Source organism: Enhydra lutris, unplaced genomic scaffold (assembly GCF_002288905.1).
Source record: "Enhydra lutris kenyoni isolate GAN:26980312 unplaced genomic scaffold, ASM228890v2 scaffoldscaffold5, whole genome shotgun sequence".
Lineage (NCBI taxonomy): Eukaryota > Metazoa > Chordata > Mammalia > Carnivora > Mustelidae > Enhydra > Enhydra lutris.
The window spans coordinates 16,734,903-16,806,150 of NW_019154089.1; the positions used below are offsets into that span (position 1 = coordinate 16,734,903).

At 48.3% G+C, this 71,248-nt stretch overlaps 2 protein-coding genes and 1 pseudogene across 5 annotated transcripts in view; 1 reads left to right on the top strand and 2 right to left on the bottom strand.

Moving 5' to 3' along the window:
* Window positions 1-19,775, bottom strand: part of LOC111140962 (endoplasmic reticulum-golgi intermediate compartment 1) — a 104,497-nt gene extending 84,722 nt beyond the window's left edge. Inside the window, exon 1 of one of the 3 annotated variants that reach the window (XM_022493240.1) lies at window positions 19,667-19,775. In XM_022493240.1, coding sequence (XP_022348948.1) covers window positions 19,667-19,686 — 20 coding nt within the window. In that variant the 5' untranslated portion in view covers window positions 19,687-19,775. Of the gene's footprint in view, window positions 1-12,775; window positions 12,873-19,272; window positions 19,342-19,666 lie in introns of those variants that run through there. The other 2 variants (XM_022493239.1, XM_022493238.1) reach the window with 2 other exon arrangements.
* A 13,988-nt stretch (window positions 19,776-33,763) lies between these two features.
* On the bottom strand, window positions 33,764-35,146 carry LOC111141194 (annotated as a pseudogene). The gene has a single exon (XR_002640189.1). The product of XR_002640189.1 is annotated as a hsc70-interacting protein pseudogene (transcript).
* A 35,533-nt stretch (window positions 35,147-70,679) lies between these two features.
* Window positions 70,680-71,248, top strand: part of LOC111140958 (dual specificity phosphatase 1) — a 3,078-nt gene continuing 2,509 nt past the window's right edge. Inside the window, exon 1 of the mRNA XM_022493233.1 lies at window positions 70,680-71,248. This exon is cut by the window's right edge and continues 31 nt beyond it. Coding sequence (XP_022348941.1) covers window positions 70,913-71,248 — 336 coding nt within the window. The 5' untranslated portion in view covers window positions 70,680-70,912.

The following is a 71,248-nucleotide window of genomic DNA, read 5'->3' on the forward strand; positions in this document are numbered from 1 at the left end:
CCGTGTGTTATACACACAGATAGCATTTTTGTTTCCTTTTTTAAAAAATAGATTTATTTATTTATTTGGGAGAGAGAGAACATCCAAGCAGACTCCTGAGTACGGAGCCTAACACAAGGCTCAATCTCAGGACCCCACGAGATCAGGACCGGAGCTGAAACCTAGAGTCGATGCTCAACAGGCTGAGCCATCCAGGCGTCCCTTTTGTTTCTTTAATTGCTTTTGTAACAAATCACATATGGAATAATAACAACAAATGTGTATTCACTGGACCCTAAAGAGTGCTACATACCTGCTTCTAGAATTCTCACATCACCAGAAGTTCACTACTGCTCTCCCCACCTCACACCTGAGCAAACAACCAATCCCAGAAAGGTACCATGATTGGCAAGACTGAGCAAACAGGGCCAGAGCACAGACCTGGAGTTCCTGCTTGGGGTTCCACTCTGGGGGCATTGTAATGATCAGGAGTGTGGAAATACAGAGGCCAGGGCCCTGATGCCCCACATCACAAACTCCAGGTAGAGCCATGGGAATCTGCATTTGAAGCAGCAAATTGCCCTTAGCCAGTCAGGCAGACCGTGACCCCCGGGCCTCAATTTTCCCATTTGTGAAATGGGCAACTCCTTCCCCCATGGGGCTGTGATAGGGGACCAAGTGAGGGAAATGTTCGGAATGTGCTCTAAAACCAGTGGAGAGATACCTGGCAGGAGGTCCCCCTGAAGAAGCGGCAGACCCAGGAGCCACTCACAAGTCACTGACCTTGCTGGGTCCAGCTGACTTGCTAGACATTCCTACATATCATAGGTCCTGTGCAATATCTTCCCAGACAACAAGTGAACTGGCAAACCAGTTAAGCCTGGTGAGATGGCGGACACCAAGTCCACATCCCACGTCCCCACACTGGGGAGCCCCACACTGTGACACCAGCTGGGGCACTAATGGCCACCCCCTGGGACTTTAGCAAAGATGTGAACACATTTTCACACATGTACACACACACACACACACACACACACACACACACAAAGTACACACAGGAGCTTTTCTGACAAACAGGGGTGGCTCTCCCCAGAGCTCCTCTTCCTCGGCCAAACCCATGTACCCTCTCTCTTCCAGGCTGCCCATATGCTCAGGTAAAGTTTCCAAAATGACAGTTTCAACGTTGCCACTCACAGAGCCAGAGGCCAATGTGGTAGCCTGTGTCAAGGTTCAAATACCTATGCAAACTCAAAAATAATCCCAGCCATAGGTACTGGGCCCTTCCAACGGCAGGGTGCCATGCTGGGCAACTTAACAGCATTACGTCATTGAAGGAGTCCTGTCTTCCAGGAGGAAGGTCCCACCACTATCCCCACTGAGGATGTGAGTAAAGCACTGAGAAATCAGAGAGCCTGGAAGTGGTAGAGCTCTCATTCAAACACAGCCAGGATTCGAGCTCTGCTCATTTACTATCTGACACATTTCTGTTAGTGTGCCCAGTACTGTCCTAGGCCTAGGGGACCCAGCAATGACCAAGGCAGAGCAAGGCACTGGCAGCCTGGTGGGAGACTCAGAGACCAAACTCTTAATTAACCCTGGTTTCAGGTGTATCCCAATGGCCACTGGCTCCTTCCAAGAGAGACCTCCCTGCCTGGGTCCTCGGTGTCCACTGTGGGCATGAGGCCCACAGGAAGAACCTGTGAGGTGGTAAATGACATCGGCCAGCAGAAACCAGGTCCTGCAAGCTAATCTGCCAAAACAGGGTACCTGGGCAGAAGGCGCCAGCGTTTCAAAAAGTTAAAATCTACATCTGGGCCTCGTTCTCCTCCACTCTACTCCTTCCCCGTGGAGTGTCCTTAATAGAATCTCTAAGCACCGGGTTCAAAGTGGAGGCATGAGAAATGCAAAACTGCTCCCTCCAGCAATGACGACAATACACCTGATGCTTCGGCAATTTTCTCTTAGCGAGAATTATACTCAATTATACTAGTCTCTGTCTGGGATTTTAGACACAGGCCGATCTCTCTAGGAACCTTTCCTGACCATCTCTTAAGGAAGATCTTAGACAAATCTATTTGGGGTTGGAACTGTTAGCCACTGACATGTAGAATGCTTACCATGTGTCCGGGCACACGTATGAGCCACATATCATTCTCATTTTGCAAATGACGAAAGTGAGGCACAGAGAGGTTTAGTAACTTGCCCAAAGTCACAGAACTGGTGAGTGGCACACTGGAGCCCAGGCAGTCTTTCACAGGCAACCGGACTCCTAACCTCCCTTAGGTCAAATCTATTTGGCTGCTTTGCAAAGGTGTCTTCACATGTCGGAGAGGTTTGCAGGATGCCTGAAGCCCCCAACACAGCCCACCTCCCTGCCCAGCCCACATACCTCCCCACACGCTTCTGGCCTCAGGGCTCTGCCCAGCCCAGCCCAGCTTCTGCGGGCAGCCTATTTCCTCTCAGACGGCCCTGTGCCCAGAAGCTGGCCTATTAAGAACTAGGATGCAGATCTCATAAATGAAAGGGAGACAGCTGGGGACCAGGCAACAGGGAGTGGGGGAGCATTGCGGCCACACCTTAGGGATAGCTATGTCTGTCACCTGGCCGGGGAGCCCCATTTTTTAGAGGCAATGGTAATCAATTTTTGGGATATCTAACTTGCAAGTGCTGGCATTTAGTTCAATTTGTTTAAAAGAACATGAGGATGAAATAAAATCTGTGATGGGGCAGAATTCAAACCCCTCCCCCAGGGCTATCAGTTTAGTCTCTGCATTAGCAGATCAAGCCTGTCAGGAAGTTTCATAAATAGGGGAAGGAAAGCAGAGGGGCCATGACCTGGACTGGGACCTCCTCTGGGCCAGGAGCTGCAAGAGATTCTCTCCTTAACTCTACCCAGCAACCCTGGAGTTGGTGGTTGTGGGGAGAGGGGGCTGTCAGGATTCATGTCCCCATTTGTAGACCAGAAAGCAGGCTCAGAGAGGTGAAGTGAGCTGCCCAAGGACACACAGCACGGGTGGATGCTCCAGGATCCGGAGCCCAGGTGTCCCAGGGGCAGCATTCAAGACCAGCTCTAGAACACGCAGGGTCCTGGCTGGCTGACTTGTCGCGCTCCAGTGAGTGCAGGGCAGGCGGCGGTCCAAGTGGGGTGACATGCCGGTATGGCCCCCACTGCCAGGGGCCTGACCCAGGGCGGGGTAGAGATGGGTGGGTGAAGCCTCTCATAGCTCCTTTGACTCAGGGTTAACTCAGCTGTGACAAACCACCTGGCTTTGAGCGTGACCCAGTTTTATAGGTAGAACAACCAAAGCTGAGTTGGGGAAAGTCAGGCAGGTCTGACAGCAAAACCTGGCTTGTGGGGTGAACTTGGGTGGAGCCCCTCAGTTCTCAGAACCTCAGGGTTCTCTAAAAACCGAAGGGCTGGCTCCATCCATCTCGAGCCCCACCCCACCACCCCAGCTCCCATATTTAAGGATTCCCATCAACCCAGAACCTGAACACACACCAACACTGGGGCAAATCGCTCTACCTCAGTTGCCTCCACTTGCAAAATGCGGAAGTAAAAGCCCCCACTGCCTGGGTTCGTTGTGAGAAGTAAGATGACATATTTGCAGTGCGTAGCCCTGGGCCCAATGCCCAGGAGACGCCTCAATAAACATTTACTTCCACTATCATCCCCACCCCCAACTGTCTAGCACCTGCAACTTCTCACTTCCCTCCTTCCAGAAATATCTGTCAGCAGAGAACAGGTCAGGTCTAGTTCTCTGTACCAGGGACACAGAGGGGTCAAAGCCTACGGTTCTGTCACTGGCAAGGATCTGAGCACCTAACCAGTGCTCACCAGCAAGATGTAAATGCCCCCTCCAGCAAACTAAACAAGGATGGGGTGTGAGTTCCGGAAAGCCGTGTTCCTGCGGTCCCTTTCCAGCTGCATGAACCCTTTGAACCTCAGAGTCCTCATCTACAGAGAAAACAATCATCCCCAGACCACATTTCATCTCCTAAGGGCTTTCTAAACTCTGAAGTCCCAGAAGACACATTCACAATCACCGTCAGTCAAGGTAACTCAGATTTGTGCTCAGCTCGAGGATTACGTTTGAAGCCTAACGGTGAAGACTTTTCGCAGTCTACCTGCCCCTGAGAATCACTGAGGACATTCTGAAAATGTAGAATCCTAGACCCATCCTGGACCAGAGAGAGAGCCGTGGGGCAGGGTGGGGTGGGGGGTGAGGGGGTGAGCGTGGTGGCACAGACACAAGGCCCAGGTGATTAGAGAAACCCGTCCATTCTAGACTGAACAGAATTGCTCAACTGAAACTGAAAAATGGTCAAGCTGAGCTTCCAAGGTCAGGTATTTAACAGAAGGCATCACTGCCTGGAGGTCAAAGTCTTGTGTTTAGAGCCTGACTCTGTTACTTGGCTAGCGATATGAGTTTGGGCCCAGGCCTCAACTGCTCTGAGCCTATTTGTTCAAAATGGGAACAATGTGGCCTAACTGCCAGGCTGGGGTGAGTGTGGAACATCAGGTGTCCTCTCCTTCCCAACTCCCCGACCTCGGATTCTGGGGGCTAACGTGCCATTTTAAGCAAACAAAGCTTGCTTAAAGGATGGGGGTTATGCGGTGGCATCTCGTTAGAGGACAGGCAGCCGGTCGCCCATTCCCACTACGGGCAACGCCTGAGTAATATCTGATTTCCCAATTCCTCAGGACAAAGTCAGTAGGAAACATTTTCCATTCTCACCACTGGAGAAATAAATCCTTTCAGATGCACTTACACCCTTAGGAGAAAACGAAAACGTTTCCAAACACAGAGATATGGCAACAAAGCATCCAGTCTCAGTGGAGTTGGAGCCCTCTGCCAGGTGCTGGGGGTCAGGGAGTCTCACCTTGTTTGGGGTTCTGAGCTCCTTCATGGAAGGTGTGAGGTGAGGAGAGCATAGGTCCCAGGCTCGGGATCTGACTCTAGCTGGACTGGCCCCTTCCTCCCTGCCTCTCTCCTTTCTTGATTTGATAAATATTGCTGAGCACCTGCCGTGTGCCGACCCTGGCCTCAGCACCAGGACCCGGTGACGGGCAAACAGATTGGGTCCCTGCTTTCAAGAGCTTACACTCCACTGACACAGAATGTTAAATGACAAAGGGCAGACAGAGATCACCACAATTGTGCTGAGTGATCTGAAGGCCGTGCCCAGGTATGATAAAAAGGTTCAGCCAGGGAGAGGGTGAGGGGAGACCCAAATCAGACTGAAGAGCAGTCTGGGAGGATCTTTTTGGAGGAGGAGTACCAGATGGCCATGCTAATCCGGTTAGCTCCTCCCTTACAAATTCTTTACTGCCCCATCTACTTTTCCTGCCTTCTCAGTACTCACCACAATGAAAAACAACATTTTATGCCATTGTTTGTTCACCCTTGTTGGCCCATATTTATCCCCCACTAGTCTGGAAACACCATGAAGGTAAAGACAAAGTCGGTCTTGTTTTCCCCCCTGGAATTCTCCCCAGTAAATTTTTAAATGAATGGTGAATGAATGAATGAACAAATGAATGAATGAGCAAACCCCACTTCCCTAGGCCTTGAGGTCCTCACCTCCACTGTGGGAATACCACCACCCAAGTGCCTGGGAGCCCCAGGGCACACTGCCTGTTTTCAGTGGGCGGGACTGTAAATGAAGGGGTGGGTCACTGCAGGAGGGAAGTTAGAGGAAATTGACACCTGGACTCTGAAGGGATCACTGGAGGATTCTGCCCCAGTCCAGAGGACAAAACAATGTCAAAAAGGCATGACAGGGCACAGGAGGAGCCTTCCCTTCAACAACGTGCGGCTAAGCAGTCCCCCAGGTGCCAGTACCAACTGATGGTGTCACCAGACACATTTATGTCACCCACTGGGCCAGTGAGTGGGTGAAAAGTTCCCAAACAGGCCCAGGGCCGCCTTCTGATTTCCTGGCTCCTCAAAGCAGGCCTGGGAGGCTGGCATTCCTCTGCAAACAGCCACATGCACCAGGCAGGTGACGGGTGCCAGGGACCCTGGCCCCTGGTAGTCACACCTACAGGAGGAAGACTTCCCCAACCAAAGACAGCAGCCAGGGACAGTGGAAGGAAGGGGCACTCAAATCTGCTATATGGCCCTCTGAGGAAGGGTGGTGGTGGAGAGAGTCATGTCCTGCCCTGGGCCTCAGTCTCCCCGTTGGCCAAGTGACACTCTTAATTCCTCCCTCACAGATCAAGGTGCAAACTGTAAAGTGCTAAGTGCTATGAGGCGAAGCGGTGAATCTCATCCACCCCTCCGGGCACCAAGTTTTGGATTTGTACATATCGTGTGCTCATCGTCCCCGAAGCTGGCATTTCCGGAAGTGTGGCACCCTGGCCACTGGTGTGACCCCGACTGATTTCAGGTGATATGCGGACCTGGTGGTTAAATGGCATTCGGCTGCACAGTGTGGTGAATCCCCGCTGAGTTCTCATTTGTTTAACATTCTGAGAACATCAAAGAAGTCTCAGGCAGTGCTACTCTGTGGCCGAGCTCTCATCTTTCTGCCACTGGCCCATACCCACCACCCCCACTTTTTTTTTTTAACAGACTCAACAACTTTGGAAGGCACCAGCTAGCTAGAACGGAACAACCCTGCAATTATTGGTATCTATTTCTGGCGGGCGATACTGCTTCGCCATTTTCAAAGATGTTATACAGCTACCTTTCATAGATAAAAATAGGATTAAAAAACTGACTAATAATACATGTTGGTTACGAATATGCCCCCAGCTTATGGAGCTGGTGCCAGAATGGTGGAAGGCTGGAAAGTACTGAGCGCAGTTCCCACCTCTGCCAGCTATAGGCACATCTAACCCCCTCCTGTTCGCTTCCTCCCGGCACGTGGCCTGCCTGAGTCTCCTTGTGGCTCCCACAGTTGGGTGGGAGCACGTCCCCAGGTCAGGACAGAAATGATGGCATTGTATCCACACCTTCCACCTAGGCCTCCACATCCTCCCCTTCTCTCCACACTGCCAGGCCTGGGAGACGGTCCAACACTTCCTTGGGGAGGACAGAGCCACAAGATGGAAGGAACCTGGGTCTCCGGGTACTTGTGAGGGGCAGAGCTCCCCCAGCCACCCTGGGACTTTACATGAGCACGAAATGAACTTCTGTTGTATTACATCACAGTGATTTTCAGGTTGCTTATGGAAATTTGCTGACGTGGGCTATTATCAAGGAGGCATCTCTAGTCCAATTTCCTGCCAGCCCGGAAAGCTTCTGTGACAGTCTGGATTTCCTTTTTTTCTATAACAAATAATTACTGAGTACCGAACAGATGCCAGGCAGTCTGGAGGGCTTTACGGAGACAAGCTCAATTAGCCCTCACCACAATCCTGGGAGGCAGGCGCTGCTGCTGATTTGGCTTGGCTTGCAAGGAGGCAAAGGACGCTCAGAGGTGTGAAGCATCTCAGCCAAAGTCAAACATTTGGGAAGCAGTCCAGCTGAAACTCAAAGCCAGGACTACTGGAGATGGACAAAGCCCTTCCTCCACCTAATGCCATGTGCCTCTGCTGAGCACATCACCCAGGGACAGCCATGCCCTATGTGCCAGTCCCCAGGCTGGGTCCTGCAGGAGGGAGCCACAGCCTGGAGTCCTTGTGGCCAAACAGGAAGAGAGCAAGGGAGGCACAGAGCACAGAGACAGATGGAGAGAGGAGGGGCTGGCACAGCCAGGAGGGCATCGCCACTCAGGAAGAACGGGAAAGGCTTCACGGAGGAGGTGGTGCTTAAGGCTGGCTGAGGACGGTGGGTGAGATTTCAGCAGGTGGAGACAAACAGGGAGATGCTGTCTCATCCTGGATCCACAGGAATGGGCTCTGGACAGGCCCACCACCCTGTCTACTGTAGGGGGCCTAAAAGACTCAGACAAATCTTCAAAATGCCTCTCTGTAGCCAATAAAGAATGAGTATCTGGGGAAATATTTAGGCTCAATGGTAAATAAATAAATAAATAAATAAATAAAACACCTCTCTGCACTAGATGAAACGCTCCCAGTCCTTTCAAGAGGGGCCACTCAGGGGCAGCCAGGCCATGCTGCTCGCACCAGATGAAGGTGAAGCGCCACCAGTGACATCACATGGTACCCTGACAGGATGCACTGAGAAAGGCACTCCGCTCACAACCCAGTCTAATCTTGAGAAAACAACAGGCAAATCCCGACTGAAGGCCATTCTTGAGGACACCTGGACAGTGCTCCTCAAGGCTGCCAAGGTCATGAAAAATGAGAAGGACTAAGGAATTGTCCCCAAACATAGGGGACTGGGGGGACACGACCACTGGATGCAATGTAGGATCCTGGATTGAATCCTGGAGCAGCAGAAGGACACGAGTGGAAAACCGGTGAAATCCATATAAAGTCTGGATTTTAGTTAATAATAATGTACCAATATCAATTTGTTAGTTGTAACAGATGTGGTCATGCTTGGTGTGAATCATGGGGAAAGCCAGATGGGGGTAACTGTACTATCTTCACAACTTTTCTGTAAATCTAAATTATTCCAAAATAAAAAGTGCATTTAATTAAAAAGAGCAAGAGAGAAAGAGAAGCAAATGCCAGAACAAAAACAAGTCTCATGAGTTCACAAGTTGAGGAGGGGAGATTCCTGTCTGGCCCAGTACATATACCCACAACTAGAACTGAGCCTGGCACACAGTAGGGCCCCAGTAAATATGTTCAATGAACTGGCTTCACCACTGCAGCCCACTCTGGCCTTCTCACGGGGGCTCCAGAGACCAGTCCCACCTGCTCCCCACTGGAAGGGTTGCACCCCTCCGTGTGGCTCCCCAGCAGGGGCTCACGGGTGGTATTCTGCCCATAGATGTGTACTGCGACAGGAACTGATCACCCAGGCCTGGCCTCCTCTACAGTGACCCAGAATTCCTCCAAGGCTTCCAGAGAAACAAACTGTAACCAACTAACTAGGTGGCGGGTAACGGTGGGTAACATTGCCCGCAGCAACTTTTTGTTAGAAATGTCTCCAAAGGCAAGGGAAACAAAGGCAAAAATGAACTCTTAGGACTTCATCAAGATAAAGTTTTTGCACAGCAAAGGAAACAGCCGGTTGACAAAACCAAAAGACAACCAACAGAATGGGAGAAGATATTTGCAAATGAATTTTCAGATCCAAAATTTATAAAGAACTTATCAAACTCAACACCCAAAAAACAATCCAGTCAAGAAATGGGCAGAAAACACGAAGAGACATTTCTCCAAAGAAGACATCCAGATGGCCAAAAAATGCTCCACATCATTCGGCATCAGGGAAATACAAATCAAAACCACCACCTCACCTGTCAGAATGGCTAATACAATATAAGAAACGACAGATGCGGGCGAGGATGTGGAGAAAGGAGAACCCTCCTACACTGCTGGTGGGAATGCAAGCTGGTGCAGCCACTCTGGAAAACAGCATGGAGGTTCCTCAAAAAGTTAAAAATAGAGCAACCCTATGACCCAGCAATCGCACTACTGGGTATTTACCCTGAAGATACAAATGTAGTGATCCGAAGGGGTACCTGCACCCCAATGTTTACAGCAGCAATGGCCACAGTAGCCAAACTATGGAAAGAACCTAGATGTCCATCAACAGATGAACAGATAAAGAAGATGTGGTATATATATATATATATATATATATATATATATATATGATGGAATAATATGCAGCCATCAAAAGAAATGAAATCTTGCCATTTTGCAATGACGTGGATGGAACTAGAGGGTACTATGCTGAGCGAAATAAGTCAATCAGAGAAAGACAATTACCAAGTGATTTTACAAATATGTGGAATTTAAGAAACAAAACAGAGGAGTGTGAGGGAGGGGAGGGAAAAATAAAACAAGACGGAATCAGAGAGGGAGACAAACCATAAGAGATTCTAAACCATAGGATACAAATGGAGGGTTGCTGGTGGGGAGGTGGGTGAAGGGATGGGGTAACTGGGTGATGGCCATTAAGGAGGGCACATGATATGATGAGCACTGGGTGTCAGATAAGACTGACGACTCACTGAACTCGACCTCTGAAACTATTAATACACTCTGTTAATTAACTGAATTAAGAAAAAAGGATGGCAAGTAACATTAGGCACGTCCATGGAGTAGCCCCCCAAAATTGAAGGTGACAATACTTGTCTCCAGGGCACAAGAGTGTGGTTAAGAAAGTCAGCTCTGGCATCACACGTGAACCCTCAAGTCTCAGCTGTGTTACCTGCAGTTTGTGCGACCTTGGCCAAGTCCTGTCCCTCCTTTCTGCCCAGCATCCTCAGCAGACAAATGGGAATAATATATAGCTCTTAGCCAATATGAGGATCAACTGACAGAATCCAAGCAAAGCTTTTAGCCAGGCACTTGCTAAATGGGGACTATTGTGGGCACTCTTGTTATCACAACAGTCCTGAGAAGTCGCCTGCAAGATACACCCTGGAGGCTGAAGGTATTAAAGGGTCTGGAGCAAGGGAGTGTCACTCAAGTCGAGCTTTGGCCAGCCCTGGGACTGCTAGAGAGGAAGGCAGGGTCCAGTGGCAGAGCTGGCCGTGCTGTCCCAGTACTACCCCGAAGAGGGAAGTCCTATGGCCCAGGGTTGCCTCTGCCCAAGCCCACGGATCCCTCACTTCTCTGCCTCGGGCTCCAAGCCCGGCAGACCACCTCCAGCAATCCTGGGACTCTGCCGCAAGTCCTGTCCAGCCAGCCAGCACATGGTCTCACACTGGTACATGTGACACACAGGCTGCCCGTTGCCAGACATGGGCCACTGTCATCCCCCGGAAGACGTTGCTTTGGCCCAGGATCCTGTTCCACAAAAATAAAACCGGAAATGATTCCTAACCATTTCACAGAATTTAAAAGATTTTCATCATTTTCTGAAAATGAAGGTAATCTGAGGAGCACGGAACCACAGAGCCGCATTGGTGCTGCCCCTTCCGGATAGAGTGTCATCTCCCAGGGGCCAGAGCCCACACCAAATCACCTTACCTGCCTGCGGCTTCAGGGTATGTGACCAACCATTTACTCTCCAGAGCTATATATAAACGTTTTTCCCAAGAAGACATACAAATGGCCAACACGTACACGAACAGCTGGTCAGCATCCCTGGTCATCAGGGAAATGCAAATCCAAACCACAATGAGCTAGCACCTCACACCTGTAGGGTCGCCACGGTCCAAAGTGTTGGCGAGGATGTGGAGAAAGGGGAACGCTCGTGCACTGCGGGTGGGAATGCATACCAGTGCAGCCACTCTGGGAAACAGTATGGAGGTTCCTCAAAAAGTCAAAAAATTGGAACACCGTATGACCCAGCAATCCTGTGACTGGGTATTTATCCAAAAGAACTGAACTCAGGATCTTGAGATGTCTGGACCCTCACGCTCAGCACCATTAGTCACAACAGCCAAGATGTGGAGACAACCTAGAGGTCCACGGACAGGTGAATGGGTCAAGAGAATGTGGCGCAGATGTACCATGGGGTATTATTCAGCCTGAAAAAAGAAAATCCTGCCATATGCAACAAGATGGATGAACCGTGAGGGCGTTATGCTAAGTGAAACAAACCAGTCACAGAAGGACAGCTACTACGTGATATCTGCTTATGTGATATCGGACCCAGTGAAATTTGGAGAAATAGAGAGTGGAATGGTGGATGCCAGGGCTGGGGAGAGGGGGAAACGGAGAGCTACTCTTCAAGGGGTATAAAGGTCCAGTCATACAAGATGAGTTAAGTTCTAGAGGTCTGCCGGACAACTGATAGTTCATACTATCGCATGCTTAAAAATTTGTTAGGAGGGTAGATCTCATCTGAAGCGTTCTTAGCACAATTTTTAAAAAACTGCATTAGTAGTGGGACCCATACAGTGACAGCATGAGGGTTTCTTACGGTGATAGAACTGTTGTGTATATCGTGCACCCGAATGTTTATAGCAGCAATGTCCACAATTGCCAAAGTATGGAAAGAACCTAGATATCCATCAACAGATGAATGGATAAAGAAGATGTGGTATATATATATACAATGGAACACTATGCAGCCATCAAAACCCCAAAATCTTGCCATTTGCAACAAGGTAGATGGAACTAGAGGGTATTACGCTATTTCTGTGTCAATCAGAGAAAGACAATTATATCTCTGATATGAGGAATTTGAGCGGCAGGGCAGGGGGCTGTGGGGGGGTAGGGAGGGAAAAAATGAAACAAGATGGGATCGGAAGGGAGACAAGCCATGAGAGACTCTTAATCTCAGGAAACAAACTGAGGGTTGCTGGGGGGAAGCGGGTGTGGAGAGGGTGGCTGGGTTATGGACATTGGGGAAGGGTATGTGTTATGGTGAGTGCTGTGAAGTGTGTAAACCTGGCAATACCCCTGGGGCAAATAATATTTATACGTCAATAAAAAAAAAAAGAACTGTTTTGTATTTACACAGGGTTGGGGTGGTTCTACAAGAGAAGGACTTAAATTTTGTAGAGGAATACACCAAAAGTCAATTTTTTTGTAGGATTAATTTTAAAAAGAAACTAAAGAAAATAAATTACTAATAACTGTGTCTTTCTTGTGGGGTCAGGGTGACTTTCAAATCCAAGGACACACCTTGCCCAGCATAGCACTCAATCTGTTGCGGGAGCTGAGGAACCGTCAGGCATTCCTAGTAAGATAACTATTGCCTCCTTTCCTCCTCCAAAGAAACGCCAGCTCTGGACTGGAATGCAAGAACAAAAAACAACACCATAGAAAGGTTTCTGCCACAACAAGGTTCAATGTTTCAGGCACCTGTGACTGTACTTTGGTTTCGTAAGAGCCAGGCTTCTCATCTCCGATGGGTTTCCAAAACAGAACATTTAATCCATTTCAAAGAGATCTTGCTTCCTGTCCAGCTGTGCTGCCCCATGGGTTACAGGAGAAAAGGGCTCCACGGGGAGGATTACAGTGGCCGGTGTACACCAGTCCCCAGGGCCCTTGAGGTATCAGGTGTGTGATCCATCTTGTCTGAGGTCGATTTCCCTGGATGTAAAATAGGGACAATAATGCCCACTCGGGGTGAGTAGATTTGTAAAGCACCTCGTATCCCCTAGCTCTCAGCAGGATGGGAAACCCTGAGTTTCTCCTGCCTCTCCCAAGGGCCAACGCTTATAAAAACAAATACAGCTAGTGTTAGAGGGTTTTTTTTTTCCTGTTCTACACTTTCCCTGCTTATATAACCAATGTAATTAAGTCAACAGACCTGAATGTTATAGTTGACAACAGACAATTAGGCTAATTACTACTTCCTTAAAGGATCAATTAGGGCTGCTTCCTACTCTGTATTCTGAGAAATGGTACTGGGCGCCTTGTGAACAACAGGGTGGCTTCAACAATCAGTTTGGCAAAAGCTGGGCTGCACCAAGTGATCTGGCTTCCTCTCATGCAGGACTTCTCAGTGCCTTTAGAAAGGGTCACGCATGTGAGTCTCCAAGTCGGAGTTGCCATATGCAGCACAGAATGAAAGACGGTGTGTCAAATGAGTCATATAGAGCAGGGCTTCAGCAACCTTCCCACACATCCAAATCACCTGGGGAGCTTCTTAAACCACAGATTTGGATTCCGGGTGGGCGTGAGATTCTGCATTTCCCATGGGCTCCCGGGTAATGTTGAAGCTGCTGGTCTGAGACCACACTCTGAAGAGCAAGGACATCAATGGAACGGGAAGGCCACTTATCAACCCCCTGACCACTGAGGAACAGTCCCAGAGTAGGGAAATGGCTTGCTGAAGGTCACACAGGAATGACAGGTGGGACCAGACTCCACTCCCAGCCTTCCCTACGCTGGAGCTCTCTGCCCTGCTTCCTATGGGTTCTCCTGATTTTCAGCAATCTTCTCAGTCTCTGTCCTGCACTAGAGTCATGTGAGGGCCTTTAAAAAAATACTGCTACCTGACCGGTAAAAAACACTGGCCCCGACCCTCAGAGCCTGATTATTTTTTTAAAGATTTTATTTATTTATTGGACAGACAGAGATCACAAGTAGGCAGAGAGGCAGGCAGAGAGAGAAGAGGAAGCAGGCTCCCCACAGAGCAGAAAGCCAGATGTGGGGCTCAATCCCAGGACCCTGGGATCATGACCTGAGCTGAAGGCAGAGGCTTTAACCCACTGAGCCACCCAGGTGCCCCTCAGAGCCTGATTATTAGGTCTACAGTGTAGCCCAAGTTGGGGGACTTTTTTAAAGCTCCTCCAGTGGGGCGCCTGGGTGGCTCAGTGGGTTAAGCCGCTGCCTTTGGCTCAGGTCATGATCTCAGTGTCCTGGGATCGAGCCCCGCATCAGGCTCTCTGCTCAGCAGGGAGCTTGCTTCCTCCTCTCTCTGCCTGCCTCTCTGCCTGCTTGTGATCTCTCTCTGTCAAATAAATAAATAAAATCTTTAAAAAATAAATAAATAAATAAAAAATAAAAGCTCCTCCAGTGATTCCAATGCACAGCCAGTGTTGAGGGCCATCGATATAGAGGCAGTGGGCAGGCCTCCCCCTGGACACCCTCTTCACATCCGCCTGCCCTTCTAATGCCTGAAGAAAACCGCCCAGCAGCAAGTCCAAAATAAACTAGGAAAAGATGACTAGGCAGGAAACAGCACTTGACGAGGCCACAGCTGGCCAAAGCCCTGTCTCAAGATAATAGGTATCACAGTCAGGAATCCTGACTGCCTTCAGAGGAGAGATTTCCAGCTCATTCCATGTCCAGATGAGCAGGTAAACACATGTTCTAGGCTTTAAAGCCCAAGTGGCCAATGCGGGAAAACCTGGACCCTCCAGAGTGAGATGCTCTAAGTTAGCGTGAGACGGTTAGTGCGCTTCTTTAAAGACAATTTCTGAATTGGGTGTCAGGCCAAATGAGGCTGGTTAAAAAAAAGAAAAAAGAAAGCAAGAAAAAAAAAGCTGATGACATTAAGCTTCTTAATGAGCACAGTAGGGGAAGAATTAGAGATGAGAAAGTCAGTGAATCCAATTAGAGGAGATTCCCATTCTCTCTGAACTCGCTGAATGGAAGGGGAAAAGCTTTAGAGATGAGCCTACAGCCGGAAAGCAGGGCTCTGGAGCCAGAGGGCAACAGTTCAACCCTAGCACCTTCTGCCAATCCACACTGGTCCTGCGCCTCAACTGGCTTATCTGTAAAGTGGGACAATAATTTGTGTGGTAGGAGTGCTGTGGGATTAAAGGAGTTGATATACGTAAGATCCTTATAACACTGTCAGGTCACTAGTCAGTAGTAAGTGCTCAATAAACAAAATGCTGGCTTCAGTGTTCACATCATTTTTCCTCTGGTCTAATCTTCATCTCCCTTTTGCCATCATTTTAAAGCCCATTTATGTTTTTTAAAAATTGTTGTAAAGTAGGGTGGCTCAATCAGTTAAATGTCCGATTCTTGGTTTTAGCTCAGATTGTGATCTCAGGGTCATGGGATCGAGCCCCACATCAGGCTCGACACTCAGCATGGAGTATCCCTAAGAATCTCTCTCCTCCTCTCTCTGTCCCTCCCCCCATACACTCTTGCTCTCTCCAAAATAAATAAATCCTTTAAAAAAAATTGTTCAATAGTATGAGTTTCTGTCAGCTTCCCCAAGCTCTTCCTGGAATAAGGCAGGGTAGAAATACAGACACTCATGTTAGCTAACTGCTGAGTGTTTAACTATGTGCTCAGAGCCCCCCCTCAGTCCGCACCAGGCAAGGTGGCTGGGGCTTGCCTGGTGCGGACTGAGGGGGGGTCTGGGTCTGCAGGGCCCCCCTCAGACAAAGCCACATGAGGAACTGAGGAATTCATACTTGATCCTCAGAGCAATGGACCCTGTTTGAAGGTTGAAACCAGGACATGAGAAAATCAGGTTAACTGTGGAAAGCTTTACTATGGGAAAAAACAAACAAACAAAAAAACAGGTCAGCTTTGAAAAGCTCATTCAGGGTTCTCTCAAGAAGTTCTGGGGTCTCCTGGAGGAAGGCCAGGATGAGAAGCAATGTGACACAGTCAGGTGGCAGGGTGGCGGGGGGGGGGGGGGGTCCCCTCCTTATTTTAATGCCCTGCTGTCACTGTCCTGAAATACACAGTATTTCTCCAAAAAGGGATTTTGCATTTTCGTTTGGCCTTGGGTCCTACAGATTACAGAGCTGACCCTACCCTGCAGGGACACCTCTCTTGCCCCTACAACCACCCTACTAGGTGAGGCAGTCAAGGTTACCACTTGTTTTTAAAATGAAGAACCCGAGGCTCTGAGAAGATAAACTAACAGTCCCATGGCTTGGCTGGTCGGTGACAGGAAAGCAGTCCTGGTGACCCAGGGCTTAGGGGTTCAGCTCATGGGCCTGTGGGAAAGCCTGCCATCTCTGCCCTCTGAAAGCTGTACTCAAGCTCCTCTGGGCCTCCAGGCTGCAGGCACTGTCCCCCACCCCCCACCCCAGGCTGAGCAGGAAGTAGGTGCTGCTGACCCCTGCCAGCCGGAACTGGGTACAGTCAGAGCCAACACCCACGGATCTGGGTCACAAGGCCAATTCCACAACAGCAACTGGCCAGGGATTAATGAAACAATTCAACAGGAGCAAAGCAAACACAAGTAATCTTTGCAGGCCCAGGATCCCGCCTCCCCCAACCCCCAAAAAAACTTAGAGCAAATTCAAGGAAGGAAAGGGGAAAATTCTCCACCAAGAGCTGAAAATCTGCCCAGTAAAGAAGAGCTGGCAGATCAAATCACACTATGCCTTTGACTTCCTTAACAGACCCTAAGAGGCATTTCCAAGAGCGAGTTTGGCTCAGGTACTGTTCTAGGCACTGGAGTTACAGCAGAGAATAAAACAGATAAAAATCTTTGCCCTAAGGGAGCTCATGTTTTAATGGGAGGGAGAAAGAGAATAAGCATCATAATTAAGTGAATTACATAGTGTTAGGAAATATAGGTGCTTACATGTAATAACACAAATAATGAAAATAGTGGCCAAAATTTATTGGGTGCTTACTGTGTCTAAATGCTTTACACACATTGACTTGTTTAATCCTCTCAACAATGGGTACTGTTCTCATGCCCATTTCACAGACAGGAGAACACATAGAAGGTAAGCTGCACAAGGTCCCGTAAGCACTAAGAAAAAAAAGGAGTATTAATAAGAAAGGGCAAGAGGGCAAGAGATTGCTATCCACCACCCCCCCCACCCCCACACACACCTCCTGATTCTGGTTAGTTGTTAAGGCCAGAAAAACAGGCAGGAAGCCTGGTTTTCTTCCAGGTCTCCAGCTGGGAGAGGGGGTCCAATCACAGTATGCCCCTCTCCCTTCCCCCACAGTTCTTAAGAGATTTCATAGGGTTGAGGGACCCTCCAAGCCTTCCCTTTGCTCCCAGAGCTATGGCTTTGGAGCTAACAGCCCCGAGTTCAAGTCCCAGCTCCACCAGCTCACTAGTATATGGCCCTGGGCAAACAGTTTCTACTGGGCACAGCCTCCCATTCCTTCGATTTAAAATGGAGATCTAACTCCCTCTCACAGGTGATAAGAGAACAGACTTCAAGTCTAAGCCTCGCAGTGCCTTGTGTGGGGTAGATGCCCTCCTTCTTTCTCCCCAGGGCTGAGAGGGCAGGGCTGCACAGCCAGAGCTCTGTACTGTGGGCCACGTGGCAGAGGGCTGAGCATGGTAAACATTTGATGAATGAACACTGAAGAGGAAGAAGGTGTGTGGGATGGTGGAACCTTCCTTAGAAACTGAGCCCTGGAATTAACAGATCTTAAAGTGTGGGTTACTAGGCACAGACGACTCGTCCTCCAAAGCTCCAATGCAAAGTGGTGAAATCTATCCTCACCGATCTATGGTAATCCCAAGCCCTCAAGAAAATTTATAAAACAAGACCTCACTGAGCTGGGGTCCCCATGGCACCAGGGCATGCCAAACCTCCAATTCAAGGGGCAGCAGGTGAGAAGCTGGGCATGACCTAGACCCTGGCCCACCCCTCGGTCTAGTTCCCCTGAGGTGCACGGCAAGACCCTCAGCCTGGAGCCTCAACTTCCCCTTGTAAGGGGTGAGGTGCAGAGTGAAAGGATTCAATGACCCAAAGTGGCAGTGTCCCCAACAAAGTCAAAATCACTGCAACCTAAGAAATTGCAAGGGGATGAGGGTGGGGAGGTCAGGGATCTTTACTATCAGCTTGGGTAAGGGGAGGCTTTGTGGAACCAGAATCCATGTGCCAACCACAGCTCTCACGGCCTGATGCTAAGGGTCAGTGTAAGGACTGTCCCCTGATTCCATCAGAGGAGCTTTCCTTCTTTGGAACTGCCCTGGATCTGCAAGCATTTGCCTGAGACCCTGGTGCCGGCTTATGGGCTTCATGGAAGGGGCAGGAAGCTGGCAGATGTTTGCAGATGGCATGGGTGCCCAGGAAAGGCTGGAGTACCACATCAGCCAGTGCCTGGGGGTCACTGCCAGGCTTTTCTTCCTGGCAAGGCTGTCACTTTACCCGGACTTCACTCTCACCTATGTGGAGGGAAGGGGCAGGAGAGGAGGAAGAGTTCCCTCCTGTGAGACAGGCATCAGTATCCCCATTTGTAGATGGAGAAAAGGCCTCACGGAGAAGCCCCCCATCTACTGATGTCCTGCTTCTGAGCTCTAAACCCTACAAGCCTCTGAATTCAATGCTTCTCATGCTCCTCACAGCTGAGGACCTTAATTCAGCTCCAACCTGCAGGTAGTGAATTTTAGAGCTACTGAGAGGGTTCAGATACTTGCCCAAGTCATCCTTCACACAGCTGAGGAGAGGTCTTAACCTAGGGCCTTTGCCCCTAACTTCTAGAATCTACCGAGCTGCTCAGTGGAGGGGGCAGATCCAGGATGCTAATCCAGCTCTTCCCCACACTGAAGCCCTGCTATTTTCCTGGCCAGACCCCCACAGTGTGGCCGTCTCAGGCCAGGGCATTCCCTGGGGCTCCATACCTCAAAGGAAAGTCTGGTGGAGACCCCTTCCCAGGCAGGCTTTCTGGAGGCCTAGCCCAGCACAACGTGGACCATGAGGCAGCTGGACCCCACAAAGGACCCATTGTAGTGACTGCAGAAAGCCAAGGCCAGACCAGGCTGGGGCCTCTGGGGAGCCCTGCCCATGGTGCACCCATACCCAGAGTACAGGACCAGGATTGACAGAGGACTCCTGTACTGCCTAGGCTGGGGCAGCCTCAGCCTATGGAAACCTAAAACGCTCCAGCTGCTGCCCGGCGGTAACCGGCCTGCAGACCCCTGCGGCTCCCTGGGGGCTCACTGGAGGTGTCCCCGGACGCACCTGTCAGCAGGGGCGGGGTCCACCAAACGAGTCTCCATAGATGGCAGGAGGGGGGATGGCTGGTGGCGTGAGTTAATCTGTTTCCCAGACTGGGGGGCGGGGGGCAGGAGATGCGGGTTTGCGTGGGGTTTGCGTGGTGTAGGGGCAGGCTGGGGACGGGGCTCGGGGCAGGGAAGGGGTGGGGCGGCCGGGAGGTGGGTGGCTTGGCCTCCCGCTGCACGAGGGGGCCCTCCGAGGTTCCGGATGGCTTTGTGTGCAGCAAGGGGGCCGCCCCGGGTCCCCGCGGGCCTGCAGGAGGCATGCACAGGGCTGGGGGCTGGGGTCTTGCTCTTGCGTGCGGGGCAACAGGAGTCCCCGGCGTGCCCGACCCCGTGTCCGCAGTCACCACACTCACCGCCTGAAGTCAAAGGGCATCGTGCCGCCGCCGCGGGGGGTGGGAGCGCTGCAGGCCAGGTGGGCTGCGGCGCCGCGTGGGTCCCAGCCCGCTGCCAACGCCTCCTCCGGCCGCCCCGCCCCCGCCGGCCGCCCACCGCCCTCGACACCCGCCACTCGCCTCCCGCCGCCGGGAAGTGACGCTCCGCGCAGCCCATTGGGCGCTGTCCGCCCGCCCCCGGCCTCCCCTTCCGCCGCCCGGTTAAAGGGGCCCGCGGGCCGGGAGGGGGAAGGGCGGGCCTTTGGAGTCGCGGCTGGAGGGGGCAAGGACAGGGAGCCCCCAAAGACGCATTCGTTCCTTCGAAGCGCTCCTTCACTTTCTCTCTGTAGCCTTGGGCAAACCTCAGCCTCTCAGAGCTCCTTTGCATTTGTAAAACAGTTTCCTTGGGTTGTGAGGATTAAATGAATGAATGATCCAGATTTGAGTCGCGCATAACGTCCAGCTCTGAGAAGGGAGGAAGTCAGGCAGTCCCACACTTGTAGCGGACCCATCATTTCCTTGCTGTGCCTCTCTGGGAAAGACACTTAGCATCTCTGAGCCCCCACTGCTTTCCACATCTGCACAAAGAGGGTGATGACATTTGAGGGGCTTTTTCCTGAGGGTCTGAGGAGAAAGTTGGGAGACTGGCTTTGTGCAGCGCCTGGCACCCGGTAAAGGGCTGGATCACTGGAAGTGATTGCGGTGGACCAGATAGCTGTCTCTGCTTCCATCTTCCACTTAGGGTTCATTTGAACGGTTTTCACTGAGAGCTGACTGCCAGCCAGGTCCCCCCAGGGCAGGTTGGCTGCCTCAAGCACATTGCAGCCTGCTGTGTGACATGGCCTTGCACAGACCTCTCTGAGCCTGCGCTTCATCCTGCAAAACTCACAGGGAATCAGCATCTCCCTCCAGGATGGGTGGATTAGAGGAGATGGTAGTTGAGGTAAGGCAAGACTGGTATAAAGGAAACTAATTCTGAACTTGCCCTGGGGTTCTGTCGCTGGCCCCACCTCCAAGCTTTCCATCACAGGGCTTGAAAAATCCCAGGGGAGACAGGTGGAGGCTCATGTTCTAAAAGCAAGGCCAGAGGGCAGTTTCCTCATCTATAAACAGCAGTAAACCATGGTACCTGTTCCTCTGGGAGGATTCAGAATGCACAGTGCCAGCACTGGGTCTGGCAGGGTGGGGCCCATGAACCAAAATCTTCCCCTAGAGATACACCATGGCCTAATCAGTTGTCTCTCCCTCCCTCTGATCTCCAGCATTAACTTTTCATTCATTCATTCATTCATTCATTCATTCAACAAGTGGCCTGGTACTTTGGAGAGACAGAGGAAATCAGCCTGAACTGGAAGTCTGGGATAGCAAGAAGGGTGTAAGTGCTCTCCGTGGCCTGCCACCAGGCCCAAAGCACTGTTTGTTGGCCCTGTGCCAGAAGGGAGTCATGCAGTGATGGGCTTCTGACCACATGTCCTCCCTCCTCAAAATGTGGTCCACAGTCTATCTGGTGGTAGTCCACAGGCCAGCTGCATCATGAGGCAAATTCTAGGCCCTGTCCTGCTGAATTAGGTGTGCACTTAGCATGATCTCCAGGAGATTTGTTGGGGCATTAATGTTTGAGAGACACTGTCATAAAGGACCTCACTCCTGGAAGCAGACAAAGGTGGGGTTTGCCTTGACTATTTCTTTTGCCTGGAGTACTTTCTTCTTTGTCTTCCACCCTGCTATGTGGGCAGAGAATGTGCCTATCCCCCAATATCTATTCTCCCTCTCTTCGTAACTATGAACCATGTGAACAACACCCAGACTCTGGAACCACACTGCATGGGTTCATGCTCCAGGTTGTCCACTTACTGACTTGTTTTACATCTGTATCTCAGTTTCCCCATTTGTAAAATGGGGGGCAAGAGTAGTACTTTCCTCGCAGATCTATTGTGAGGATGAAATGAGTTGATACGTGTCAAGGACTTAGAACAGTGCTTGGCACAGAATCATGCAAGATAAGGTTGACTATCATGGCTATTTTTGCATGGTGATGGAGCTCTAATGTTTGGCCCGTCATATGGGAGCTCAGAAGGAAAGCTGTATTTTTCAGCTTCCCTTGCAGCTAGGTGTGGTGATGTGACTAAGTTCAGGCCACTGAGATGAAAGGGGAAGCATCTTGTGGCAGCTTCAGGGGTAGATGGTATATATTACCCTCTGTCTCTGTGTCCCTTTCTCCATATGGCTGCCCAGAATATGGATGCCACCATCCTGGACACCTGGTGAAGTTCATGCAGAGCAGAGCAACAGGGTAGAAGGAACCAGGATCCCTGTCACTGAGTGGCACAGTCCCTGTCCTCAAACATAGACATCCCAGACAGCTAAGCAAGAGAGATTCCCAGACATCTAATTCCCAGACATCTAAGCAAGAGAGAAATAAACATCTCTCTTGTTTAAGCTACCTTTAGTTTGGATTTTCTGGCCCTTGCACCTGAACCTAATCCTAAACACCTGTTCAGACAAGTTAATGACTCAACAGCTCAAATCCGATATGTGGAATTGGCCAGGACTCCCATTATAGGTTTGCATGGCACCTGTCATTTTCCTTGGGAGACCATGTCACAATTTACAATTAGATTATTCTTAATTGGCTAATGTCTACCTCCCCATCTTGACCGGAAGCTCTCCAGGGAGGATGGATGTCTGTTTGCTCACTCTAGTATTCCAGCATCCAACCAGAGCCCGCACATGGCGGAAGGTCAATGACTCTGTGTAGAAGGCTGGATTGAGTCTCCCAGGGAAGTAGGGCTTCCCACCGAACAGAGGCTGGGGAGGAGAACACATCTACAAGGATCCCTGTGGGGTAGGGTCGTGAAGCAGACCAGGCTGCCAGTCCCAAATGATCCATCTGCCCAAAAGAGAGTGGGAGATGGGACTGAGGAAATCAGATTCTGTGCTGCAGGATGTGGGAAAGTTCTGGATCTCTTTGACCAATGGAGTGACTTCATTAAAGTTGGGTTTTGGGATTACTAATCTTGTAGGACCCTCTGGTAGCCAACCTCCAGTGATCCTCATCTGATGTCCCCATGCCCTTGTGTAATCCTCCCACAACAAACAGGACTGACTTGGGTAACCAACAGGACATTGCAGAAATGACAACGTATGACTCCTGAGCTAAAGTCACAAAGGGCATTGAGGTTTCCGCTTAGGCTCTCTTGAATCACTTATTCTGGAGGAAGCCAGCTTCTATGTCACAAAGATACCCAAGCCCCATTAGAGAGGGGTCCTTGGGGCCAGGAAATAAGGCCTTCCACCAACAGCCATGGGGAGTGAGCCATTCTGGAAGGGGCTCCTGAGCCCCAGTCAAATCTTCAAAGCTGCGGTTCTGGCCCACAGCTTAAGGACAACCTCACAAAAGACCCTGAGCCAGAACCACCCAGCCAAGCTGCCACTGAATTCCTGGCTCTTAGAAACTATGTGAGATAATCAATGTTTATTTTAATCCCCAAAGTTGTGGGGGTAATCATTTGCTCAGTGGAGCAATGAATATGTTTTAAACAGCACCTTCTCCCTGCCTTCCTCCACCTCATGCCCAACTGGCCAGTCAGACAGTACCCTAGACGAGTGACCTGGACACATTGCTTCCCTAGCTGGGTGTCTGAGTATGAAATGAAGGATAATAATACCTTCTCTGTGACAGGAAGCCTCTAAAATCGCCACCCTAATCAAGCCACCTCCTGGGATTCATACCCTTGTGTAATCCTCTTCCTTATAGTATAAGTTGGACTTAGGATTCACTGCTGAAGAACAGAATGTGGCAGAAGATATGGCATGTTCCTCCTCAGACTAGGTTGTGAAGAGATTATGGCTTCTGCCTTGGGCCCTCTTGGGGTCGCTCACAGGGGTTGCCCTGGGTGAGCCAGCTGCCATGTTGTGAGGCAACCCTGTGGAGAGGCCTACGGAAGTTAGCTGGTGTGTGAGAGGCCCGTGAGAATCTCCTGAGGCCTGACTACAGCCTTGTGAATGAGCTTGGAAACAAACGGACCCTGCAGCCTCAGCTGAGCCTCGAGGGGACCGCGGCCCCGGTGGGCAGCTTGATTATGACATACTGAGAAACTGTGACCCAGCAGCATGGCCGAGCTGTGTGTGGATCCTGGGAGGTAACAAGTGTTTGTTGCTTTAAGCCACTAAGTCTGGGGTGATCTGTTATACAGCCTGACAAGTGCGTGGTCCTGAAAGCGTGCTGTGAAGACAGAGTAACACGTGCCTAGCTCATAGCAGGTGCTAAGTAAATGCTTGCTAAATGAATCAGTCAGTACACAAATGAATGTTCGATAACGCAGGACGTTCCCTGGAGCCAAGCGCTCACTCATTTCCACCCTCTCCTGCCAAACAGGTCACCAAAATGTGTTTTAAGCAGGGGGATGGCCAGGTCTGATTTCCTTTTCTGACATGGGAGACTGGTTTGTGTTCCACAGGTGTTGCTGGTTCACCTGTGGTTGGTCTGGATGGTGAGAGATTAAGAAATAATCATCTTTTGTCGGCTCAGAGAGGTCTTTTTTTTTTTTTAATTAATTAATTAATTTATTTGACAGACAGAGATCACAAGTAGGCAGAGAGGCAGGCAGAGAGAGAGAGTAGGAAGCAGGCTCCCCGCAGAACAGAGAGTCCGAGGTGGGGCTCGATCCCAGGACCCCGGGACCATGACCCGAGCTGAAGGCAGAGGCTTTAACCCACTGAGCCACCCAGGCGTCCCTCAGAGAGGTCTTGAGGGTAACTTAGGCCTTTGAACAGCAATTCTTTTTTCTTGCTCTATTCAAGTCTACTCACTAACTAGCAGAGATGATGATGATCTTAATCACATGATGACTTAATCATCGAACATCTCTTGACGACTGGACCTCTGGATGAACAAAAGACAACCCTCCTCTCAAGAAGTCAGGAAGGAGGTGAATAACAGCATAGTACCACTACAAAAAACCAGGGTCAGGGCACTAATTCTTTGTGCCATTGCAGGGTTGTGTGGCAAGCGCCATGATATGGGTAGCACCAGAGGTTCCTGGGAAGCCAAGGAGGGGTTCCTGATTGCTCCCATAGGGGTGAATTCATCTGAATTCTTTCAGTTGAAGGTGAAAGAAATCATCTCAAATCAATGCACAGTGCCTCAAGTGTAAAAAAAAAAAAAGGTCCAGAGGTAGATTTGGGTTTCAGGCATGGTTGGATCTAGGCACATCACATCAGGAATCCCTCTCTCTCCATCCTAGCCTCATCTTTTAAATTCTGACTTCATTTCAAGACAAGCTTGCCCTTTGTGGTGACAAAACGTCTGCCTGCTGTCTCAGGCTTTTGTTTTCCCACTCAGCAACGTCAGCAGATGTGAGGACCCACTTTGCTGAGACCTCCAGCGAAGTCTCCAGGGCTGATCCACGAGGGCCTGGCTTACGTCTCAGCCCTGACCAGTGGCTCCAGGAGAATGGAATGTGCTGAACACGAGCCCCTAGTGCCTGGAGTGGAATCAGACTCATCCTATACATGCACAGATTCAGATGGGAGAAGGGTGGCTTCCTAATGGAACATCAGGGCAACATTGCCATAGAAGGGAAGGATGCTGGGAGGCTAAGTTGTCAGATATCTTCTATAGGCTCAGGGAATGTTAGCTGACAAGTGCATTCATGTAGGGGGAGGCAGGATACATCTCTTGCCCCAGCACCAGCCTCTATATCCTACACAGGGCGCATTTAGTGGGAGGACACATGGGTGCGTCCACTCAGTGCTTCCATGTTAAGCCCAGGTGTTTCCCAGCTATGCAGGAAACTACTTGGTCATGAGCCCCTGGCAGATAATGTTCTAGCATTTTCAGTGCATATGAGGAAATCTCAACTCTTTGGATTCTCTTTTTCTGAGCCCCACCTTCTTCCTTTTTCATGAGTCTTCACTCTGTCTTGGAATCCAGAAAAATCTAGGTGGGTCTAATTTCTCATGCAAGGTGCAGTTCAGTCTTGCCTCTTTCTTGAGATCCACTTGCCTGACCTTTTTCTCCTTGGCACATTAACTATTCACTGAACTCCTGCTCTGTGAGGCTCATGACCCACTGTGCTTTTTATTGTTCGAGCCTGTGTTTCAGTCCTGGTTCCTCCATTCTCTGGGCTGTGTGACCCTGGGCAAGTTACTGAACCACTCTGTGCTTCGGTTTGCTCATTGGTAAACTGGGTTAGTAATGCTCATATCATATTAAAATGCCTTGATAGGGGCGCCTGGGTGGCTCAGTGGGTTAAAATCTCTGCCTTCGGCTCAGGTCATGATGATCTCAGGCCCCGAATCAGGCTCTCTGCTCAGCGGGGAACCTGCTTCCCCCCACCCCTGCCTGCCTCTCTGCCTACTTGAGATCTCTGCCTGTCAAATAAATAACTAAAGTCGTAAAAAAAAAATGCCTTGATATAAGGCATGATCAAACACATGATCAAACACATCATACACGTTAATAAAATTGCAGTGTCTGTACCCTTTCACTCTGAGAATTCTAGGAAGGGTGAATGAAAAGGTAGTTGTGTTTGGTCCATGCAGGAAGGGGGCCTTTGTCTCACACAGATAGGGGACCTCTGGTCAGCCTAGGGTGTGGCATTTCATCCACACTTATCTTTTCCTTTTTTTTTTTTTTAAAGATTTTCTTTATTTATTTGAGAGAGAGAAAAAGAGAATGAGCAAGGAGGAGGGGCAGAGGTAGAAGGAGAAGCAGACTCCCCATTGAGCAGGGAGCCCTATGTGGGACTCGATCCCAGGATCCTGGGACAATGACGTGAGCTGAAGGCAGATGCTTAACCGACTGAGCCATCCAGGTGCCCTCATCCACACTGTTCAAGAGTTGTGAAGGCCCAGATGGTGCTAACTTCTGCCTCCAGCTGTCGTCTTCACGAGCTGCGTGACTCAGGGCCACCTGGTCACTTTTTTCAGCTCTGGCCCGGAGCTCACCTGGACCCTTTCCTGCATTGTCTGTGGTGTGGCTTGGGGCCGGGTGGGGCGTGCACAGCTAGAGACTCAGCCGTGCCCCCTTCCCCGTGGGCTTCTCCCTCCATCCCACTCCTTGGCTGGACCTGAGGACTGGGGAGGACTTCGTGTGGCCCAAGCACGAGTGTGTGTCACAGTGTGTGGGTGTCACCATGCGTTGGCAGTGCTGACGTCCAACCTGGGCAGGTAGGTCTGTTCTCCCAGCTGATGACTATGCCGTGCTTCCTCAGGGTGAGCTGGTGACTGGCAGAATGTCAAACCAGCCTTAGCTCTGAAGAAGAAATAGAATTGGGAGGCCCGGGTGTGCCTCCATGTAACTGAAGTAAGTCCCTTCAGCTCCCTGAACCTGAACCTCAACCTCTTTTTGTGTACATTGGGGATCTTCGAGGAGTAGAGGGCATTCCCTGATTCATTCATGAGTCGATGATGCAACAGCGAACGGGACAGAAACTCCCTTCACACAAAGCGTTTAGAATGCCGTAAGTAGTGAAAAATAGACAAAAGCCCAATAATAATATGTCCTAGGGGTCCCCACCCAGATCCACACATTTTCCAAGGTGCCTGCAAACAGAGAAAGTCCAAACGAAAACCTGGCTCACTGTGACCCCAAGAGTTGCCTGACAAGAGATGAGGTCAAAGGTGGAAGGGAAAGCTCTGGGGTCAGAGAGCAGGATCCTAGGCCCAGCTCTGTTGGTTCCTGTCTGCATCGCCATCCATTGTCTCATTCCCTACTATAGCCTTGATTTCCTCCTCTGCAAAATGGATGTGGCACCCAGGTCATGGGATAGTTGGGAGGGTCAGGTGTTTATCCTTATGGTCATATTGGAGCCCCCATTACTTTTAATATAGTTCTAGCTGGATCTCAAGTCCCATCCCCTCTCTGGTCTCATGGCCATGTCAGTGAAGTAAGATCTGTGGGAACAACCAAGACCCCTCCTTGCTCTGTGAGTTTATTCATTTTCTTTTTTCGTTTTTTTCTCCTTTCCAAAACAGGTGCATTCTTAGCAGACCCTAGATATGGCTTCCTACTGAGTTAAATTCAAGAAATCTTGACTGAGCCCCAGGAAATGTTTGGATATTAGGAGTGTACATGTCAGCCGGACCCTCCTCTCTATAAGAGTCATCCCATCAAATGACCTCTTTATGCCCTGCCCAACCCTCCCCTTCCCCATGCCAAGTCATATATTCATCAAGAACTCTAATCTGGCCTAAATCAGAGTTATTAAAATAGAATTAGTTTTTGTGATTTTTTTTTGTTTTCAGGAACTAATTAATTAAAGGAATAGTAATTACTTAATTTTAAAAATAACATATGAAAAAAGATATTCAAACAGGAAAAAGAGTCCACAGGGGAGAGTGTCTCTCTTGTCCCCCCAAACTCTAGCAGAGGTGACCACCGCTGAAAGTTTTCTTTACTGGACTGGGTTTTTTTGTAGTCACTGGTGACCGCAGCCTTTCTTTGGGAAGAAAATGGACACAGACCTCTCTCTGCGGTCTCAGACAAAAGCTTTGAGGCCAGGAAGGCAAGAATGGGAGCAAGAATGGGAGCTTCCCAAGGAGCTGAGGGCCCACCAGAAGGCCAGAGGGTTGGCAGTGTCCTCAGGGGCCCTGCTGAGGACCTAGTTCAGTCTTTCAGGCCACCTCCAGAAGAGGTCTTGGGGTCAGAGGTTGGCCAAAGACACCTTTAACCCACTTCCAAGAAACCTACTAACCCTATCAGGAAAGGTCTTCTACAAATATTTGTTGAGTGACTATGGCAGGCCTCCAACTCAGGGTTGAAATTAGGGTGAATTAGGAAATCAAACTGGAAAGACCCCAAATCTCGCTACGAAAGCAAGCAAAAGGGAGAGAACATTGACTGAAAAGCTACTCTCTGTCAGGGCCCTTTGTCAGGCATTTTATTTTATTTTATTTTATTTTATTTTATTTTATTTTATTTTATTTATTGTAAAGATTTTATTTATTTGACAGAGAGAGAGAGAAAGAGCACAAGCAGTGGGTGCAGCAGGCAGAGGGAGAGGGAGAAGCAGGCTCACTGAGCAGGGAGCCCGATGCAGGGGCTCGATCCCAGGACCCTGAGCTCATGCCCGGAGTCAAAGGCAGATACTTAACTGACTGAGCCACCCAGGTGCCCCTGTCAGGCTATTTTAAAATTAATTTTTTTTAAAGATTTCATTTATTTATTTGACAGAGAGAGAGATCACAGGTAGGCAGAGAGGCAGACAGAGAGAGGGGGAAGCAGGCTCCCCGCTGAGCAGAGAGCCCGATGCAGGGCTCCATCCCAGGACCCCGGGATCATGACCTGAGCCAAAGGCTGACAGATGCTTAACAGACTGAGCCACCCCTTTAAAATTAATTTTTAAATATACAAATAGTATAAGAATACATTTTCCATGTAAAAGCAAAAACTTACCAGATAAGATCAAGTCTCCCTTCGATTTGCAGCTCCTGTCTCGCTTTCCTTCTGCCTTTCCAGAGGTAAACTCTCTTTGAATTTCATGTGAATCCTTCCTTTTTTCTCTGCATTTTTCATACATATATGTGTTCTTTCTCTTTTTCCTTTAAGATGAATGGTATCAAGGGCACCTGGGTGGCTCAGTGGGTTAAGCCTCTGCCTCCAGCTCAGGTCATGATCTCAGGGTCCTGGGATTGAGTCCCGCATCGGGCTCTCTGGTCAGCAAGGAGCCTGCTTCCCTTCCTCTCTCTCTCTCTCTCTGCCTGCCTCTCTGCCTACTTGTGATCTCTGTCTGTCAAATAAATAAATAAATAAAATCTTAAAAAAAAAAGATGAATGGTATTAAATGTATTATTCTGCCATTTAATCTTCGGATCAATGATATATCTGAGAAGTTTTTTTTTTCTTCAGGTGAACACAGATCTGCCCGAGAGCTCATGGTATTCCATTGGGTGCTCCCGTTAACCCCACTCCAGATGATCACATTGTGGCTCAGAGGACGTAAGTGACTCACCAGAGCTGGTGAGTAGTGCAGCAGGATTCAGATGTGGACTCGTTTTTCCAAATTTGGACTCTACCTGCCCTTTACCTAATCTGCCTGTGGTTTATACCCTACGTTTCCTTTGGTTTATGACATCATGAAAAGGGTGGTTTAAAGGAAATTGATCCTAATGCCTGGGACAAATTGGATGACTCTCTTTCCTGTTAAAATACCTCCATGGTTGCCCAGTACCCAGTGGCTAGGTCTGAGTCCCCCAACCTGGTAAGAAAAGATAAAGATCTCTACACAGGGCTTGTTATAAACTCTCCAGCCTTCCCTGGTCAACAATCCATTCAGAATGTGCTCTCCAGCACCTCCAGGCAATGAACTCAGTTCTAGCACTACCTACCCAGAGATAGCATCAGCTCTCACTGGTTAAGGACTCAGCCCTACAAGACTGGCCTACTGCCCGGGTCATTCTCAAGTCTGGGTGGTTGTCTGTGCTTCCGAGTGACTGGTTGTAAGTGAGAAGTTCCTGAGACCTCCTCCTTGGGTTGAATTAATTTGCTAGATGGGTTCCCAGAACTCAGACGTTTACTGACATTTAGCAGTTTATTATAAAGAATATAAATGGGGGCACCTGGGTGGCTCAGTGGGTTAAGCCTCTGCCTTTGGCTCAGGTCATGATCTCAGGGTCTTGGGATAGAGTTCCACATCAGGCTTTCTGCTCAGCAGGGAACCTGCTTCCCCGCACCCCCCCCCCACTTGTGATCTCTCTCTGTCAAATAAATAAATAAAATCTTTAAAAAAAAAAAAAGAATATTATAAATGTACCACCAAGGTACAGCTCCTCATAGGGTGACTGCTGCTGCTCTCCCAGCACCTCCATGTGTCTTCCAACATGGACGTTCTCCAATCCCTGTGCTTTGGGATTTTATGGAGGCTTCATTACGTAGGTATGACTGATGAAATCATTGCTATTGGTGACTGAACTCAATCTTCAGCTCCTCTCCCCTTCCTGAAGGTAGTGGAGGGGTAAATCACAACTCTCCAATCAGTTCTATGTTTTGTGACCCTGGGCACCAGCCCTGCCCATCCATAGGGGCTTTCCAAAAGTCACCGCTTGACAGAAACTCAGGTGTAGTGGAAAGGATCTTACTGTGAATAACAAAAGACAACTTTATCATGCTTATCATTTAGGAAATCTTAAGGTTTCTTTTTTTAAGATTTATTTATTTATTTTATGAGGCTGAGTTGGGGGGAGAGAGACCATGCATGTGAGTGGGGAAAGGGACAGAGGCAGAGGGAGAGAATCTTAAGCAGTCTCCATACTGAGCATGGAGCTGACCCTGTGACTCTGAGATCGTGACCCGAGCTGAAATCAAGAGTCAGACGCTTAATAGGCTGAGTCACCCAGGTGCCCCAGAATCCTAAGGGGCTCTACGTCAGAAACAGGATGAAGACCAAATATCTAGTTCTTATATCACAATATCACACTCCAGAAAAAAGCCAACAAGTGACGGTGCCCCTCAGGCCACAGGGTTATTTCTCCCCAACATCTTTGCCCATGTAGTCCTGCATGGCAGACCAGTTCCTCATCGTAAACCTTCTTTGCCTAGTTTTCTCATCCTTAATGCATCCCCGTGCATCCTTTGTGACTTCATAGGGGCCATTGCCTCTTGGTCGCCCTCCCAGTCACCCCCAGGCTAGGTTAGATGTCCCACCTCTGTGTCGTGGCCCACAATGTCTTCTACTTATGGATGTCAAAGCATTTTCCATCCCATTCTAACTGCCATTATATCTGCTTCCCACTCTTGAGGGTGGGAAGCGAGGGTCTCTGTCTCATTCATCCATGTCTCCAGGCTCCAGACAAGTCTGTACTTGTGGTAGGGGACGCCTACATGTTTATGAAGTACACATGTGCCTCAAAACAGTGAACAATGGAGTCTGTGGTCTTGTGTTGAGCTATCGGTAATGATAGGAGAGGAGGAACATAAGATGACAGTATAGAAAGAAAAACCCCAAATCTCTTCAATTAAATTTGCCCAGATGGCCGTCATGTTCTCCAGATGTGTGGTGACTATGTTGAATCATATTTTCTCAAACCATCTTCTAGCTCAACTAGTTCTCTTCATTCGGTGATGTTCCTCTTTTTCTTCTTTTTCATCTGGTCTTTAAGGCTACTCAAAGGGGATGCGTGCCAAAGTTTTCATCTGAAATCAAAAGTGACAAGGGCTGGTTGAGCCTCATGGCTTCATCTCCTCAGTTATGTCCCTTGTTTCAAAAGGGCATTAAAACCCTCTGCCCACTCTTGAGACCAGCAAGGATTTCCTGAGAAGAGGGACTGGGGAGTTCGATTTTGGAGGACCATTCCCTTCCTCAAGATTGCAGTAAAAATTCATTACCTCTTAATGAACATCTTGCCTCTTGCCTCAACATTTTAATGTCATCTTCTGTTCCTACTAGAATTAAGGGAAACCCAAACCTTTCACCCATTTCCCCTCACTTCCTTTTTCTCTGAACATATCTGAGGGGAAAATGTCTCTTCATTTTTTTTTTCTAAATGTAATTTAATGCTTCTTTCACTACAGAAGTATGAAAGAATATTTTTAAAAATACAGGAAAACAGAAAGTAAAAGGGCCCCACTACTAGACACCATCACATGTGGAGCTCTTCCATCCTTTTTTCTATGTGTAGGTTTTTTTTAAAATGATGTAATACTGTATGTACACACCAAAAGACTACGTAACACAAATGCGTTACTTAAAGAATTATAGAGTAAATATCCATGTGTCCATCACCCAGCTTAGGAAATCATCAAATACCTTAGAAATCCCCATATACCCCTCCCTCACAACCCACCCAGAGGGAGACACCATCTTGGTTTTTGTGTGAGTCATTTCTTTGCTTTTCTTTATAGTTTTGCTCTCTGTGTATTGTGTCCCCAAACAAGGCCATGTTATTGGTTATACAATTAGAGTGTATTATTTTGCAACTGTCCCCTTTCATTTATTATGTTTGTGAGATTCACCCATGTTGACATAAGCAGGTATAGACCATTCATTTTCATTGCTCTGCAGCAGAACATTGTATGTGTATACTGCCCTCTGATTTATTTATCCATTCTCCTGCTGATGGACATATGAATGATTTCCAGGACTTTTTTTCATCTTTAAAAGATTTTTTATTAAACAAAATGATTAAGGATCTGCCTTTATTGTGATAAATAAACATAAACATGAAATTTACCACTTTAACCATTTTTAGGTGTCCAGTTCAGTGGTATTAACTGCATTCACCTTGTGGTGCACCCATCACCGCCATTCATCTCCAGAACTTTTTTCATCTTTCCAGGCTGAAACACTGTGCCCATTAAACAGTACAACTTCCCATTCTCTCCCCACCCAACCCTTGACAACCACCGTTCTAATTTCTGCTGCTCTCACTTTGGTTACCTTGGGTACCTCATTGAAGTGGAAAGTCTTTGTCTTTTTGTGGCTGGCTTATTTTACTTAACGTTATATCCTCAAGTTTCATCCAGACTGAAGCATGTGTTGGAATTTCCTTCCTTTTTAAAGATCAATAATATTCCATTGTATAATATACATTGTATGTATATACTACTTTTTGTTTATCCACTCATGTGTTGATGGGTTCTTGGGTTGTTTCAACCTTTTGGCTCAGCTGTGTATGGAAAAGTGGAATTGTTGGATCATATGGTCATCCTATTTTTCATTTTTGAGGAACTGCTGTATTATTTTCCACAACAGCTGCACCATTTTACATTCTTACCGGCAGTGCACAAGGGTTCCAATTTCTCCACAGGCCCATCGACACTTATTATTTTTTGTTTTGGGGGGTTTCTTGGTGTTTTAATAATAGCCACCCTAGGGCGCCTGGGTGGCTCAGTGGGTTAAGCCGCTGCCTTCGGCTTAGGTCATGATCTCAGAGTCCTGGGATCGAGTCCCGAATCGGGCTCTCTGCTCAGCAGGGAGCCTGCTTCCCTCTCTCTCTCTTCCTGCCTCTCTGTCTACTTGTGATCTCTCTCTGTCAAATAAATAAATAAAATCTTTAAAAAAAAATAAAAAAATTACTTTAGTAATAGCCAGCCTAACGTGTATGTGAGCGGGTTTCAGGATTTTTTTTTTATGTTTTTAAATATTTTTAAGGTTTAAAAAGTGTTTAAAGTTTGTAGTTCCTAGTAGGAAAACATTATCTGAATGAATACCCTAATGGCAAACCATTGTAGAATGTTTCAGTTGCATGGGGAGCAGAGGGGTAGGGATTCTCTTCACAGCACCCCAGCTTTCTTCATGAGAAGATTGGAGGTACACTGGTTTGTATTATAGCGACATCCATTAGGTGATCGAAGTTGCTTTTCCTTCAGCAAGGGCTTTATTTGTCAGAAGGGCATTATGCTTGACCTCCAAATTTGGCTGACAATTTACTGATGAGATTCATAACCTTTGGGTTGCTCTGATATTTTGACATATTCGCTGGGTTCTGGGCCACATCCTGGAAGGCCACCATAACTTCTGGATCCTGCATGGCTGCAAGAACTTCCGGATCACTAAGAATTTCATTGAGCCCAGGCATTCCTGCCATTCCAGGCATCCCCCCTGCCATTCCAGGCATTCCTCCAGGAAAATTACCAGGCATTCCCCCAGGAAAGCCACCTGGGAAAAAGCCATACTGAGCTCCTGATTGTCGTCTGGCTTCTTCCTCCCTCTGGGCTCTCTCATGTTCTTCCCAAGCCTTCTTAACCCTTTCTATTCTTTCTTTGATCTCTCGCTCTTCACGTTTTCGCTCATATTTTCTCCGAAGTTCAGCAATCTTCTGGGCCCTCGGTTGAACTTCTTTCAGCATTGCACTAGCATCTTCATCATAATCCAGTTTACAAGCAAGGGCAAGATCATGTGCGGCTTCTTCCCAATGGCCCAGAAGTCTGTGTGCTTTCCCTCGCCACTTATAAGGCTGAACTGAATCAGGATTTATTTCAATAGCTCTGTCACAGTCTCGAATGGCAGCATTTGGCTTCTGTAATTTGATGAAGACACTGGCTCTCTTGGCATACAGAATGGCCAAGCGAGAATTTAGTTTGATGGTGTCTGTGGACAAGTCAATGGCTTTCTGTAGTTCACCATCATTTAGGGCATCCATGGCAGTCACTTTTTTATCATTTGCCTGATCCATTATTTCCTTGGTTATCTCTACATTTTCATCTCCCATTTCTTGAGGGGCATCGGTATCTGGTTCAATCACACCTTCATTGTCAATTTCTAGATCACTCTCCTCACTTGATGGTTCATCTGTCTTTATGTTTTCCTCCGCCTTCTTACTATCTGGTTTTTCTTCCTTGATACTGTCTTCAGATTTAGTTTTATGAGTGGCAGGTGGTATTTTACCCCCCATGCTCTCCACCCACTCCCGCAGGAAACTCATTTCCTCGGTGTGCAGAACGCTCGGATCCTGCTTACACATTTTCACGAAAGCCCGAAGCTCGCTCACTTTGTGGGGGTCCATGGTCCAGAGGCAGTGGCAGGCGGCAGGCGCGGCTGAGGTTGCGACCCGATTCCAGGCGCGGGTACGAGCTCAGCGTGATCGCATGGAAGGGGCGGTTTCAGGATTTTTAATAAACAAAACTGTTATGACTATTCTAATATACACACCCTGATGCCCATGTGTAAGAGTTTTTCTATTAACATAATTAAGAATGGAATTTCTGGGTCATGAGATCTGTGTGTTATTTTTCAGTGTTTTTTTTTTCAGTCCCAACGCACACCGCTGTTCTGTGAAGGAGGCGTATATGTAAAATGACCCCGAAAGGAGCTGTAAGACCCAAGGAAAAAACCGACAAGTCCGGCTTGATGAGAAATGGTTTATTAAGGGTACTTACAGACAGAAGCATGCCTTGGGCATGCCTTGAGCGGCCACAGGATGAATAGATCTCCTTGACCCCACCTTGTGTAAGACATGCTTTTACAGCTTAGGGGTTGGAGAGTATAGTGCTGGTCGTAGGATCTCCAGAGCTGATCAAGGATGTTATGCCCCAAGGGTGTGGTTAGGCAAAAAGAAAGAATGTGGGGGAGGAGGGACTGTGCTCAAGAAGACTTTGGGTCACAGAGCGGTCATCATGGCAGATTTGTCCAAGATGGCATCAGCATGATTTACACACCTGTCATCAAGAGTAAGTGATCCTTCTAGCTGCTCAGTATCCTAACACTATTGGCACAGCTATGATTTTCACTGGTTTGGTGGGTGTGAAATGACAATGTGGTTTTATTTTGCATCTTTATGAGTAATAATGGGATTAAGCATCTTGTCATAGGTTTCTTGGTCATATTTATTTCCTCTTATGTAGACTATCTGTTTTAGTCTTTTGCTCATTTTCCTATTAGATTGTCTCAGTTTTATGAATGTGTAGGACTTTATTTTGGATACTAATCATTTATTGATTATACATTCCAAATGTCTTGTCCAAATTTGTCATTTGTCATTTCATCTCTTTTGGTGTCTTCTGATGAGCAGAAATAATTTTAACCTAATTGGATGTATTGATCTTTTCCTTTGTGATTTCACTTTCTGTATTTTGCTTAAGAAGTCTGTCTCTCCCTGAGATCGTAAAGATATTCTTTATTTTAGTCTAAGAGCTTCATTCTCCCACCTTTACTGAGATATAATTGATAATGTTGGGTGAGTTTAAGGTGTATGATATAATGATTTGACACACATACATACTGTGAAATGATTATCACAAAAAGGTTACTCAGTGCATCCATCAGCTCACATAGTTACCATTTATGTGTGTGTGTGTGTGTGTGTGTGTGTGTGTATGTGCGCGCGTGTCAAGGACATTCAAGATCTACTTTGTTAGTTAATGTCAAGTACACAGTGCAGTCCTGTAAACAGAGTCACCATGCTGCACATTAGATCTTCAGAACTAATTTATCTCATTAATGAAGTTCGTACCTTTTAAAAAAGATTTACTTATTTATTTTAGAGAGAGAGAGCATGACAGCATGTTGAGTGGAGGAGGGGGTAGAGGGAGAAGGAAAAAGAGAGAGAATCTCTAGTAGACTTCCCACTGAGCACAGAGCCCAGTGTGGGGCTCAATTTCATGACCCTGAGATCACGACCTGAGCTGAAATCAAGAGTCGGACACCTTATCAACGGAGCCACCTAGGGGCCCCTGAAGTTTGTAACTTTTGATCAATATCTCCCCATTTCCTCCACTCCCAGCCATTGATAACCACAATCTACACTTAGTTTCTATGAGTTCAACTTTTTTAGATTCTACATACAAATGAGATAACCCAGTATTCTTTCTCTGTCTGGCTTCCTTTACCTAGCATAATCCCTTCAAATCCATCCATGTTGTCACAAATTTTGTGACAGCATTTTCATGTGACAGCATTTTCATGTGGCAGCATTTTCTTCTTTTTTATGGCCTATAATTCTTATAAGAGTTTTAAGGTTTTTCTTTCACATTTAAGCCCTTGACCCACCTGGAATTGATTTTTTGCGTGCTAGGGGGTATTGTTTTCTCCACTTGGAGAGCCAGTTTTCCCAGCCTTGTTTATGGAATAACTGGTTCCTTACCTCATTGGTCTTTAAGGGATCCTCCATCAGAAATCAGGTTTTCTAATACACGAGGATCCTTCTATTTGGACCTTTTATTCTATTTCATTAATATATGTGTCAATCCCTGTCCCAGTTTCATACTGTTGAAAATGTGTTTGCTTTATCATATATTTTGATATATGGTAAGCTAATTCCCTGTCCAGAATTCTGCTTTGGGAGTGTCTTTACCTTTCTTGGCCCTTTGCTCTTCCATATAAACTGAAGATTCAGCTTGCCAGGTTATAAGAAAAACTGAGTTGGGCTTTTGATTAAAATAGTGTTAGGACACTTTAAGGAGAATCGCCTTCCTATCTGTGAACATGGTATACCTCTTCATATATTTAGATTTTCTCCAGTGTCATTTAATAAAAGGTTGTAATTTCCCTGAAAGGGTCTTGACCACTTCTCTTAGGTACCTTAAATTTGTGGTTGCTTCTGTAAATTGTATCTTGAGTCCATGTACTTCTAAGGCATACTTGTAATCACACTATAGATAATGTGCTTTTTCTACTTATATCATATTACCTTTTCAAAGACGTACTGAATACCAGTAGGGAAGAGTGACTATCTCGCTATTACTGGACACCTCAGACTTCTGGTTTTCATGTTGCTCGAGTCTCATAAGATGTTTACTTTTCTCTAAGAACTTGGAGTTTGGGGTCTGCCTACCTTGAGTCACAGTCCTTGCCCTCCCTCACCCTCGCCCATATCCTTCACCTCACTGCACCTGTGTTCTTCATCTCTAAAATGGAAATGATGGTGATGCCTCCTTTATGGGCTGATTGTGATGATTTATTGTGATAATAGAGTACATCGCCTCACCTGGAGCCTGGCACATAGTAAGAGCTCCTTAGCTTTTATTTCTCGACACAAACTTTTTGCTTCACTTCTGATTTGCTGGGTATTGATTTTTTCTAGCTGAAATCAGGGTTTGAAAAATTCGTCAACAAAAAGTCAAGTTTCCTGTTTTTGTTTCACCTTCTTTTTCTCTCACGTTATTCCTCCTCCTGCCACTCTGCTGCCCATCCCCCACCCCATTCCCAGTTTAAATCCAGGTGATCAGTTTGGACAGTTTGTCACCTAGAGGGGACAACAGAGTGGTGAAGGAGGACACCTTCTCCTTTCAGGATGCCAACTCCAGGCCAGCTCTTGAATCTGTCCTCACTTCCCCAGCCACTGCCCGAGTACAGGTCTCATGGCCATTAACTGGTCTCCCTACCTCTTGCCTCTTGCCATCTTGCCATGTAAGCAAGATTTTCCACATCTCGACTCTACCATCTGGTAGTGCCACCCCTGTTTAGAGCCTTCCATGGCTCCCTGCCATCCTCAGCATGAAGCCCGCAGCACTCACTCATCTGCTCCTCAAGGCCATTCACGATCCGGCCTCCACCTAATTGCTATCACTGACCAAAGTCCTATTCAGTGTCTTACACGTGTTAGTGATCTGTGATACAAAACTGCTGGGTAAGAATCATTCTTCCATTAAAAAAAAAAAAGATTTTATTTATTAATTTGGGAGAGAGAGATCATGAGAGTGCACAAGCCAGAGAAAAGAGGAAACGGAGAGAAAAGCAGACTCCCCACTGAGCAGGGAGCCCCATGTGGGGCTTGATTCAGGACCTGGAGATCATGACCTGAGCCAAAGGCAGACGCTTAACCTCCTGAGCCACCCAGGAGCCCCTCATTCTTCCATTTTATAAATGAGGACACCGGTGCTTGTATTGGTGAAATGACTCCTCAGAGCCTCACAATTAGGAAGCACAGACACAGGATTTTAATCCCTGTCTCTGGCTTCCCCAGCCAGCTTTATGTCCACTTACCTTGGCTGTCTGATCAAAAAATGAAATCTCAGCTTAATCCAGTTTAACATGTAAATGACCTTGGGAGCACACCAGTTTGAGCTCATTCATTCGCATTGCTTCTGCAGAAGTGACTAAGAGGGTCTGAAATGGGCCAGGGAAAGGGTAAATGTCAAAATAGTAGCTTGAGGCAAATAAAAGAGAAAGTGTGCCCTCTGACCCTTTTCATGTGAGGCTGAGCTCCGGGTGGGGGGTGGGGGGGGTAAGCTAAGTCCGGGGCAGGGAGTGGTGATGTAGCTAGTGGGAGGGACAGAGCAGGGAGGGTAATGAGGTAAAGGCTGAGGATGACGTAAGAGGTGATAAAGGAAGTGATTATGACCAGGAAATAAGTGTGCTGAAACCACCCTAGGAGAATCATCAGAATATTCCTGGCATTGATTGACATTTAAAAAATAGTAACGATTATATTTAAAATTTTTGTGCCACTCATTTGCCTGGCCACTCAATCATTCCAATAATACTGAAAAATGGTAATGACTATTCCCATTTGACAGAGAGAGAAATTGAAGCTGAGAAAGCTAAGTGGGTTTGCTCAAGGCCCTCAGCTAGGAAGTGACAAAACCCAAAATGCGCTGCAGGTCTGCCCAGTGCCCCCAGCCTTGCCCCTTCCCGGCGCCCCTCCACCCACGTGCCGTTCTGCTGTCATCTTGTTCCTCCAAATGGGGCTGAGTCATTTGGGGGTCACGTAAAGATCATAAATGTGCTGCTAGATGTCAAATGTTCCAACAATAAGGAAGAATGAAGAGAAAGATATTGGTAACCCTGCTGTCGGGTGGATGCAGTATCAACACATCCTCACATTTTGGGGGCACCCGGGACCTGTGTATTTCCTGTCTAATAGTCCCTAGTCCATTTCCAGAGCCTGCGTAGGCCTCTTTCCAGGCCCTCCCTAACAAAGGTAGACCAGAGATCTGCTTTTGGCTGTGAGGGAGGGGCTGTCCCCTCACGGATGCCCAGAGGCTGGATCCAGGACAGGAAGAGAAGGGGGGCAGGTAGGCAGTAGTCATAGGCCTCCTTTCGCTCTCTTTCTCTGGGTCCCTGCAATGTTAGAGACAGGCCTGGTGGGGATATAATTATTTATTTATTTATTTATTTATTTAATTTTTATAAAGATTTATGTATTTATTTGAGAGAGAGAGAGAGTGAGAGTGGGAGGCGGGGCAGGGGGAGTGAGAGTATCAAGCAGACTCCCCCGCTGAGCACAGAGCCCAACGCGGGGCTTGATCCCACAGCCCTGAGATCACAACCTGAGCTGAAACCAAGAGTTGGGTGCTCAACCGACTGAGCAACCCCGGCGTCCCTCATTATTTTTTTAATATAAAATTAATGTACATGCAAACAAGAAGTTAATTGTTCCAAAGGGTGTATGTGGGCATGCCAAAGCCTTGAGGTCCCTCCAGAAGAAACCACTGGAAGGAGTTTCTCGCGAGTACAGGCAAGACCCAGGACACCGAAGGATAGCAGTGCCCTAGTTGTTTGTGTTGCCCATGCTCAGTGCCCTTCACTTTGGTCTTGCCAAGTGGGAGATGGCGGGAAAAGCAAGGGAAAAGTGGAGGAAGCCTGGATGCTTGGAGAGCAGGGAAGAACGTACACAGGTGGAGCTGGCAGTGGAGAGCTGGGAAGAGGTGAAGAGGGGCTTTGGGAAGGGAACAGGGCTATTTAAGTGGAGTTTTCAGAAGCCTCCAGAGCTTCTGGATGACTTCTGGCCTTCCAGACCAGGTCCTCTTTCATCCCACTGCTGGGTGATATGACCTCTGGGCTCCCCAGCCCCCTGGGGCTATCTTCTCTCTGGCCCCTGTCTGGCCCCTCTTGCCACAGAGCCCTCTTCCTCTGTCTCTGTGGGGGCTCCTGACCCAAGCAGCTGGCACACAGCAGGGCTCACATGAGGGTACAGAGGGATAGAGTGAGAGGCAGAAGGACGATTACCCAGGGGTGGGGTGGGGTGGGGAGGCCTCGCACCTATAACACAATTTGGTCCAAGGTGGCTCTTGTCCTGATGCAATCATGAAAGAAATTCTCTATTCATGAAGGAATGGAGAAACAGATGAGCAATTAAATGCCTGAGTCCAGAGTAATGATGATTAAGGAATGTTGGGAAAGGAGATTATTACAAGGCTCCGAAAGCATTTGAAAGCTCTCAGAGTTCAGGAGAGTGGCTGGGGCGGGCGGGCCCCGAATGTTATCAGAAGATGCCAGGCCCCTCATTCCTACCCCATTAGGTCACTGTGAGCCAAGACCAAGGCCAGGCATCATCATTTGCACCCCCACTGTAGCTCACACCCCTTTGAGAGTCAACGACAGACAGATCTGGGGAAGGGGGGGTCCCCTCAGGTGGGTTCCTAAAGAATATGATTTGTAAAATGGGATATTTATTATGATTTATTATGATTATGAGACATAAAATTCGTCTCATGAATCCAATAAGGAGATTAAATGAAACCCCATTGGCGTAGTGCATGGAACAGGGCCTCAGCGTCTAGTAAACCCTCAATAAATAGACTAGGACATTGTTAGTGTATATTTTTTTTCCAGAATGTTTCTTCCAGAACTCCCTGAAGCAGGAAGGCTGGGTCTGTCCCCACGGTCCCTCCAGAGCTTGAAACAGTGCCTGGCATACAGTTGGCACTCAACACACACTTGTAGAGGGAACGAGCAAACTGCTTACGTAACTGTCTTCTGGTAACAGACTCAAGAAGACAGCTCCCGGGCCCAAGCGCTCCGTTCCCAACGAGCCGTGCCGCAATCTGCCCATTTCCCCACCAGCCCTGCGCAGCCCTGACAGGCAGTGACCACACAGGGCAGATGACTTGCAGCGTACTTCTCTAAATGCTCCCCCGGGGCGGGAGGAATCCCCAGGGCCTGGCTCATCGGCACAGGCAGATGACTTGGGGCCCAGTGTGGCCCACCTTCCCGTTAGCTCAGTGCTGGTCATTAGGCCGGCCAGTTCTTGAAGTTCTGCTTGGGCAAAGGAACAGAATGAGCAGCCCCAAGGAGGAAGGACACTGTGCAGGCCCCCTGAAGCAGGAATTGAACCTTGGCCTGTCCCACATGACAGCCTCTTCCTGAAGATCACTTCTCTTGTTCTTCCGTCCCTGAGCCTGCCTTGGTCCTGGGAGGTGACTGGGTTCTTTGCAGTGAGTCTTAGCAGTACCAACTCACCACTAGGGAACAAGTTCATGAACTATCTCACAGTAAGCATGACCAACTTTTATTGAGCACTTACTCTGTGTCAGGTCCTGTACTCAATGAAAAGACTTTCTTTCACTTCCCCTAAAGAGACACCCAACTGTTCCCCAAACACTCTGGGTTTTGTTTTGTTTTGTTTTTTTAAAGATTTTGTTTATTTATTTGACAGAGATCGCAAGTTGGCAGAGAGAGGCAGGCGGGGGGCGGGGAGCAGGCTCCCAGCTGAGCAGAGAGCCCAATGTGGGGCTCGATCCCAGGGCCCTGAAATCACGACCAGAGCCAAAAGCAGAGGCTTAACCCACTGAGCCACCCAGGCACCCCCAAACACTCTGTTTTTGTGATGTGTCTGGGCCTTCACATATACTAGTCCTCAGTTTAAAATGCTCTTTCTGGCTTTATCCATCTGGTGAGACTACTCACCCTTAGCACCCAGCTCCTCAGTCACCTCGTCTTGGAAGTCTTCTTAAATTTGCCCAAGACAATAACATCACAGATCCCCAGTAGGGCCCCACAACCATCATTTGGGTCTTTGTGTTTGTCTCCCTTTAAGCTGTGACCCCTCCAAAGCCCCAGGCTGTACCATTTTCACCTCCTTATCCTGCTGTCCACCTCTATGCCTGGCACAAGGTCAAGGTGTCCCTTCTCAATTCCTTGTTACTTCATTTCCATCTCTTGTATGCTCCTCCTCCTCCCTTTGCTGCCATGTAATATTTTTGTCTTTATTCCAAGAACAATGCTAGTTACATTATAGGTATTTATACATGTAAATTGAATGATACAAATGAATCAAAGATCTTACCTGCAGGCTACCATATAGGAGGCATCGAATTATTTGCCTGTACACTCCATGGATACCTCCAGCAAGACATAATGAGAACAGGTAGGGCAAGATGAAGTCAGAAGAAGAAAGAGAATGAGAGAAGGTGCTGGAACTAACATTATCTGAGCACTTATGTGTGCGTGGTGTGTGTTTCTCTAACTCCCCATAACAATCCAGTGAGGTGAGTACTATGATTCTCTTTTAATAGACAAAAAATAAATAAATAAATAAAGGCACAGAGAGGTAAATTGACTTGCCCAAGATCACACAGTAAGCAAGTGACAGAGCTGGGATTTGAGTCCCGCCTGCCCAGTCCCAACAGTCAGACAGAGAAGGCTGGGGTGTTCCTGTAATATGAGAGTTTGGGGAAAGTGAGGAGGGGTACAGGACCGTGGGGGAGAAGGAATGGGATGTCTGCCCCATGGATCAGATCCAGATGCCAGGGCATGCACTGCCCCTTCCTTCCAGATGTCACATGACCTATTTCCTCAGGACAGATGTTTGTTGACCTATAGACCACTCCTTCTGATCTCTTTCCAATACATTTAACCACTTTTAAGCTCCACTTTCAAGTACGTCTTTCTTTTTTCTAATACCAGTCCCATCCTGAACACTTTTCTCTCAGTCTTGGACCAGGGTTTGGATAACCATGACCCCATAAGATTGTGCAACACCCATCGAAGGTTCCAGAAACCCACAACTTCTCAATAATGCTGAACTGGGTGAAATTTCCCAGTAACTACCTCCTCTGCCTGACTAACGCTTTCTTAGCTTGGCAATGCAATGTCCTATTTTTAAGGAGCCCGGTCATTTGGTTTAGATTCTTTATTTGTTTTATTTTAATGACCTTCTGAATCATTCATTTTTCTACTTCTGAGCAGATTCACTTTTGGCCACTTCCTTGTATAGAAATCCAAACCTTCCGTTAAAACTCAGCACCAACAACTCCCTCCTCCTGAAAATTCTCATCCATACCATCTCTTCTTCAGGCAGAAGTAGTTCCCCCCTCCCCCCACTTTCTGTACCATTCACCTGGTATTTATACTATTGTCACCATCATTATCCTAATGATAAAAATGATAAGCCAGTCACTTGAGTTGCTTTTCATAATTCTCATGATGACCCTAGGAAGGAAGTAATTATGATTTCCATTTTACATATAGTGAGACTTAAGCCTCAAGAAGCTTAAGCTTCTTGTTCAAGGTCTCATGAAGGAAGTGAAGAAGCTGAGATTCTAAATGAGCCCAGCCAGACCCCAGAGTGAGTGTATTGAAAGGTAGCTCTTTTTGATTCCTGACTCTGGCTGTGACAATGGTTTTGATGCCTGTTACTCCCCACCCCCAAAACTCTAAGCTCCCTGAAGGGCTTATACCCTGTTGCACTGTATGGAATAAATAGCTGATGACTTCCTGTCCCTACTCTAGTGTTAGCTGCTTGAAGCTTTACACAATTCTGCATTCTTACAACACCAAGCACTTGGTAACAAAACAACCAATGCGCATTGAATGAAGGAAGTAAGAGACGAGCATGGGCTTGGAGGATTCCAGGGGACCTATTTTCTACTTGAAAATCTTTGATAGGAAATTGAAAAGAAAAATTCTCTCTGTAGCTCAGGACCAATGCTGTCAGAGGAGACCACCCCGCCATCGACCCTTTTTTGGGGGGTTGAGTTAACAACATCTTATAGACTAAGGGTTCTTAAGTTCACTCAACTTGCCTTTAATGGGCACCTACTGTGGGCCCAGCCTATGCTCACAGGCTAGTGCTAGAGCTGGCTGTGTGAGCAATTCACCAGGCAGATTGGGTGCCGACCCTCCCTCCACTCCTTCTGGGAGACAAACTCACTATTGCTCTGGGACCAGGCAAGGGTGGGGTCTTAGGAATAGGGAGAGGGAGGGGCGATCATCCTGTCTGATCAAAGAGGACCAGGCAGGAAAGATCTCAACAGGCCAGCAGCCTCCAAGAAGTGAATGAGAGCATCAGAGTAGCAGAGTAGAGTCCTGGAGGAGGCTGGTGCATCCCTCAAGGAATGAACACGAAAATTAGTCTTTGGACCATGAAGTGACAATGCAAGAACTGGATGAGTGGAAAAGGTCTGGGAAGGATAATAAAAATGAGGAGACAGTTGATGGGGGCACACAGAGGCAAAGAGAGTTAAGAGTCCCCTTGCCATTTAGTGAAATGCTTTTTACCTCAAATCCGGTTTTGTCCGTTATCAGTATTGTTGGTCTTGCTTTCTTTTTGTCTTATCCTGATAATCCTGTCACTTTTCACTTTTTACTTCAGGGACATGGTCTCAGGTGGGTCTTCTGTCACCAGCATCTTACTGGCTTTCGGTTGTAGGGATTTGGGACCCAAATTGCAAACTTTGTCTTTTTTTTTTTTTTACTAGATCCTATGCCCAGTGTGGAGCCCAATGTGGGACTTGAACTCACAACCTTGAGATCGAACCTGAGCTGAGAACAAGAGTCAGATGCTTAACTGACTGAACTACCCAGGCGCCCCTGCAAGCTTTGTCTTTGGGTGAGCGCATCCTCCCTGGGAAACAGTAGTGCCCAGTGGTTAAAAAGGGCCTCTGATGCCAGGCTGCCTGGGCTGGAGGGTCTGCTGATCGCCTGACAATCTTTAAACACGGCATTCAACCTGTTCACACCTAGCACCTCCTCTCCTGTTCCCAACCCAACAATAAGACAGAGCAGAGTGTCCTTCCTCCTGACAGATGGGGAAACTGAGGCCCAGAGACATGAACTGAGTTGCTCAAGGCCACATGGCAGGAACATTTAATTGGCATGTCAAGGGTCCCACACATCTGGGTGGGCCAACTGACTGCCTTTAATCCAAGAGCTTCTTGACTCTTCAATTTGGCTGAAAGGAGCCCTGTCCTACTTCTAATGGTCAAAGATAAGACTCAGACATGTTGACGGCAAAGCAACAATAATAGTAATAATAATACTACCAGCAAACGTTTATCCGGAATCCACTCTATGTCTAGTATCATGCCACAGGCTTTATGCGCTTCCTTTTCTTTACTTTTCTCAACATAATGATTAAGTGCACGGACTCTGAAGTCAGACAGCCTGGGTATGAATCTCCGCTCAGCTCCCTACTGGCTGTGTGACATTAGACAAGTTACTTTACCTCTCTGGGCCTCAGTTTCCTTATCTCTAAAACAGGGCTGGTGAGAGTTACCTTATAACAGATCCCTGGCCCTTAGTAAATAGGATATAAATATTACTGTTTCATTTTTTTAAAACTGAAATATAGTTGATACACAATGTTACTTTAATTTCAGGTATACAACATTACTGTTTCATTTTAAGAAATCTAGTATTAGCTTCCTCTTGGCTTATGAATAATGTGTCTATAAAAAGGAAAACTGATAGGATGGAATAGCTCATTTTGCAGAGTTGCAAGCCAATGGGAAGAGACTTTTTCAATGAAGAAGACATCAGAGTTGATAGCCACGGTCTCCATTTACAAATAGGGAAGCAGAGGCTCGGAGAGGGTAAGCCAGCTGCTTGAAATCACACAGCTATCAAGTAGCAGATGAGGATTTGAACTCAGACCTGTCTGACGTCACAACTCATGTCCTTAACCCCGACGCCATATGGCTACTTCTTCTGATCACGGAAAGATCTGGTGCCTGGCTGTGCACTGAAAATGGAAATATGAGTCACCAGCCATCCCCAGGGATGGCTGGGGAGTGAGAGGAGCTCAGCTATGGGGCAGAATGTTCCGCCAGATGCTGAGGAGCAGCTGCCAACAGTGCTCAGTCTCTTCCACACTGAGGAAAGGGAGGAGGAGGGCATGGACGAACAGGGCTCACAAGCAAGCAGAGCGCAGCCTGGAACTTGGTGGGTGACGTCAGGCTCACACATCTGGCCTCTGGAATGCTGAGGCCCCAGAAGACCGCCAACCTTCTGCTTCTCCTTGCAGCAAGCTTTTCCTCTGAAATAACTCAGGCAGCTTTGCTGAGAAAAGTCTCAGGATTTCTAGACTCTCCTGAACCCATCCAGGTGGTGATGTGTGAAATGGGCATGTTCACCCGCTGATGAAGGTGAAGTTTCTGAAGACACAGGGTTAAAAGAAGCAAGTCTGCAGAGTGAGACAGCTCTGAGAAAGATTCCTGGCTGGGTGATCCTGCCCTTTACCTCAGTTTCCTTCCTTTCCTTGCATGAGGACCGTATCTCTTCTTTGCAGGGTCTGGAGAAGGAATAGCATGCCGAGTGCCCGGCACCTGGTAGACATCCAATCAATGCTCCTGACCACCTGCCGGAGTCAATGAACTAAGGAGTGAACTTGTTTAACTGTATCCCACACAGCACCAATATGCAGCAGGTGGTACCCACCTTGCTGACCCATGTGGTCAGAGACGTTGTGTCTGGCCTTCCTTTTCTAGTTCCAGCTTCCACTTTGCTCCAAGAAGAATGAAGTCCCATCTGACCTCTTCCAAGCACCAGGCTGAAGGTGAAAAGTCAGGAGGAGCTCAGCCTTTTTATCCTCGATGGTGCCCATTGATGGGGGCCCCACCTGACTCATTTTCAATACTTGTGCTGGTTCAACCTGGGAAAGTTTGGGACTGGCCAGTGTGACTTACTGAGATTGGTGATTCATTTTAGTCTCAAAGGGAAAAAAAGACCAGGTCTTCCCAAAGCCCCCCTTGGCTTGGGCTGGCCTTATCCCTCAGTTAGGGAATGAGTCAGCCCAACCTTATGGGTGCTCGTGTTTTCACTCTGCCTGAGTCTTCAGAAATCAAATAGCAGCTTCCTCTTTCCTCTGCTCCTGGGGGGGAAAAGGTGAGTATATAAAGGGAGGATTGAAAAGAGGAACTAAGCCACTGTTCATTCCATGGTGGCCACTGAAAGGAAAGAGACTTCTTGGGGAAGGATCTTTTGCAGCCACAGCACACCCCTCATCACCACCTTTCTCTGCCTGGCTGGAGATGGGGCCTGCTGCCTGTACCTCCAAATTCCCTCTCCACAGGTGGAGAAAACAACCAATCCTCCGAAATCTGCTGGCATTTAAAAAGATGTCTTTGATGATAGAATTCACCTGGAGCATTGGTCCCTGATTCCCTGCTTAGATAAAGCATATGACCTCAATTTCCTGCAAAATGAGGATTGTCATAGGGAGTGGGCAAAGCTGTCATGGCCACCAAGATGACAATCAGTGTGTTGCACGAGCGAGTGCCTTTCGGGGAAAATCCCCCCGTGAGGGCCAGGCAGTGGATGGGGTGTGAGCTTCTGTGATTCAGGGCTCTGCTTATCTGCAAGTCCGACCTCCTGCCAGAGGCCGGACCCTCAGATATCTGAGGCTCAGCTGTAAGTCCTGAGTAACTGGACAGGAACTGAGTAGGGACTGAGCGTCACAGAGCCCAAGTGCATTTCTTTGATGTCTCCGAGATGATCAGGATTAAAGGTGGCTGAAGCAGGATATCCTCAGAGGCCATCATCTCAAACAGTGTGACGTGGGCTGAGTCACTTCCCCTTTCTGGGCCACAGGTTTGTGTGTGTGTGTGTGTGTGTGTGTGTGTGTGTTTTAATCAGTAAAATGGAGATAATAATTCTTGCTGCACAGAGCTGTATGGACTTGGGCGTGACCTAGTGATTGCAAGCCTGGCTCTTGAGTTCACATCCCAGCAGAATGAGGCCATCTCATCTCAGAGGACCTGGCTTGGGCATCCTTATGGTGGTGAGGATGCTGATGATACCTTTGCAGAGGGTCGCCATGAGGATTGAATGAGATCATGGGTGAAGCGTTCATGGCTGGCGGATCATAGCTTTCAATAACTGTCAGTCGCTATTAAATCAATCCCTGAGTTTAATTTCTGACATATAACAGGTGTTCAATCAATGCTAGCTATTGTGGGGATGCTATTAACAGAGAACACAGAAATACAATCATGGAGCATTAGCCACCAAAGGGACAGTGGACTGAGGTGACGATCTTATTTTAGATCACCCCTTTATTTTACTGCAGAGGACACGGAGGCCCACAGGGGAGAGATGCCCAGTTGGAGGTCACCTCAAATTCATTGGGCTCTTCTTAGCCTACCCTACTTCACCCAGGAGACCGGGGCCATTTAGGGTAAGGACACTCGTGGGCCTCAGTTTCTCCTTAGGAACTGATGACTTCCTGGGGCAGGAGTGAAGGGGCTTCAGGCTGGTTGGCATCATACAGAAAGAACTGGGGGCTGTTGCTGGTAGGGGCAGAGAAATGCTAATGCCTTTCAGAAAGCTCTGCCCATCCAGCTACGGTGGAGGGGGGCACCCAGCTCTTGGGGAAGGCGTGTGTGTGTGTGTGAGTGTGTGGTTCTTAGACAGCTATTCTAGACAATCCCACTGGCCACCAGTTGGTGAGCACTGACTGTGGTCAGGTCCTGTGCCAAGTGTGTGTGTGTCATAGATTTTCATGGTAACTCTGTGGGGTGAACACTCTATTGCCCCAGCAAACTGAGGCACAAAGAGGCTAAGGAAGTGTATCAACCCCCCCATCCCCACCTCCTGGGCTAGTTCATGGTGGAGCTGGGGCTTGAACACAGGCTGGGTGGCCCAGAATTTGTGACCCTCCACACCACCCTGCGGCCCCCATGGGTCATGCCTCACACCTGTGCCACCCTTCTTATTGCCTCATGTGATTTCTACCTCTGTGATCTCACACTCAACTTGTGTGAAGCCCTGTGAGGCTCAAAGGGTCGTAGGCTGGGCCTAGCATGGAGTAGGGTCTCATTCACTCAGCAAGCATTTCTGAGCCCTACCACATGCTGGGGTCTGAACCAGGGACAGGAATGAGTGGGAGTAAGATGCTGGCCATTAGAGGGCTGGTGGCCTGGATTGGGTAGAAATCAACATGTTCACGGGTCTATGCCCTTCTGGGCACTAGAGATGGGCATGGTGGCTTCCATGGGAATGTTCCGCCAGGCAAGGGACATGGGTGGCTGGGGTCAAGAGTTAGGGATTCTGGTTTCTGCTCTGTACTTGATCATTAGCAGTCACCTTGGCCACCTGTCACTGGGCCTCTGTATTTCCCCATTGAAATGATAAGGCAAGGGCAAGTGGAGTGGTCTTTTTGGCGAGACAGTGGGGCTGTGTCCTGCCTAAGACCCTCTATTTGGCTGGTGTCAGTCTTAGATGCTGGTCTGAGGCTCCGTCTGGCACTGCCTGGCTCTCAGGCTGCATCTCCCATCCTTGGTCACCCCCGTCACATGCTGGATCATGGGGTAATACCAAGTGTCCCCATAAATCCCTCCTTGGAGCTGGCCATCTTTTATGCCTCCAACCTGACCTGGGAGAGATCTCCTTTTAATCTGTGTCCTCAGGCAGATCGGTAACATCAAAATACATAAGAAGGCAGTATGTTGTGATTTTCAAAGTCCCTTTGCAGACATTTTCTCATTTCAAATTAATAAAAGGCAAAATTTTAAATTAATAATTCAAAACAATGATAAAGGCACCATTTCTGGAGTTGTAGGCAAAGGGGCTTTCGTACACATCTCTCATCCTCCCAGAGACACTTTCATGGGCTTACTATAATTAGGATCGCATTTTGCGTGAGGAGGCTGAGGCTGTGACAGGCAGAGGGAATTCTGTAAGGCCGCAGAGCTTCACAGGGACAGGGCCGGTGATGTGGCTCATTCCAGAGCACACGTTATCTCCTCTCCCGTGTCTGCACTGGTTCTTCTCTCCAGTACCCACAAGGTGCTGGGGCACATAGCAAAGGGGCCAGGCTGGCTCCTTGGCTGGGCCACAGTCCACGGAAGCCCGTGAGGAAATATCATTACTCAGCAGCGGCAAAAATGGAAGGTGTCTCTCTGCCTTGGCTCGGCTCCCCCAACTTACCCCCTTGTGATCTTGGGCGACTACCATCGCTCTCTAAGCCTCTGTTCCATGGCTATCAAATTGGGAAAATAATGAATTTCTGCCTCACCAGGGTGCTGTGAAGACTTTGTGAGGAAACATGCATCCAGCTGCCATGATGGCGCCTGGCCTGGAGAAGGTGTCTGTCAGTACTCTGACATCTGTCTGCAAGCATGCTCTGTGAAGCTGAAGAAATGGAGGCACTGAGGGGCCAAGTCTCTAAGACCACAGAGTAATAGGGAAGCTGAAATGGTGCCCACGAGGGTCCCAGATGCACACTCTCTCCCCTTCCAGGCCCACAGCCCCTGTATGCCCCCTGGGTTCTGAGGCAGCTCCCCAGAGACCAAAGCCCTGAGTCAGGGATAAGGAGGCCAGGAGACAAAGGCTTAAGCGGGTTTCTTCACTGAGGCAGATGCTTCAGGAAATGAGGGCTGAGAGGACTTTTAAGAAGGAGGGAGGCTTGAGGGCCAGAGGTCAGCCTGGCTCCTGGCCCAGAGACTGGGCTTCAAGAGGGGCCCAGCCTCCACACCAACTTGGCTCAGCCCACGCAGGTGGTCTTCGAGGCCAGCTGTGATCCTCCTCCATCCAGATCCTTCTCCAGGCTTGCCTCCCACCCTTTCCAGATAGGAGCCCTAGGCCAAGACCTGGGGTGAGGTGACCAGGGCTGGGAAGAAAGCCCATTGCCCCATTCAGGTCCTCTGAGAGCACTGTGGGCCTTGTGCTTCGAGGTCAGAGGTCTTGAGTTCTGGCTCTACCCCTTTCGTGGGGATGCTGGTCATATGCCCCAATGGCTCTGAGCCTCAGGTGTCTTGTCTGTAAATGGGGGAAGTCATAGTACTGTTACCTTGGGGGCAGGTAAAGTGGATCTCTCTAAGATCCTGGCATGGACAAGGTGGCCCAAGAATGCCAGTTCCTGCTCTTGTTGGTGGGGAAACAGGTGCTGCGACCTTGGCATTCTAAGGGCTGGGTATGGGGATCTCTCGGTGTTCCTGTGCTTTAGGTTTCTTGGGGTCACAGACATTACCAGGGACCCTGCTGTGTGTGTAGGAGGGAGGCCACTAGGCAGAGTGCCTTGGACAGCATGGGTAGGGGGCTGACCACAGTCCAGCCACAAGGTGCTATAGGGTCCTGAAATTCAGAGGCCAGGGCAGCTTGGGACCAGCACCCAGGCATCCCGATCCTGGCCTCAGTGCCCAGAGTGGCAGCAGGAAGATCCTGATAGGGCGCTCCCAGAATGCTGTGTGATAACATTAGATAACACGACATTTAGTGGCCTCTCCGCACCCTGCTGTGTGGAGTTTTCTCTGAAACACCCAGAGGCAGGGCTGGATAATTGTGTCAGAGTGAGGACACCAGGATGACACGACCCCAGGATCATGGCCCAGTGGAGCTTCAAGGCTGGACTCCTGAGGGACAGCTGACTTGGGAACCCAGAACCCCAGCTACCCCCGGTCCCAAGGCCAGATTCAGTCACTACTCTAGTAACGCTCTGCTTCTCAGCTTTCCCAGCATACCTCTGGGTCCCAGCTGCTGGCCTGGAAGGGGCCTCGGGACTTTTGAAGGGATTTTGGAGGGCTGAGGCAGGCAGTTCAGTCCCTGCCAGCTTTGGTTCACTGACTCAGTCCCCCCCTTGACCTTTCTTTCCCATTGGCTATTTATGGGCATTTCCTGTCCCTTGAATAGGTAAAGAAAAGGGAAGCGAGAGAAGCTCAATGTGGGGCTTCTTTAACCGCCGGTAAATCATTTTCTTTACTATTAACTTAAAAAAGCGATATGCGCTTGGAGTGAAAATGGCTATGCCAGAGAAGCACATACAGTGAAAAGAGTGAGTGCCTCCCCGACTCCATCCATCTTCCAGAAGGATCCCCGTGTGTGTGGCTAGGGGCCTTCCAGGTCTTCCTGTGTGATTGATTACAGCCCTTTTATTGTAACCCCCTATTACACATAGCCTTAAAAAAATAAAAGAAAAAAAAGCAGGGAAGCTACTCTATATACTTCAATTATTCAGTGACCATACATTGAGCACCTACTACATGCCAAGCATTGTGCAGATTCCTCAACTTGCTTTTTCTGTCAACAACACACTGAACAGTAAAGATAATCCTTTAGGTCCGTACTTTTGCTTTTGGAGCACAGGAACCCTTGGGATGATTTTAAACGTCCTCAGGCCCAGGCCCCCACCTGAGGCTGGTTACATCAGAGGTTCTGGGGATGGGACGCAGGTGTCAGAATTTTGAATTTTGAAGCTCCCTGGTGTTTCCAGTGTGGACCAGGACTGAGAACCACTGTTCTGGGCTGGTTCTAGCCGCTGGAGTAGGAGCTGGGCCTGCCGTGTGGTAGCATCATGGGAGCTAATGTTGCCAAGGGTCTCTGCTTATAAATCTGACCATGCTGCTTTCTGTCCAGAAAAATGAAAAAGAAAGAGGTGCTTTTCTCTCGCGTCAGAGAGGTATCCCTGGGCAGGTGGCTTTGGCAGGGCCAAGACTTGGGTGGGTTGGAAGTTTCCTGCCCGTCAGTCAAAGAAAGCTGTCCATGAAGGCCGGGCGATGCCACTTCTGTGGACCCGGAGATCTGTCCTGTGAAGAGCCTCCCCAGCTTCTCCTTGAGCAAGTGAGTCCAGTGTCACTGGTTGTGTTCATTTCTGAAGAAACAGTTCTAGAAGCACTCACGTTGTGGAGTTCGCTGTTTTGACAATTGGGTAGCTTACCGATGCGTATGGGTTTGGGGTCCAGAAAAGCATCTCTTGTTCACCTTGTGTCCTTAGCGTCCCAGCTGGTGTGGCCTGTGGCTTGTGTCAATAAATAGTTGCTGAATAAAGGGACCCCGGTAGGCCGTACTGTCTGTGAGATGCTGCCTCCAGGCCCTGGGCTGAGGGGTCCCAGGTTCTGCCTTATTCTGTCCCTTTAGTGAGCCCTGTAGGAGGTGTCGCTGCTCCTCTCCCATCCCCAGGAGACGAATGGAGGTTCCGGGGCCAGGGCAACTGAGGTGGAGGGTGGCTCCGTCCCCCTGTACTCCGCCTGTCCTTCACTGCCAGCCCTGCACTCTAGGAGCTGACCGCTGCCCCAGGCTTCCCCCACAGGGTAGGAGCTGGCTTCTCCTGGCTCTCCGTGGGCCGCCATGATGGACACCTGTAACGGGGAGAGCACGAACTTCACCTCTCTGGGTCTGCAGTGTTGGGGGACAAAATAGTGATCCTCACATTAGCTATTGGGTTTGGTGCTTACCTTGTGACTGTGGGAGATTTTGCACTGTGAACTCATCCTCTCACTCCCAAGTGAAGTGAGTCCTATTATTATCCTGTTGACACATGTCCTCCTTGTTGTCACTCTGCCCATGGCCTCTGTGCTGCTGCCCTTCTCAGAGGCGGAGCCCCAGGCCTCTTAGTGCTCACGGGCCCTACAGGGGCCAGCCCGCTCCTGCTCTACCAGATGGGCTTCTTCCCTCCCCCGGACCCTTTTCCTTCTTCCCTCCCCCGCTTCCATCCATATGTCAGATTTTTATTATCCAGCCACATCAGATTCCCAAACCAATGTTTCTATTTACCTACATTTCTCATTTTATTTTCTATTCTCTGCCAACCTTTTAAAAGAAAGTACATTGTTTGCTCGCTTCATTCACCAGGAAGTGGGCTTTTCTTCCTGTTGTCCAGCATTTTCTTATGTCTAGGATAAAACTGCATTGTTTTAAATGCATTGTACTTTTGCCATGCTATCTTTTTTTTTAATTATTCTCACACTCATGTAGGTCTCAGAGATAGGCCTTACTCACAAGATCCAATTCTGTTCATTAATTTAGCAAGCCTTTGTTGAGTCCCATATGAGCTGGATTTTGTTCTAGGATTCTGAGAAGGAACACTAAGTAATTGTCCTCAAGAGCTTATACCAAAGTAGAGAGCCCAATATCGAAACCAATCCCAACACTACAGAGAGGCCGTATACGATTCTTTCACCCACAGCGCTCTGTGGCAAAAGGGTGGCACCTATCCCAGCCTGTCACAACCTAGGAAGGGCTCTTGGACCACTTGTAAATGGAATCTTAACTGAAACTGAAACTGAATTTTTTTTTGGAATAGCTTTATTGAGGTATGTTTTAAATATTGTAAGTTTACCCTACTTAAGTATACAGTTCAATGTTTTTTTGGGTAACTTTACCAAGTAGTACAACCATCACCATAATCAATTTTAGAACCTTCTCATGGTCCCCCATATGGTCCCTCCCTCATGCCCATTCACAGGTGATCCCTGTTCCCACTCCAGCCCTAGACAAACACTAATCTACTTACTGTCTCTATTGATTTGCCTTTTCTGGACGTTTCATATAAGTGGAATCATATACTACGGAGTCTCCTGTGTCTGGCGTCTTTCACTTATTATAACATCTTTGAGGCTTTGAGGAGAAAGTGGGTGGCTCCATCCCCTGTACTCTGCCTGTCCTTCACTGCTGGGCAGCCCTGCACTCTAGGAGCTGACCACCGCTCAGGGTGAGTCCCCCACCCTGCTAGAGATGAATGGCACCTGTCATTCATTCACTTGTTCTTTTTATTGTTGAATAGCATTCTGGTATATAGATTTACCACGTTTTGCTTACCCACTAATCAATCAGTTGAGGGACATTTAGGTTGTTTCCAATTTGGGACCATTATGAATAATGCTGCTATGAACACTGACTCATAGATCTCTCTGTGCATATATGTTTTCATTTCTCTTAGTAGACACCCAGAAGTGGACTTGCTGGGTCATGTGGTAAGTTTATGCTTAACTCTTTGAGGAACAGCCAACCTATTTTCCAAAGATGCTGCCCCATTTTACATTCCTTCCTGCAACATATGAGGGTTCTGTGTCTCTAAAATCCTAGCCATATTTGTTATTACAAATATATATAAAATATATATAATATATTTAAAAATATATAAATATATAAAAATATATATAAAATAGTCATTCTAGTGGGTGTGATACAGATCTCATTTCACATTTGCATTTCCCTACTAATGTTGTTGGACACCTGTTCATGTGTGTCCCAGCTATTGGGATCTCTTCTTTGAAGAAGTATCTGTTCGTATCTTTTTTTTTTTTTTAAGACTTTATTTATTTTTCAGAGAGAGAGAGAGAGAGTGCACACGCAGGCAGAGTGGCAGGCAGAGGCAGAGAGAGAAGCAGGCTCCCTGCCAAGCAAGGAGCCTGATGCGGGACTCGATCCCAGGACTCTGGGATCATGATCTGAGCCGAAGGCAGCGGCTTAACCAACTGAGCCACCCGGGCGTCCCTGTTCATATCTTTTGCTCATTTTTTGGATTGGGTTGTTTTCTTCTTACTGAGAACTTAACTTACAAAAGTTCTTCATAAATGCTGGCTACACATCCTTTGTGGGATTTGATTTTGCAAATATTTTGTCCTAGCTTATTATCTTTTCACTTCCTTAACAGTGACTCCTAAGTACAAAAGTTTTTAATCATAACAAATTTCAATGTATTCATATTTTATTTTATAAATCATGCTAAGAAACGTTTGCCTAACCCAAGGCTTTGAAGATGTTTTTCCTATGTATTCTTCTGAAAGGTTTATGATTTTGGCTCTTACAGATAAGTCAACGATCCATCTGGGGTTAATTTTTGTGCATGACGTGAGATGAGGGTCTAAGTTGTCTCTTCACCAAGTAGATGAGGAGCCAATAGTCCCCGTGCTGGTTGTTAAACAGACTAGCCTTTCCTCCAATGAATTACTTTGGCACTTTTGTCAAAAATGAATTGACTGTAATGTAAGGGTTTATTTCTGGATTCTCAGTTCTGTCTCACTGATCAATTTTGCGGTCCTCATACGATTATCACACTGTCTTAGCAAAGTAGCTTAGCAAACCTGCACTTGTGGCTTTGAACTCAGAGAGGGGAGGCCCTACAACTCCATTCTTTTCAAGAATGTTCTGGCTCAGGACGCCTGGGTGTCTCAGTCAGTTGGGCGTCTGCCTTCAGCTCCGGTCATGATCCCAGGATTCCAGGATCAAGACCCCCTTGGCTCCTTGCACAGCAGGGAGCCTGCTTCTTCCTCAGCCTGCCATTTCCCCTACTTGTGCTCTCTCTCTCTCTGCAAATAAATAAATCATATAATAAAAAAAAAAAAAAAAAAACCACACAAGAATGCTCTGGCTGTTCTAGGTGATTCTCATTTCCATATACATTTTAGGATTAGCTTGCCAATTTCTGGGAAAATATCCTGCTGGAATTTTGATCTGGATCATGTTGAATCTGTAGATCAGTTTGCCGTCTTAAGATTAAGTCTTAAAATCCAAGAACATGGCAATGTCTCTACATCTATTCAGATCCTCTTTGACTTGCCTCTGTAAAGTTTTGTACTATTTGGTGTAGGTGTCTTGCATGCTCTTTGTTAAACTTATTCTGCAGTATTTTATTCTTTTTGATATTATTAGGAATGGATCCATCTTCTTAATTTCATTTTCGGTTTGTTTGTTGTTTACATGTAGACAAGAACTGGTGTCTGTACACAGATCTTGTATCCTGGGACCTTGTTGTACTTACTCGTTCTCATAGTATATTCTTTTAATTTTATATTGTTTATATTTTATATATATATTTATATTTTATATATATGAATATCATGTTCTTCTGAGAAAAAGACAGTTTTACTTCTCCCTTTTTTCAATGGGGATGCCTCTTTGCCGTTTCTTGCTCCCGTGAAGCTTATTCCTGTTTTGGGATATCTGCCTGGATTGTTCTTCCCCGATACCCCATGGCTCACCTCCCCATCTCTTTAGGCCCTTACTTCTTGTTGAGGCCTTCCTGGAACTTCCTACTTAAATCCACCCCCTGCCCCACACATAACCCTTTCCTTGTGTTACATTTTTCCACAGCACTGGCCACTTCACACTTTATACCTCTTTCTGCTCAAGATGGTCCCAAGAGTTCCAAGAATGAGTAATGTATCCAGAAGGAGGGCCCCAGCTGATACTTGGCTGGATGAAGAAGGGTCCAGAAAGAAACTCCGGGGCACTGTGTGCCCTGCCCCACTCCTGGCTGGGAGGGGAAAGTTCTCTCTAGGCAGATGGGAAGACATTCAGGAGGCACTGGGTGGGGACACTCAGAGGCTGAGGAGCTGCTGACCATACTCAGTTGAAATGCGTGTATACGTGTGCCTGTCTTGGGCACCCCTGCTACACCAAGACGTGGAAGGAGTCCAGCTGAAGCTTGTTTGCACCTAATTTCTCCTGGATAAGAAATGTAGGTGCAGGGAGGTGGGGAGGAGGGTTCCCAGGAGCTCCTTCAGTCCCCCACCCTGCTAGAGATGATTCATCCTTTCATTTTAAGACTTTTATTTATTTATTTGCCAGAAAGAGACACAGTGAGAGAGGGAACACAAGCAGGGCAGTGGGAGAGGGAGAGGCAAACTCCCTACCGAGCAGAGAGCCCGATTCGGGGCTCGATCCCAGGACCCTGGGCTCATGACCCGAGCCAAAGGCAGACACTTAACAAGTGAGCTACCCAGGTGCCCTGAGTGATTCTGCTTTCAGACTCCACTTTATCCTTTGCAACCAGGAAAGTACCTTCTCTATTTGCATGGGATTGAGAAACCAGAACTCTTTGCACATTCTTGCTTATCTGGAGTTTGCCACAGCACTAGGATTGGGGTTGAGCTGGGTCCTCCCAGACCAGGCATAGGGAGGTGGGCTGTGGCGAAGGAAGCCCCCACCTGGGTGTCAGGCAATCCTGTGTTCTTGCAGCAGCGTGAACCTGAGCATGGCAAGTCAAGGCCTCAAAAGCTAGGTTTCCACCTCTGTCAAATGGGTCTGAGGAAGCCGTCCTGGGGGGAGGGGGCTAAGCTCTCCCACTCTGGGTCTTCATTTCTTCCCTTATACACTCAGTGTAAGAATACTCTTCACAGGCTGGAGGTTCCAAGAAGACATTACCCACCAAAAAAATTATATTTATTGGGGTAAAATATACATAATCTAAAATTTATCCTCTTGACCATTTTTAAGTGTTCAGTTCAGTGGCATTAAGTACCCCAAGAAGATGTAATTGTTGTTGAACCCCAAGAAGATGTAATCCTTTTAAAAGTACCGTTCCTTCCCACCCTCCCCTCTTGTGTTCCACACCTGTGCTGGCTGTCCCTCTCTGCCCTTGTTCTTGCCGCCCTGCGTGGTGAGATGATATAGGCGTTCCTCTCCCTCTGGGCTGGGACGATGTCTGGCACAGAGTGTGCGCCCTATAAAAAGGAGTGAGCTGCAGAGTCACACGGCAGGGCAGGGCCGGCCACCATGGGCCAAGCTGGGGGTGTGGGCCCTCAGGGCAACTCTGGACTGAGCCCTGAGGGGCCTGCGTGCTCTGAACCACACGCTGTCCTTCCAGCTCATTCATTCAAACCATGTACCTTTCCTGAGAGTTTTGGAGGAGGGCACGACTGTCATCTGCATTTTGGAGATGAGAAACTGGGGCAAAGGGAGGCTCTGGGACTTGCCCCCAACATGGCCTTTCTGCGTGACTGGCAGAGGCAGGATTTGAACCCAGGCACTCGGGCAGGGCTGCACTACTTCTCTCTAAATCCTAAACCATTGGAATTTTAACCGATTGATGCAAGCACTCTGAACCGTTAAATTCACTATGGAACATGACTGGGTTTCACTTCAATTGAAGTTCTCTTGCATTCACACACCTTGATTTAGAGAATCCCATAACTTTCTCCATTGACAGTTTGCCATGTGAATCACTAGACTGAATGCACAATTGCTTTATTACAACCTCCTTGTTCTCTGTCTTTAAGCAGAGTCTGACATTACTGAGCATAAATTAGAGAACAGAGTATTAGCCCTTAAAAATAGCTAGGGCTGGGATGCCTGGGTGGCTCAGTCGGTTAAGCATCTGCCTTTGGCTCAGGTCATGATCTCAGGGTCCTAGGACCTAGTCCCACATCAGGCTCCCTGCTCAGCGGGGAGCCTGCTTCTCCTCTGCCTGCTGCTCCCCCTGCTTGTGCTTGCTCGCTCTCTCCCTCTCTCCAACAAATAAATAAATAAAATGTTTAAAATAAATAAATAAATAAAAACAAAAATAGCTAGGGCTTCTAAGATACACCAGAAACATCCCTGTTAACACTTTGGATGACTCATTAAGTAAAGTAACTCGGTCCAGTTTAATAACAGTCCAAATTAAGGCTGTTTCTCCACACCCTATTAGTGATTCTCAGGGTCTGGTGTATATATCCATTTAAAATCTACCAGCAGAGGGACGCCTGGGTGGCTCAATGGGTGGGGCCTCTGCCTTTGACTCAGGTCATGATCTCAGGGTCCTGGAATAGAGCCCCACATCGGGATCTCTGCTCGGCAGGGAGCCTGCTTCCCTCCTTTCTCTCTCTGCCTGCCTCTCTGCTTGTGATCTCTGTTTGTCAAATAAATAAGTAAACAAATAAATCTTTAAAGAAAAAAAAATCTATCAGAGCTGGGGGGAGTACAGCTCTCCGAGGATTTGACAGTTACCAGATCGCTGAGGGCTTGGTTTCCTCATCTGTAAACGGGAAACTCTTCACAAGGACAATACGAAGATTGATGAGCTGACTGTTGCAATAGTGCCTGGCCCTGACGGTGAGCGTCAGATCATGTTAACAATTATTCCCGCCTCAGCCGAGCTTCTCTTTCACCCGCAGGTCACCTTGAGGCCACGTGACTGGACCCCACCTTTCCCACCACAGAGACTCAACAGTTGTTCATGTTTTGCCATTAATTTGCTGACTTGCATATATATATTTTTTCCAGATATTTAGAGCGAGTTGCTAACATCATGACCTTTCCCTGCTAAATTCTTCAGCATACGTCTTTTAAGAATAAGATACGCTCCTAAGCAACCACCAAAATTAACGAGTCTGTAATATCATCTAACAACCAGCCCCTGGTCAAATTTCCCTTGTCTCAGCAGAGGGTGCAGTCAAATTCTGAATTTTTGTTAAAGATTTTATTTATTTATATGACAGAAAGCGATCACAAGTAGGCAGAGAGTCAGGCAGAGAGAGAGAGAGGAGGAAGCAGGCTCCCTGCTGAGCAGAGAGCCCAATGTGGGGCTTGATCCCAGGACCCTGAGACCATGACCTGAGCCGAAGGCAGAGGCATTAACCCACTGAGCCACCCAGGCGCCCCTGAATTTTTTTTTTTTTAAAGATTTTATTTATTTATTTGTCAGAGAGAGAGAGAGAGAGAGAGCACAAGCAGGGGGAATGGCAGGTAGAAGGAGAAGCAGGCTCCCGGCTGAGCAAGGAGCCAGATGCAGAGCTCAGTCCCAGGACACTGGGATCATGACCTGAGCCCAAGTCAGATGCTTAGCTGACTGAGCCACTCAGGCGTCCCACAAATTTTGGATTTTTGCCAATTTGATGGGTTAGTGTCTCAGTGTAGTTATAATGTTCTTGCCTCTTTTTAATTTTTTTTAAGATTTTATTTATTTATTTGACAGAGAGAGAGAGAGATCACAAGTAGGGAGAAAGGCAGGCAGAGAGAGAGGGTGAAGAAGGCTCCCTGTTGAGCAGAGAGCCCAATGTGGGGCTCGATCCCAGGACCCTGGAATCATGACCCGAGCCGAAGGCAGACGCTTAACAACTGAGCCACCCAGGCGCCCCTTTCATCTCTACTTCTAATCACCCCTTATATATTGGTGAAATTACCCTTTGTCTTTAAGTTATAGATATTGTCTCCCCTTTGTATATCTTAAAGCTTTGCTTATGGTGGTTTGTTTTCTCCATGAAAATCTTTTTTAAAATTTTGCTTTAAATTTATATGATTGAATTCATCAAAATTTCCCCTTATTGTTTCTGAATTTTGACTCCTAAATTGAAAGGCTTTCCTCACTCCTGGGTTATAAAGGGATCCCTTCACGTTTTCATCCAGAAGTTGTGAGGTTTCATTTTAAAAATCTGAATCTCAGGGCACTTGGGTGGCTCAGTCGACTAAGCGTCTTTGGCTCAGGTTGTGATCCCATAGTCCTAGGACTGGGCCCTGCTTTGAGCTCCCTGCACAGTGGGGAGTCTGCTTCTCCCTCTCCTTCTGCCCCTCCCCCCTCCTCATGCCCTCATGCTCTCTCTCATGAATAAATGAAAAAGTCTTTTAAAAATAAAAATAAAAATTCTAAATCTTTGGTCCATTTGGTACTTAGGATTTGGTGAGGTATGGGCCCACTTTTACCTTTTTTTCAAAATGGCTATTCAGTTGTCCTACGATCACTTATTTAAAAGTCCACGATTTGAGATGCCATCTTGGTCATACATCAAACTTCCATACGCAGTTAGGCAAATTTCTGGATTTTTCTATTCTGTTCCATTGCTCTGTCTGGCTATGCATGTTCCTAACTATACTATTTAAATTGCAGAGACTTTATGGCATTTAAAAGTACCGAGAAGGGCTTACCTTCTTTTTTAGGTAGGGCTGCCCTTCCTTTTTAGTTTTCCTGGCTATTCTTGATGATGTATTATTTCATATCAACTCCAGAATCAACTTGCTTAACTGCAGGAAAAAAATTTAAAAAAAAAAAAAACTTCAGTATTTTCATGAAGGTCATGTGAAATGGATATATATACCTGGGCCAAATGGATATGGTTATGGTATTGATTGAGATATGATCCGATTCAAGAACAAGTTATTATCAGGGGGCTCCTTTGGGGTAACAGGCTCTTAATAGGTTGAATTGTGTCTCTTCCAAAAGATATACCGAAGTCCTAACCCCTAGTACCTTAGAATGTCACCTTATTTGGAAATAGAGTCTTTACAGAGGTAATTAAGTTAAAATGAGGTCATTAGGTTAGGCCCTAATCCAATGTGACTGGTGTCACTATATGAAGGGGAAATTTGGACACAGACATGAGCCCTGGGAGAACACTGAGTGAACATGAAGGTAGAGGTCAAGGCGAGGGGCCAGCAAGCCACTGGCCACCAGAACAGGGGCATGGGACAGATTCTCCCTCATGGCCCTCAAAAGACACCAACCACTCCTGTACCTTGGTTTCAGACTTCTGGCCTCCAGCACTGTGAGACAAATTTTTTAAGTCCACCCGCCTAGTCGTGCTTTGTTAAGCACACCTCGCCGTCTACTACAGGCCCTTTGGAGGATCTCTTAGGCCAGAAGTGAGTAGTCCAGCCACAACTTCAGGACATGGGGAAGCATTTGTGTGCTTTCTTATCCCTGACCCCAAGCAAGCCCAGCCAGGCCTATTTCTTGCCTGCCTGAAGTTGGATAAGTGAACCAATGAACGCATTGGAAAGTTGGAGGTGTGACTTCACTCTCAATGGTTGGCCAAACCCATTGAGGTCAAGGCCAATGAATGAGTCATCTGTGCAATGTGGCTCAGTGAGTCAGGGAGGGCCAGGCAGAAAGCTCAAGTTTTGGGCATATTTTCTTTTCTTTTTCCTTTGGAACTTAGAATCGGCCCCCTAAAAGCCATCAACCCGAGAAATAAACTGAAATAGTGTAACACACCACCCTCACGACACACCCACTGTGTGCTAGGGAAAGATAAGGACAAAGTACTTAGAAAACAGAAAGAATGAATATGAGGCAGCCAGCTGTGCCACTTACTTCCTGTGTGCCTTTGGATGTCTTAGTTAACTTCTCTGGGCCTGGGTTCCTCTATTTCTTCCCATGGGGGTGATAGTGGTCCCTGTCTGACAGGGTTAGTGTCACAGCCATACAAGGAAATGAATATAAAGCACCTGGTAAAGGGCCAGGCTCAGTGCAAGTGCTCAACAGAGATGGGCAATGATTAATAATAAGAACTGCCCTAGGATCCTGGGCGCTCAGGCCTCTGGGCCTCTGCCTTCGGCTCAGGTCATGATCTCAGGGTCCTGGGATGGAGTCCTTGCATCAGGCTCTCTGCTCAGCGAGGAGTCTGCTTCTCCCTCTCTCTCTCCCTGCCTCTCTGCCTACTCGTGATCTCTCTCTTACAAATAAATTAAAAAAAAAAAAAAAAAAAAAAAAAAAAGAACTGCCCCTAAGTAATATACCCACAAAGGCAAAACCGTGATCCACAATTTTTGAGTCTTCACCTATGACTTTGAACACGCCGCAGATCACTCTTAACCCCTTCTTCCTTAGGGAAGTTTGGAATAGACCAGCCATGATCTCATTTGCTCCCTCTATCATTAATTAGCGTTTTCTAATTATGGAAAGGAAATTGTTTCAATTCATACTGGTCTAAAAGAAATTAACTAACAACAGAAAGGTGGCATTTCTCACCATGGCGTCAGTTCCCCTGGTTGCCCGGGGCGTGGCTCAGGGCTATGTTGGCAAGCTGTGTCCTTGGTTCAGGGACAAGCCTGTCTGAGTCATGGAGGCCCTGCTACTTCCTGGTCCCTCTCCTGGGCTCATCTTCATGTGTTTGTTCAACAAACCTGCTTTGCCGGGGAACAAGAGAGGCAAGGAGCCACATTCCTTCTCCCAAGCTATTGGGAGAGACAGCCATGGAGACGGTTCACACAAGATACTGAAATGGTCAGCCATGGAGACGGTTCACACAAGATACTGGGGCTTCATCTGGTCCCACAGCAAATCTGAGAGCCAGTCTCTTGAGGTTATTGCTGTCCCATTTTACAAGCGAGGAAACTGAGGCTCCTTGGGGGAAGCGGTCAATAATCAAAGCGCAACTCTCAGAGACATTTCATCCAGACATTTCTATTCTACGTCAGTCCTTCTGTCTCCATGTAGACGTCCTCTCCTTTGGGCATCTTTCCCTCATAACCTTCTCCTAGCTGAGTAGGGGTCCTTTTGTTGGCCTCCCCAATCTGTACCCTGACACTTAGCACCTGAGTTGTACTCATTTATTAAGAAGCATGTCCCCCTGTCAAAGCTCATTAATTGAGTGGCAGTGTTTTAATTCCTGCCCATCTCAAACCTTTTACTGTACTGTATTTTACTGGACATAAGAGGTCAGCAGTTCTAAGACCCCCTCACTAATTTATGTGCCATTAAGAAGGAAAGCCTGGGTGGTGGCTCAGTGGGTTAAAGCCTCTGCCTTCGGCTCAGGTCATGGTCTCAGGGTCCTGGGATAGAGCCCTTACATCAGGGAGCCTCAGCAGGGAGCCTGCTTCCTCCTCTCTCTCTGTCTGCCTCTCTGACTACTTGTAACCTCTATCAAATAAATAAATAAAAAATCTTAAAAAAAAAAAAAGAAGGAAAAATGCTACCAATTAACTATGTCAATTAACTATGATATGCCTCTGACTGTAAGTCACATTCCACTTTGAGGAATGTTAAAATATTTAAAAAATGGGCCTTAGTCTCAATGAAATATATTATAAAAACAATTACTGCTTTATTTTTATTTATTTTTTTAGAGAGGGGGAGAGAGAGAGAGGCAGAGGCCAGAGGGCAGAGGGCGAGGGAAAATCTTCAGCAGGCTCCACGCCCAGTGCAGAACCTGATCCGACAACCCTGAGATCATGACCCGAGTGGAAATACCAAGTCGGATGCTTAACTGACTGAGCCACCCAGGCGCCCCAACAATTATTGCTTTTAAACACATCCTAGGGGAAGAAGAGTTTATAAATACCCACATATTAATAATAACAAAGTTTACTAAACACCCTGTGCCAGGCATTGTTCTAAAGTGCTCTTCATTCATGATCTCATATCAGAGGTTGGCAAACGTTTCCTGTAAAAGGCCAGAGGTAAATATTTTAGGCTTCGTGAGCCATACAGTGTCTCAACGACTCACCTCTCATCGTGGTGTGAAAGCAGCCGCAGGGGACATGTAAACCAATGGGTGTGGGCATGTTCCAATAAAACTGTGTTGACAGACACCAGAATTTGAATTTTATGCGACTTTCATGTGCCACAGAGTATTATTCTTCTTTTGATTTTTTTTTCCACAACCCTTGGACATGTAAAAAACCATTCTTAGCTTGTGGGTAGTACCAAAAGAGGGAGCGGGCTCGATTTGGGTCAGGAGCTGTAGTTCACTGACCCGTGTCCCATATGTTCTTCATACCGGCCCTATAAGATGCTATTATTATCCTCCTTTTTCACATGAGGAAACTGAGTCTTTGAGAGGTAAAGTGACTTTCCCAAGGACACACAGCTGATGAGTGGTCAACCTGGGAGTCTAAGCCAAACAGTCTAACTCTATAACTTGTCTTTAACAAGTTACCCTAAATAGAGTGAATATGATTTACCCTAAATATGCTTGCCTTCTAATATTTTTTTAACTTTTTTCCCCCCTGATTACAACAGTTCCACATTCATGTTGAAAAAGTCAAACCATACAGAGTTTTAAGAAAGAAAATGAAAGTAACTCCACCCTCTGGAGATGAATGCTACGGTTTTTGAACACCAGCTCTCACAATGCTGACTAGACCCAGAATGTTCTGAACACTGTGTGACTTTGGATAGGTTGCCTAACCTTCCTGAGCCCCTGTCGCTCAGATGAGAGGGCTGACTCAGATGGTGCGGCAACCTAGCCCCTCTCAGGCCTGCCTCTGGGTATGTGTTTGCAAGGATTGTGCAACAGCAGCTGTTCTGTCCTAACTGCTTGGGCGTGGAGAGTAGAGTCACCCCTTGCCAGCCCCTCAAGTGGTCCCTGCCTCTGCCTCACCCAAATCCCAAACACAGAGTGAAATCAGACAGCAGGGACACCAGGGCAGGATTTTGGGTCCTAAGAGGTTCAGGGTCCCTCCAGGGCCAGTGCCAGGGACCCTTCTGCCCCATGAGCAGCGTTCCAGGCAAGCGGAAAGTCAGGGGCTTCCGCCAGCGCTGCCTAGGATGGGACACACAGGCAGCGGCCTTAACAAACTGAGGTTCCTACAGCAGGAGGCCTGGGCTCTGCTCCATCTCAGTTGGACAGGGCCAGGCATTGGATCTGTGTCTGAGGATTACCAGCTGTGTGACCTTGGGCACATTCCCTCTCTAAGCCTGTTTCCCTGCCTGAAAAACGGGTCAAACAACCACCTCACAGTTCTTTTTTCTTTTTTTTTTTTTAAGATTTTATTTATTTGACAGAGAGAGAGAGCAAGCGAGCGCATCCACAAGCACAGGGAGCAGCAGGGGGAGAGAGAGCAACAAGCTCTCCACTGAGCAGAGAACCCGATGCGGGGCTTGATCCCAGGACCCTGGACCATGACCTGAGCAGCCACTTCACCGAGTGAGCTCCCCTAGTGCCCAACACTGATTAGTTCTTTAGATGATACTATAAGGCAGTGGCACAGAGGAGAAGCTTAATAAATGACCATTTCTGACCCTCTCTCTTCATTGATTTTTCAACAGTATGCTTTTAAAATGTTCTTCCACCATGCCACAGATTACCAACCTACTATACGCCATGGCTGCATCCAAGGTCATAGGGTGTGGAGGTCCAAAGATGAGAAAAACAGTACTTGCCCTCAAGTAACTCAGGGAGGGTAAGCTAAAGATCAAAGAGACTTTTACACAATCGAAATGTTTAGACAAAGTCCTCCAGGACCCAAGGGCAGGAGAAGTTGGAGAAACCAGGGAAGGCTTCATGGAGATGCCACTTTGGCTGGGTCTCGGGGGATGGAGAAAGATATTGCTGAGCCCCCAGGGGACAGCATCATGGCAGGGGGAGGGGGAGCAGTGTGAGCAAAGGTGTGGGGGTGGGAACACAGGCTCACAGAGTTCGCCTAGAGAACAAGAGAGCCAATGACAGTAACGGGGGCTGGGCCAAATGGATGGCTGAGGCCAGGGATGGTGGGCTTTGGGTTTGGTGGGAAAGGTGGAGTCATGGAAGGTACAGAGCAAAGGCAGGAGCTGTCATACAACACAGTCCAAGGCCTGTGGGTTCTGAAAGAGAACAGGGCAGGCAGAAGCCAGCTCCTCCTGAGAGCACCCGTTCTGGGTGTGACCCACTCGGGCCCTTTCTCACACATGGTCCTACTTAGTTCTAGATGGATAGTATTCCTGGTTTACATATGGGGAAACCAAAGCTCACATGCTAAGCAGCTTGCCCACACTCATAGGGGACAGTGAGCTGAGGTAACCTGTGAGTACCACCCTTTATTCTCCTGCTCTGGGAACCCAGCACAGACCCAAAATCCATTCTGAGGGCAGGAGTTGGACAGAGCTTGTAGGATAATGCCATCCCTGGCTACCCTGAGTCCCCCACAGTCCTGGGGCACTTGTCATTACTGCCGTCACAAGAAGGAGGGAGTGGAGATGCAGCAAGAGGAAGTGAATTATTCAAGGCCACACATTGAGGGTGGGGAGTCCAGGCCTTCTGAGTTCAAACCCTTCCCACTACCCCCACCCCCAACTGCCTCTAGGTTTATTTCTAAGCCGTCTAAAACCAGACAGAGCCCCGGTCAGAAAGACCCAATTCCCTCCCAAGTCAACATCCACTGATTTCATATTCCTTCATGGCCCTGTGCTTGCCAGGCCCACAATTCCAGCCCCACTACCATCACCAGAGAACAGATTATGTTGACCATCTCTCTGACTCAATCTTCAGCCAGCAGCAGCCTCTCCACTGCCTAGCCCAGGGTCTTTAGCCACACCATTACCACTGCCGCCCCACCCCGCCCACCAGAGCCATGGTGTTGGCTGGTCTCAAGGAGGGACCTTTTCCTGAACTGGGCCTCTGACCCAACCACACCTACCAGTGTTCTGTGGGGACCTTCTCCCCAGGTTCTGATGTCAAACAGTGGCATGACACTAGAAGAACAGCTTGCTGGGAAGGGGGAAACAGGAGATTCAGTGAGTCATAATGGGAAGGGGTAGGGTAAGGCCTGGGTTCCTTACCCTTACCATCTCTCACTTGGGCCTCAAACCATCCACAAAGTAGGCAGTTGTAAACCCATTCTACAATTGTGGGCTTAGAGGCTCGGTAGGGAAAGAGATGAGCCTAGGATTACCCAGAAGTAAAATAACAGCATGGGGGTTCAAACTATGCTCTTTCCAGAAAAGGATAAAGAGGAAAAACCCACAGCTCAGCAGACACCTGATTCTGAGGCTAGACTGTGCTACCACCACTATAATGGCTGTATAAAAAGGGTTTTTTTTTGTTTTTTTTTGTTTTTTTAATGTGGGTAGGAGAAGATATAATGAAAGTTCTTGGTTAAAAAAATGGGGGCAGATAAAGTTGGTATGCTGTGAAAGAAAAGTCAGCAACTGTAACATTTTATGATTCCATGCAAAAAATATGTTGAGTTCCTCAACTCAATAAGTAGTATAAATAAAGAAATTTTTTCTCTTTTTGAAAAAAATATAGGGAGGGTGTTGCCATTATCTGAGGACCTCTTTGCTGTCCTCAATGTTCATCTAAAGGTCGAAAATGTCCTTTAAGTAAACGCACTCAACCCGGAAATTTTCTAGAACGTAGGCAGAAAGTTTGAGCATGTGTGAACACAGAAGCTAAACAAGGCAAATGCAGAAGTTGTCCCAGTGATACAGTCCACAGATCAACTACGCAGGGTCCTTGAAATCCCCATCCCATCCCCCCCCTCAGCGGGAGAGGGGAAGAAACCGCAGAATGTTCCTGACTCGGCACCCTGGCCAGGTGGCGCAATATTTATGTTTGTGTACCTAGCACCTCGGCGCCGCCCTCCCCTGACCAGGGGGCCGTCACTCCGCTCGGGTGGCCGCGTGGGCTCTGCTCAAACCTTCGTCCCCGACTCCTGAAGCGCCGTAGTACTGGATTTCGAATTTAGCCCACATAGACGGTGAGAGTCAGGGCGTGGGGATCAAAACCCCGAGTTTAGGGCATAGTGGGCGCCCAGAGTACATACAGAGAGAGCGGTCTCAAATGAACGTGGCCAGAAACGTGTCCGGTGACCCCTGGAGGGCAGTGTCGAGCCACGCTGGGGGCGGGGGGGGGTCACCTCCCCAAATGCAGAACCCCGCAATCCACCAGAGCACCTTATGACCCCATACTTGCGATTTCAGCCCCCTTACCCGCCTTTCTTGGCTCAAAGTCCTCTAGGAACGACGTGATTAGAAATAACTTCCCACAGCGGGGCTTCGATTGGAAGGCATTTTACTTCTTTAAACATATTATTTTCTTAAGTGACAAGAGGACAAGGCTGGGAAACGGGAAAACAATCCCCTAAACTCCACCCCGATTCACCCCGGTTGTCCTTAGTAAGAACATATTCATGGACAAACTACAGTTTCTTCCAACCCCTCATTTCAGATTCCTCTCTGTCCCCGTACCCCCAGCAGTGTGATACTGGGCGAGTAAATCGCTTCTCCTGGGGGAACCTGAGTTTTCCGCGCGTACTGGTGACGAGGAAATGGGCGAAACGGACACACTTGTATGCAAAGGCACAGGAAGCCCCTTGCCGCCAGCCGCGGCAGCAGAGGGGCGGGGGGAGGGGAACTGGGGAGGGGGAGGGGCGGAGAGGCCACTGGCCCGCTGCCCGCTCTCCCAGCGGCTCGGATTCCGGAGGTCAGCGCTTGGCTGGCAGCGCGCCCACCACCTCTCCTCCCCGCCCGGGTCCGGAGAGCGGCGCAGGCCAGATCCCCGGGGACGCGCCAGGCGCAGGCCGGACGGCCGGACTGGGGCCAGAGCCAGCGAGCAGCCAGCGGATCCCGCTCCGAGGCGGATGACGTCTTCACCTCTGGCTCCGCCGGCGCCAAGCCGGGCAGGGCGGGTGACGTCACCGTACGGTCACGTGATCACCATTCAAACAAACAACTTCCCTCCCCCGGCGCGCCCGCTTCTCCCCGCCCCTCCCCGCCCCTCCCCGCCCCTCGAGAGGCGGCATATAAACCGGTTCCCCGCTGGCGGAGCTTGCTGCGAAGGACGCCGGGCTGTAATAGGTGTGACTGGGGCCGGAGGGGCAGTCAGGGGAGCAGCAAAGAAGCCTAGGCGGCGGAGAGCCCCGCGCGACGCCTCCCTCACTCAGTCTAAGCGTAGTTTGGGGTTCGGCGCAGGGAGAACTAGGGTCGGGCTTTTCCTCGAAAGCCGCTGCCCTACCCTTGGCTTCCGTGGACAAAAGAGAACCGCGAACAGGCACGCTGGGGGCGCTAGGGCCGGCCATGGTCATGGAAGTGGGCTCCCTGGACGCCGGAGGCCTGCGGACGCTGCTTCGGGAGCGCGCCGCGCAGTGCCTGCTGCTGGACTGCCGCTCCTTCTTCGCTTTCAACGCCGGCCACATCGCCGGCTCGGTCAACGTGCGCTTCAGCACCATCGTGCGGCGCCGGGCCAAGGGCGCCATGGGTCTGGAGCATATCGTGCCCAATGCCGAACTGCGGGGCCGCCTCCTGGCGGGCGCCTACCACGCCGTGGTGCTGCTGGACGAGCGCAGCGCCGCCCTGGACGGCGCCAAGAGAGACGGCACCTTGGCCTTGGCCGCCGGCGCGCTTTGCCGAGAG